We start from the raw sequence: 72,089 nt of genomic DNA, 5'->3' as shown, positions 1-72,089 counted from the left end.
ATTGGGGAATTTGGCCCGTGAGTGTAAGCTTGAGATATCTCTGGGGAATCGAGCCTTTCTAGGCTCAACTATTCTGAAGGAAGAGTATTGTTTCTGCGAGCCTCTCCAGGCTCAATTATTCTGAGGGAGTATTCTTTCTGCGAGCCTCTCCAGGCTCAATTATTCTGAGGGAGTATTCTTTCTACGAGCCTCTCCAGGCTCGATTATTCTGAAGGAGTATTATTTCTGCGAGCCTCTCCAGGCTCAATTATTCTGTCTGATCGGGAGAGTATTATTTAGGAAGCCTCTACAGGCTTAGCCTCACTCAATGCCTGAGTCGGAGAGCTACTTTCCACTAAGGAAGTCTGAAGTCCTTTGACTTGGATATATTACTTGGATGATCGTACTTCCTTTGGGAATGTCGTCGATCTTGCTTTGATAGCTCTCGCTGGGGATTCGTTCCGTGAGCTTGAGTTGAGGTTTCTCTGGGGAGTATTATTTCTGCGAGCCTCTCCAGGCTCAATTATTCTTTGATGTGGAGTATTATTTTGGCGAGCCTCTCCAGGCTCAATTATTCTGAATGAGTATTGTTTCAGCAAGCCTCTCCAGGCTCAGTTATTTCTGAGAGAGTATTATTTCAGTAAGCCTCTCCAGGCTCAATTATTCTATACAGTTGGGGGAGTATTATTTCTGCAAGCCTCTCCAGGCTTTAGTTATTCTGAAGGAGTATTATTTCGACAAGCCTCTCCAGGCTCAGTTATTTTGTACGAGTATTATTTCGGCGAGCCTCTCCAGGCTCAATTATTTTGAGAGTATTATTTCGGCAAGCCTCTCCAGGCTCAGTTATTCTGAGAGTATTCTTTCGACAAGCCTCTCCAGGCTCAGTTATTCTGTATGACGCTGTTGATTTTCTGAATCTTTGCATTTTGTTTGCTGCTGTCATACACAAGCAATTTTTCCTATTTTTTTTTTTTTTCTTTTTTATGCAATTGCCTCATGACGAGGTCTTTGAAAATTTCTTTATGGCCAATACGGCCGCATCCATTTCAGTACGCCCATGTTGAGTTGAAATTTTGTTCATAACCCTGATTTTAGTATGGGTGTACTGAACATGGTACGGGCGCATTGTTTTTTCTGAAATTTATATTTTTTATTATTTTTTGTTTTTTCAATAAACAGAGAATAAGTGATCTTCCAGTACACCTATCATCTGTATGCATGTATGCAGTATGATGCACCTAATTCTATTTGATTCTTTTTTCAAAAGAATTAACCGATGCGTTTTTGTGTTTGGATTTTGCCATTCCTCCAGACGGACTGTGCTCTGCCGATTTCTGTTACCGAGGAATGATGCATATTTGATTTTGGTGTCATCAACCAAATGATTCTTCCCTTTCTTTAGAAGATGTGTCAACCCTCCTATTGACCACTATATCTCCATGTTTCCACTAGATTATTCAAAAATCGTTGGGACAAGAGAGAAAAGAAGGAAAGGGTATATTTTTCAAAAGTTTGTGTTTTAGAGGGGATTATTTTATTTTTGAAAAATGGTTTTTGTAAGAATGGCTGGCCAATGGTAGGCTCAAGTGTTTAGGTTAGTTTGATTAAACACTTATGAGGTTAAGCACATCTTTGTTATTGTGCTTTGACAACTTGGATAGCTTTTCTTGAGCCCCTTTGTTGAATTCAATTGATGGTACCATCATGGATTTATTCTGTTTTTTCCTTTTTTTGATGGCTCTTACTTTTGCCTAAAACACCCATTTGTGGTGTCTTAGCGGGCTTTTTATTTTGTAACCCTAATTTTTGCCTAGGTCACCCTTTTGTGGGATTCCTAGCGGGTCTTTTGGTCTTATTTTGTAACCCTAACTTTTGCCTAGGTCACCCTTTTGTGGGATTCCTAGCGGGTCTTTTGGTCTTATTTTGTAACCCTAACTTTTGCCTAGGTCACCCTTTTGTGGGATTCCTAGCGGGTCTTTTGCTCTTTAGGATTTCTTTATCCATGATGGCACTTATTGAGGCCAAGAAAAGGTGCTCCAAATTGACACACACACTTCCACATAAAAATGATGTGGGTTTATTATTATTAAGATGATTTTAACCTCATTCATGTTTATTCAAACAGGGTTAAAATAATGTGGTCTAGAATTTTATTGCAAGCGAGAAAAGAAGCAATAAAGAAATAATGAAGAATGATTTTATTATAATCATAATGGAAACATGTGCCCTATCGAGGCTCGGGGGTCGGGCTGTCCCCGAGGAGTGATCTCTAATAGTCACTGAGTCTATACATCCCTATCGGAAGGAGAAAAACATTTTGATGACGACGACCGGCCTTGACGCTTGTGAACCGGCCTTCCTAAAGATCTGGCTTAAAGAACGTCGAGAAGGATCTTGATTCCTCTTCGTTCTTTGATCTTTATAAGGGTTGTATCCTAACCCTTGTTTCCCCGGATTATCCTTGATAATGGGTAGCTCCGGGATTCCTTGGGAGTCCTTGCCTAATCCTTGTCTTGGCAAGTATCCGTTCTTAGTGAGCATGGAGGCTACCTTCTTCATTTCTCGGGGAAACGTTTCGACATTGGTGTTTCCCAATGCTTGGAAGGCGGTTTCTAAAGCTTCCTCCGTTGCATCCACGTAAGGTATGGTGGATGGCTAACTGATGAGTATATCATCTTCAGCTTGTACAGTCACCAGCTTGTCACCCACAATGAATTTGACTTTCTGGTGGAGCGTAGAAGGTACAGCTTTCGCATCATGAATCCAAGGTCGGCCGAGGAGACAACTGTATGCGGGAGTAATGTCCATCACTTGGAATTCGACATTAAAGATAGTGGGTCCAATTTGGATTGGAAGATTGATCTCTCCCACCACTTCTCTTTTAGATCCATCGAAGGTTCGAACGATCATGTTGCTCGGGCGCATTTGGACTCCCTTGATTGCCAATTGCTTGAGCGTTCTTTTTGGCATCACATTCAAGGAAGATCCATTATCTACCAAGACTTTAGCGATGTGATACTCCTTGCACTTTATAGAGATGTGCAAGGGCTTGTTGTGGTTTGATCCCTCGGCGGGGATTTCTTCATCGATGAAGGTGAGGTGATCATTAGCCTTGATGTGACTAACAATCCCCTCAAACTCGTCTTGGGAGATAGTGTGCGACACGTATGCCTCGTTCAAGACTTTCGACAGATCTTGTCGATGCGGTTCGGAGCTTCGGATCAACGACGACAGCGTAATCTTTGCTGGCGTCCTATGAAGTTGATCCACGATGGAGTACTCGTTCTGTCGGATAAATTTTAACAGCTCATCAGTCTCCTCCTCGGATTCCTTATTTTCCTCGGTTCTTTCTTTCTCTTTTTCTTTATTCTTGGGAGCTTTATCATGAAGATCATCGGGAGTGTAGATCCTGCCACTCCTAGTCATGCCCCCAAGTCCAGCGATGTTGGAGATATCGCTGTCGGCAGAAGAGTGGATGTCGTATATCCACGGCACAGCCTTATTTGATTCGTAGGGGAAAGGTCTTGGAGCGGTGATCCTTAATGGTGTCGGACCTTCCCCTTTATTCGTCTTGATTACCAACAACGGAGTTGATGTGCGCTCGCTTGGCGCGGTTGTTGGCTTACACTTGATGACGAACGGCGTACGATCCATTTTTGAACATACGCATCGATTTAATCCTTTCTTTTTATTTATGTTTATTACTGAATTACTAGGAGGGATGTATGAAATGAATGATTCCTAGATCCCTCCATGATCTATATGCATGAGATGATGATGTTGAATATGCATGCATTGTGTTTATTGAACTAAGCATTATCATGTTTTTAGGATTTTCCTAAGATGATGCATGATATTGCTTGGTTTGGGTAAATACATATTTTTCTTTTGAATATTTTGTATCTTTTTTTTTTTATATTTTTTGGGTGAAAAGGGAAACTACCTATATGAATGCAATGAAGGTAGATGTTAACACCATGTACTAGAAGATCTTTATTTCTATTTATTCTTTTTATTTGAAAAAAGAATGTTGTATGTTTAAAAGGTGCAAATGTATGCTCATACAATGTCACATAAAAATGCACAAACAATTCACTCATCCACGAACAGTCACGAGCGAATCACGAGGTAGGGGTCTCCTGCAGAAAAGTGCATATTCAAGGAGGATCTAACTGTTCTCACTTGGTCAAAGGCCCCCAAGGTGCCCCCATTATAGGGACCCAATTCCTCTCGTCGTGGGTCGATGGAAAGTTCCAACGCACCGTCGGACTCAAGTTCATGGTTATCACCTTGAGTGATGTTTTCCGACAACGGTCTACGGGCACCTATAGACCCATTCGACAACCGGCCGTACTAACATCCACTCCCTATGGTTAATCACTCATGCCCCCGGGTATAGAGGGAACTGTTGTGTGCAAAGGTTTGTGTACAGTTTGTATTTCAAACAATTGCGGAATTTAAACATACAACAGTTATTTAAAGCCATATAATAAATCATGTTATCAAACAAGGGGTAATGAAGTAATTTTAACTATTATTTGTTAAAATAATCTGTCACTAAATGGGACTGACTCTCGAGGCTTCCCCAGTGAAGTCGCCATCTGTCGCCACCGGCCCGAACGGGCTTTCGGCATTCGCGAAGGATGGTTGGACTCTTTTATTGTTTTGAAAAGTATGGATTGCTAGAATGACTTATTCTCAAACTGAGACCTCGTCAAACAAGCAATTTTATTAAAATGATTCACCAATCCATGTTAATCCCAAGCGGGACCCTCCATGGATTAGTGGTTTTCATAAAAGGGAGGGTTCGTGGAGTCGCCACCAATGTTTTACTCAAAACATTGGAAAAAGGGATAAGGCAATTGATTTTATAAATCAACTTTGGCCATTACAACCAGAGTTGGGTAAGGGAGTCGGTTACGCGTGGGGAAGGTGTTAGCACCCCACAGCGCCCCTTTCGGGTTCCCTATGACAGATTATTTCTAAAATAACAGTGTAAAATTACTAAATTACCCCTATTTATTCTAAGCGATTATAAATTAACTATCTACATGATGACAGTTTAAATATGCACACAGAAAGCAGTAAAAGGAAGGATTTAAGAAGAAACCTCTTGAAGCGTGCTTTTATATATTGAGTAAAACTGGGAAGCTTTTTGGCGTTCCCTCGCTCTACAAGCTCGCTCGCTCCTTCCTAAAAACTTTTAACTATGGAAATCCGGAGGATTTCCCTTCGACTAGGTTCGAATCTCCAAGCTAAGTGCTCGGAATTCCAGAACTTCGTCGGATCGACTCCCAGAGAGATTTCTAGGGCAGAACACTGCTCAAAAACCCCAGAATACTCAAGGAGGGAGTCAAAACTGAGTGTGAAAGTGTGGAATGACGTCCAATTGACGTCATATTTATAGGGAATAGGCGCAATACGGCCTACAGGAGCAATACGGCCGTATTGAAATTTTTGAACTTCAATACGGTCGTATTGAGTTCAATACGGCCGTATTGAAATTCAGAAATTTCAATGCGCCCGTATTGAGTTCACTGCGGGTGTATTGAAGTGTCAATACGGGCGTATTGATTTCAGTACGGCCGTATTGAAGTTTCAGAAACTTCAATACGCCGTATTGAGTTCACTGCGGCCGTATTGAAGCTTCAATACGGCCGTATTAAGTTCAGTACGGCCGTATTGGGCTTCATTCCCTCCACTTCCTTATTTTGAGCTATTCTAAGACTTCTAGACCTACAGAGAACCATCCTAGGGCCTTCCAGGAGTCCTTCTGGCTGATCTTCCTTCAGTCTTCGAGAGTCTTCAAGCTTTATTTCCGACCCGGACAATTTTAGGGGTCTACAGCTGCCCCCCCTTTACTTAGTCGGACGGCCTTTTGGTGTATCGGCTGACAAGTAAAGGAGTTGACCCAATTGTCCGGGTGATGCGCCGACCTTCTGACTTGTAGCGTCTTCCGGTGGAAAATTGTCGAGTAGCCTCTCCAGGTTTTGCTTTGCTTGCTGCCCAAGCTGGAAGCTGTGAGTACCGCCTCTCCAGGCTTAGCTTCACTCTTTGTTCGAGCCGGAAGCTAAGTACCCTTGTGACAACGGTAGCAGTGTGAGTTTCGCCTCTCCAGGCTTAGTCTCGCTCTTTGTTCGAGCCGGAAACTAAGCACCTTTGTGACGACGGTGAGCAGTGTGAGTTTTGCCTCTCCAGGCTTTGCTTTGCTTGTTGCCCAAGCTGGAAGCTGTAAGTACCGGCTGTAAGTACCGCCTCTCCAGGCTTAGCTTCACTCTTTGTTCGAGCCGGAAGCTAAGTACCTTTGTGACAACGGTGAGCGGTGAGTACCCCTTTTCCAGAGATAGCTTCGCTCATTGCTCGAGCCGGAAGCTGCATACCTCCGTGTTTGTGACGACGGGGGTAGCGTGAATATCTCCTTTCCAGGGATTTGTGATGATTTTGTCTCCACAGTCCACGATGCTGCTTCGACGGTTGTTTTTTTGATTTTTGTGCCACTGAGGGCTGGATAACGCAGGGATCCGTCTAGGGGATGTGCAGTTACTCATAGGTTTTTTTGTGTCCCAACTTTCCATTGCGTAGTTGGTGCCCACTAGGGAATTTCTGATTCCTTAGGGATGCAGACACAAAGATGCTCTTTCTGATGTGAGCGGTGCCTTATGATTGGCTGACGTCCTTTCGACGTTGGTGGAGTATCCCGGTTATCCTTGTTCGGGTAACTCTTTTTGATTTTCTGATTTTTTTTGCTGCCTCTGTGTAGGCTGTTATCCGCTGGGGATTCTGGATATTGATTTTGTCTCCGCAGTCCACGATGCTGCTTTGACGATTGTTTTTCTGATTTTGTGCCGCTGAGGGCTGGATACTGGATAACGCAGGGATCCGTCTAGGGGATGTGCAGTCATTCACAGGTTCCTGTGCCCCAACTTGCATTGCATTGTTGGTACCCTTGGGGAATTTCTGACTCCTTGGGGTATAGACACAGATGCTCTTTCTCTCCGAGTTGAGCGATGCCTTATGTTTGGCTGACGTCCTGTCGACGTTGGTGGAGTATCCCGGTTTATCCTTATTCGGGTAACTCTTTTTGACTTTTCTGGTTTTGTAGCCTCTGTGTAGGCTGTTATCCGCTAGGGATGTTGACATGTTGATTTTTTGACTGGCCTCTTCTGTTAGGCAGATAGTCTTGATGTTCGATGTTTTGGCGGGATGCCAAATTCCGCTTGGGGAATTTTATTAATCTTTTTGATTTTCTTCCCCTTTTGTGGGGATGCCTCTTGGATAGGCGATCATCCACTGGGGATTGATGTTGATTGGCCTCTTTTGTTAGGCAGATCATCTTGACGTTCATTTGTTAGGCTGAGAGCCAAATTCCACTTGGGGAATAGTTTATTGGTCTTCCTTTTGAAGAGATGCCTCTTTAGTAGGCGATTGGGGATTTGAAGTTTTTATTCATCCCAGAGTATTATTTAGAAAGCCTCTTCAGGCTTAGCTTCACTCATCGCTTTTGAGTTGGAAAGCTATCCTCCATTGGGGAAGTTTAAAGTCCTTAGACATTTTTCTTGGATGATCAGGCCTCCTTTGGGGATTTCGCTGATCGCATTCTGATAGCTTTCATTGGGGAATTTGGCCCGTGAGTGTAAGCTTGAGATATCTCTGGGGAATCGAGCCTTTCTAGGCTCAACTATTCTGAAGGAAGAGTATTGTTTCTGCGAGCCTCTCCAGGCTCAATTATTCTGAGGGAGTATTCTTTCTGCGAGCCTCTCCAGGCTCAATTATTCTGAGGGAGTATTCTTTCTACGAGCCTCTCCAGGCTCGATTATTCTGAAGGAGTATTATTTCTGCGAGCCTCTCCAGGCTCAATTATTCTGTCTGATCGGGAGAGTATTATTTAGGAAGCCTCTACAGGCTTAGCCTCACTCAATGCCTGAGTCGGAGAGCTACTTTCCACTAAGGAAGTCTGAAGTCCTTTGACTTGGATATATTACTTGGATGATCGTACTTCCTTTGGGAATGTCGTCGATCTTGCTTTGATAGCTCTCGCTGGGGATTCGTTCCGTGAGCTTGAGTTGAGGTTTCTCTGGGGAGTATTATTTCTGCGAGCCTCTCCAGGCTCAATTATTCTTTGATGTGGAGTATTATTTTGGCGAGCCTCTCCAGGCTCAATTATTCTGAATGAGTATTGTTTCAGCAAGCCTCTCCAGGCTCAGTTATTTCTGAGAGAGTATTATTTCAGTAAGCCTCTCCAGGCTCAATTATTCTATACAGTTGGGGGAGTATTATTTCTGCAAGCCTCTCCAGGCTTTAGTTATTCTGAAGGAGTATTATTTCGACAAGCCTCTCCAGGCTCAGTTATTTTGTACGAGTATTATTTCGGCGAGCCTCTCCAGGCTCAATTATTTTGAGAGTATTATTTCGGCAAGCCTCTCCAGGCTCAGTTATTCTGAGAGTATTCTTTCGACAAGCCTCTCCAGGCTCAGTTATTCTGTATGACGCTGTTGATTTTCTGAATCTTTGCATTTTGTTTGCTGCTGTCATACACAAGCAATTTTTCCTATTTTTTTTTTTTTCTTTTTTATGCAATTGCCTCATGACGAGGTCTTTGAAAATTTCTTTATGGCCAATACGGCCGCATCCATTTCAGTACGCCCATGTTGAGTTGAAATTTTGTTCATAACCCTGATTTTAGTATGGGTGTACTGAACATGGTACGGGCGCATTGTTTTTTCTGAAATTTATATTTTTTATTATTTTTTGTTTTTTCAATAAACAGAGAATAAGTGATCTTCCAGTACACCTATCATCTGTATGCATGTATGCAGTATGATGCACCTAATTCTATTTGATTCTTTTTTCAAAAGAATTAACCGATGCGTTTTTGTGTTTGGATTTTGCCATTCCTCCAGACGGACTGTGCTCTGCCGATTTCTGTTACCGAGGAATGATGCATATTTGATTTTGGTGTCATCAACCAAATGATTCTTCCCTTTCTTTAGAAGATGTGTCAACCCTCCTATTGACCACTATATCTCCATGTTTCCACTAGATTATTCAAAAATCGTTGGGACAAGAGAGAAAAGAAGGAAAGGGTATATTTTTCAAAAGTTTGTGTTTTAGAGGGGATTATTTTATTTTTGAAAAATGGTTTTTGTAAGAATGGCTGGCCAATGGTAGGCTCAAGTGTTTAGGTTAGTTTGATTAAACACTTATGAGGTTAAGCACATCTTTGTTATTGTGCTTTGACAACTTGGATAGCTTTTCTTGAGCCCCTTTGTTGAATTCAATTGATGGTACCATCATGGATTTATTCTGTTTTTTCCTTTTTTTGATGGCTCTTACTTTTGCCTAAAACACCCATTTGTGGTGTCTTAGCGGGCTTTTTATTTTGTAACCCTAATTTTTGCCTAGGTCACCCTTTTGTGGGATTCCTAGCGGGTCTTTTGGTCTTATTTTGTAACCCTAACTTTTGCCTAGGTCACCCTTTTGTGGGATTCCTAGCGGGTCTTTTGGTCTTATTTTGTAACCCTAACTTTTGCCTAGGTCACCCTTTTGTGGGATTCCTAGCGGGTCTTTTGCTCTTTAGGATTTCTTTATCCATGATGGCACTTATTGAGGCCAAGAAAAGGTGCTCCAAATTGACACACACACTTCCACATAAAAATGATGTGGGTTTATTATTATTAAGATGATTTTAACCTCATTCATGTTTATTCAAACAGGGTTAAAATAATGTGGTCTAGAATTTTATTGCAAGCGAGAAAAGAAGCAATAAAGAAATAATGAAGAATGATTTTATTATAATCATAATGGAAACATGTGCCCTATCGAGGCTCGGGGGTCGGGCTGTCCCCGAGGAGTGATCTCTAATAGTCACTGAGTCTATACATCCCTATCGGAAGGAGAAAAACATTTTGATGACGACGACCGGCCTTGACGCTTGTGAACCGGCCTTCCTAAAGATCTGGCTTAAAGAACGTCGAGAAGGATCTTGATTCCTCTTCGTTCTTTGATCTTTATAAGGGTTGTATCCTAACCCTTGTTTCCCCGGATTATCCTTGATAATGGGTAGCTCCGGGATTCCTTGGGAGTCCTTGCCTAATCCTTGTCTTGGCAAGTATCCGTTCTTAGTGAGCATGGAGGCTACCTTCTTCATTTCTCGGGGAAACGTTTCGACATTGGTGTTTCCCAATGCTTGGAAGGCGGTTTCTAAAGCTTCCTCCGTTGCATCCACGTAAGGTATGGTGGATGGCTAACTGATGAGTATATCATCTTCAGCTTGTACAGTCACCAGCTTGTCACCCACAATGAATTTGACTTTCTGGTGGAGCGTAGAAGGTACAGCTTTCGCATCATGAATCCAAGGTCGGCCGAGGAGACAACTGTATGCGGGAGTAATGTCCATCACTTGGAATTCGACATTAAAGATAGTGGGTCCAATTTGGATTGGAAGATTGATCTCTCCCACCACTTCTCTTTTAGATCCATCGAAGGTTCGAACGATCATGTTGCTCGGGCGCATTTGGACTCCCTTGATTGCCAATTGCTTGAGCGTTCTTTTTGGCATCACATTCAAGGAAGATCCATTATCTACCAAGACTTTAGCGATGTGATACTCCTTGCACTTTATAGAGATGTGCAAGGGCTTGTTGTGGTTTGATCCCTCGGCGGGGATTTCTTCATCGATGAAGGTGAGGTGATCATTAGCCTTGATGTGACTAACAATCCCCTCAAACTCGTCTTGGGAGATAGTGTGCGACACGTATGCCTCGTTCAAGACTTTCGACAGATCTTGTCGATGCGGTTCGGAGCTTCGGATCAACGACGACAGCGTAATCTTTGCTGGCGTCCTATGAAGTTGATCCACGATGGAGTACTCGTTCTGTCGGATAAATTTTAACAGCTCATCAGTCTCCTCCTCGGATTCCTTATTTTCCTCGGTTCTTTCTTTCTCTTTTTCTTTATTCTTGGGAGCTTTATCATGAAGATCATCGGGAGTGTAGATCCTGCCACTCCTAGTCATGCCCCCAAGTCCAGCGATGTTGGAGATATCGCTGTCGGCAGAAGAGTGGATGTCGTATATCCACGGCACAGCCTTATTTGATTCGTAGGGGAAAGGTCTTGGAGCGGTGATCCTTAATGGTGTCGGACCTTCCCCTTTATTCGTCTTGATTACCAACAACGGAGTTGATGTGCGCTCGCTTGGCGCGGTTGTTGGCTTACACTTGATGACGAACGGCGTACGATCCATTTTTGAACATACGCATCGATTTAATCCTTTCTTTTTATTTATGTTTATTACTGAATTACTAGGAGGGATGTATGAAATGAATGATTCCTAGATCCCTCCATGATCTATATGCATGAGATGATGATGTTGAATATGCATGCATTGTGTTTATTGAACTAAGCATTATCATGTTTTTAGGATTTTCCTAAGATGATGCATGATATTGCTTGGTTTGGGTAAATACATATTTTTCTTTTGAATATTTTGTATCTTTTTTTTTTTATATTTTTTGGGTGAAAAGGGAAACTACCTATATGAATGCAATGAAGGTAGATGTTAACACCATGTACTAGAAGATCTTTATTTCTATTTATTCTTTTTATTTGAAAAAAGAATGTTGTATGTTTAAAAGGTGCAAATGTATGCTCATACAATGTCACATAAAAATGCACAAACAATTCACTCATCCACGAACAGTCACGAGCGAATCACGAGGTAGGGGTCTCCTGCAGAAAAGTGCATATTCAAGGAGGATCTAACTGTTCTCACTTGGTCAAAGGCCCCCAAGGTGCCCCCATTATAGGGACCCAATTCCTCTCGTCGTGGGTCGATGGAAAGTTCCAACGCACCGTCGGACTCAAGTTCATGGTTATCACCTTGAGTGATGTTTTCCGACAACGGTCTACGGGCACCTATAGACCCATTCGACAACCGGCCGTACTAACATCCACTCCCTATGGTTAATCACTCATGCCCCCGGGTATAGAGGGAACTGTTGTGTGCAAAGGTTTGTGTACAGTTTGTATTTCAAACAATTGCGGAATTTAAACATACAACAGTTATTTAAAGCCATATAATAAATCATGTTATCAAACAAGGGGTAATGAAGTAATTTTAACTATTATTTGTTAAAATAATCTGTCACTAAATGGGACTGACTCTCGAGGCTTCCCCAGTGAAGTCGCCATCTGTCGCCACCGGCCCGAACGGGCTTTCGGCATTCGCGAAGGATGGTTGGACTCTTTTATTGTTTTGAAAAGTATGGATTGCTAGAATGACTTATTCTCAAACTGAGACCTCGTCAAACAAGCAATTTTATTAAAATGATTCACCAATCCATGTTAATCCCAAGCGGGACCCTCCATGGATTAGTGGTTTTCATAAAAGGGAGGGTTCGTGGAGTCGCCACCAATGTTTTACTCAAAACATTGGAAAAAGGGATAAGGCAATTGATTTTATAAATCAACTTTGGCCATTACAACCAGAGTTGGGTAAGGGAGTCGGTTACGCGTGGGGAAGGTGTTAGCACCCCACAGCGCCCCTTTCGGGTTCCCTATGACAGATTATTTCTAAAATAACAGTGTAAAATTACTAAATTACCCCTATTTATTCTAAGCGATTATAAATTAACTATCTACATGATGACAGTTTAAATATGCACACAGAAAGCAGTAAAAGGAAGGATTTAAGAAGAAACCTCTTGAAGCGTGCTTTTATATATTGAGTAAAACTGGGAAGCTTTTTGGCGTTCCCTCGCTCTACAAGCTCGCTCGCTCCTTCCTAAAAACTTTTAACTATGGAAATCCGGAGGATTTCCCTTCGACTAGGTTCGAATCTCCAAGCTAAGTGCTCGGAATTCCAGAACTTCGTCGGATCGACTCCCAGAGAGATTTCTAGGGCAGAACACTGCTCAAAAACCCCAGAATACTCAAGGAGGGAGTCAAAACTGAGTGTGAAAGTGTGGAATGACGTCCAATTGACGTCATATTTATAGGGAATAGGCGCAATACGGCCTACAGGAGCAATACGGCCGTATTGAAATTTTTGAACTTCAATACGGTCGTATTGAGTTCAATACGGCCGTATTGAAATTCAGAAATTTCAATGCGCCCGTATTGAGTTCACTGCGGGTGTATTGAAGTGTCAATACGGGCGTATTGATTTCAGTACGGCCGTATTGAAGTTTCAGAAACTTCAATACGCCGTATTGAGTTCACTGCGGCCGTATTGAAGCTTCAATACGGCCGTATTAAGTTCAGTACGGCCGTATTGGGCTTCATTCCCTCCACTTCCTTATTTTGAGCTATTCTAAGACTTCTAGACCTACAGAGAACCATCCTAGGGCCTTCCAGGAGTCCTTCTGGCTGATCTTCCTTCAGTCTTCGAGAGTCTTCAAGCTTTATTTCCGACCCGGACAATTTTAGGGGTCTACAAACCTTTGCACACAACAGTTCCCTCTATACCTGGGGGCATGAGTGGTAAGCCATAGGGAGTGGATGTTAGTACGGCCGGTTGTCGAATGGGTCTATAGGTGCCCGTAGACCGTTGTCGGAAAGCATCACTCAAGGTGATAACCATGAACTCGAGTCCGACAGTGCGTTGGAGCTTTCCATCGGCTTACGACGAGAGGAATTGGGTCCCTATAATGGGGGCACCTTGGGGGCCTCAGACCGGTGAGAACAGTTAGATCCACCTTGAATATGCACTTTTCTGCAGGATACCCCTACCTCGTGATTCGCTCGTGACTGTTCGTGGATGAGTGAATTGTTTGTGCATTGATTATGTGACATTGTATGAGCATACATTGCATTTCTTTAAACATACAACATTCCTTTTTAAAATAAGAATAAATAGGAATAAGAATCTTCCATTGCATGGTGTTAACATCTACCTTCATCACATTCATATAGGTAGTTTCCCTTTTCACCCAAAAAAAATACAAAAAACAAAATACCCAAAAAAAGGAAAAAAGGGTTATTTATCCAAACCAAGCAATATCATGCATCATCTTAGGAACATCCCGAAAACATGATAATGCTTAGTTCAATAAACACAATGCATGCATATTCAACATCATCATCTCATATCATGCATATAGATCATGGAGGGATCTAGGAGTCATTCATTTCATACATCTCTCCTAGTAATCCATTAATAACAGTAATAAAAAGAAAGAATTAAGCGATGCGTATGTTCAAAGAATGGATCGCACGCCGTTCGTTATCAAGTGTAAGCCAACAACCGCGCCAAGCGAACACACGTCAACTCCGTTGTTGGTAATTAAGACGAATAAAGGGGAAGGTCCGACACCGTTAAGGATCACTACTCCAAGGCCTTTTCCCTACGAATCGAATAAGGCTGTGCCGTGGATATACGACATCCATTTTTCTGCCGACAGCGATATCTCTAACATCGCTGGACTTGGGGGCATGACTAGGAGTGGCAGGATCTACACTCCCGAAGATCTTCATGATAAAGCCCCCAAGAATAAAGAAAAAGAAGAAAAGAAAACCGAGGAAAAAGAATCCGAGGAGGAGACAGACGAGCTGTTAAAGTTTATCCGACAGAGCGAGTACTCCATCGTGGATCAACTTCATAGGACGCCAGCAAAGATTACGTTGTTGTCGTTGATCCTAAGCTCCGAACCGCATCGGCAAGCTCTGTTGCAAGTTTTGAACAAGGCATATGTGTCGCATACCATCTCCCAAGACAAGTTTGAGGGGATTGTTAGTCACATCACGGCTAATGATCACCTCACTTTCACCGATGAAGAGATCCCCGCCGAGGGACCTAATCACAACAAGCCCTTGCACATCTCCATAAAGTGCAAGGAGTATCACATCGCTAAAGTCTTGGTAGACAACGGATCTTCCTTGAATGTGATGCCAAAAAGAACGCTCGATCAAGTGGCAATCAAGGGAGTCCAAATGCGCCCGAGCAACATGATCGTTCGAGCTTTCGACGGATCTAAAAGAGAAGTAGTGGGAGAAATCAATCTTCCAATCCAAATTGGACCCACTATCTTCAACGTCGAATTTCAAGTGATGGACATTACTCCCGCATACAGCTGTCTCCTCGGCCGACCTTGGATTCATGATGCGAAAGTTGTACCCTCTACGCTCCACCAGAAAGTCAAATTCATAGTGGATGACAAACTGGTGACCGTACAAGCTGAAGATGACATACTCATCAGCAAGCCATCCACCATACCTTACGTGGATGCAGCAGAGGAAGCTTTAGAAACCGCCTTCCAAGCATTGGAGATCGCCAATGTTGAAATATTTCCCCGAGAAATGAAGAAGGTAGCCTCCATGCTCACCAAGAATGGATACTTGCCGGGACAAGGACTTGGCAAGGACTCCCAAGAAATTCCGGAGCTACCCATCATCAAGGATAATCCGGGGAAACAAGGGTTAGGATACAACCCTAACAAAGATCAAAGAACGAAGAGGAATCAAGATCCTTCTCGACGTTCTTTAAGCCAGATCTTCAGGAAGGCCGGTTCACAAGCGTCAAGGCCGGTCGTCGTCATCAAGTGCTCTTCTCCTTCCGATAGAGATGTATAGGCCTGATGACTATTAGAGATTACTCCTCGGGGACAGCCCGACCCCCGAGCCTCGATAGGGCACATGTTTTCCACTATGATTATAATAAAATCATTCTTCATTATTTCTTATTGCTTCTTTTCTTGCTTGCAATAAAATTCTAAACCACATTATTTAACCCTGTTTGAATGAACATAAGTGAGGTTAAAATCGTCTTAATAATCAATAAACCCACATCATTTTTATGTGGAAGTGTGTGTGACAACTTGGAACACCTTCCCTTGGCCTCGACAAGTGCCATCATGGATAAAAAGAAATCCTTTAAAATAAAAGAAGCTCGGCAGGAAACCCAAAAAGGGGACTGCGCAAAAATAAGAGCAAAAGACCCGCTAGGAATCCCACAAAAGGGTGACCTAGGCAAAAATTAGGGTTACAAAATAATGAACAAAAACAAAAGCCCGCTAAAACTCCACAAATGGGTGTTTTAGGCAAAAGTTAGGGCAATCAAAAAACAGAATAAATCCATGATGGTACCACCAACTGAATTCAACAAAGGGGCTCAAGAAAAGCTATCCAAGTTGTCAAATCACAAACATTAATAACCAAGACGTGCTTAACTTCATAAGTGTTTAATCAAACAAGCCTAAACACTTAAGCCTACCATTGGCCAAGCCATTCTTACAAAATCCATTTTTCAAAAAATAAATAATCCCCTCTAAAACACAAACTTTCGAAAAAAAATATCCTTTCCTTCTTTTCTCTCTTGTCCCAAACGATTTTTGAATAATCTAGTGGAAACATGGAGATATAGTAGTCAATAGGAGGGTTGACACATCTTCTAAAGGAAAGGAAAATCATTTGGTTGATGACACCAAATCTCAATATAACATGCATCATTCCTCGGTTACAGAAATCGGCAGCACACAGCTCGTCTAGAGGAATGGCAAAAATCCAAATAGAGAAACGCATCGGTTAATTCTTTTGAAAAGTGAATCAAATAGAATTGGGTGCATCATACTGCATACATGCATACAGATGATAGGTGTAATGGAAGATCACTTATTCTCTGTTTATTGAAAAAAACAAAAAATATAAACTTCAGAAAAAACAATGCGCCCGTACTAAAAACAGGGTTATGAACAAATTTTCAACTCAGTACGGGCGTACTGAAATAGATATGGCCGTATTGGCCACAAAGAAATTTTCAAAGACCTCTTCATGAGGCAATTACATAAAATAGAAAAATAGGAAAAATTGCTTGTGTATGACAGCAATCAACAAAAGCCGAAAACGAAAAAAGGCAAGGATACAAACAATACTCCTCAGTTTGTACAGAATAACTGAGCCTGGAGAGGCTTGCCGAAATAATACTCCCACAGAATAATTGAGCCTGGAGAGGCTTGCCGAAAAAATACTCCCACAGAATAATTGAGCCTGGAGAGGCTTGCCAAAATAATACTCTCTTAGAATAATTGAGCCTGGAGAGGCTCGCCGAAATAATACTCTCAGAATAATTGAGCCTGGAGAGGCTCGCCGAAATAATACTCTCTCAGAATAACTGAGCCTGAAGAGGCTTGCCAAAATAATACTCCTCAGAGACATTTCTGTACAGAAAAAGCCAAAACCAACAAAAAAGGCAAAAATACAGAAAAAGCCAAAATCAACAAAAAAATACAGAAAAAGCCGAAATCAACAAAAAAGGCAAAAACACAGAAAAAGCCAAAATCAACAAAAAAGGCAAAAACACAGAAAAAAGCCAAAATCAACAAAAAGGCAAAATACAGAAAATCCAACAAATTATACAGAATAACTGAGCCTGGAGAGGCTTGCCAAAATAATACTCTCCAAAAGACGTCTCAGCTCGCATTCTCGGGCTGAACAAAAAAAACAATTCATCATACAGAATAATTGAGCCTGGAGAGGCTTGCCGAAATAATACTCTCGCAGAATAATTGAGCCTGGAGAGGCTTGCTGAAATAATACTCTCTCAGAATAATTGAGCCTGGAGAGGCTTGCCGAAACAATACTCCCTCTTAGAATAATTGAGCCTGGAGAGGCTCACCGAAATAATACTCTCTCAGAATAACTGAGCCTGGAGAGGCTCGCAGAAATAATACTCCCTAGAGAAACCTCAGCTTCCACTCACGGGCCAAATTCCCCAGTGAAAGCTATCAAACCAAGATCAGCAAAATTCCCCAAGGGAGGCTTGATCATCTAAACAGAATATCCAAGTCGAAAGGACTTAAACTTCCTCAGTGGAAGGTAGCTTTCCAACTCAAGCGATGAGTGAAGCTAAGCCTGAAGAGGCTTTCTAAATAATACTCTGGGATAAATAAACTTTAAATCCCCACTCGCCTACTCAGAGGCACCCCCTCAAGAAAAATCACAAAAGACAAATAATCATTCCCCAAGCGGAATCCGGCACTCAGCCGAACACCAAACATCAAGATAATTCGCCTACTCAGAGGCACTCTTTCAAAAAAGAAAAAATCCAAAAGATCAAATAACAATTCCCCAAGCGGAATTTGGCTTTTCAGCCAATCATTGAACATCAAGATGATATGCCTAACAGAAGAGGCTAATCAAAATCAACATCCAGAATCCCCAGCGGATAACAGCCTACACAGAGGCAGCAAAAATCAGAAAATCCAAAAGAGATACCCGAATAAGGATAACCGGGATACTCCACCAACGTCGAAAGGACGTCAGCCAATCATAAGGCATCGCTCACATCAGAAAGAGCATCTTTGTGTCTGCACCCTAAGGAATCAGAAATTCCCCAATGGGTACCAACTACGCAATGGAAAGTTGGGACACAGGAACCTATGAGTAACTGCACATCCCCTAGACGGATCCCTGCGTTATCTAGCCCTCAGCGGCATCAAAATAAAAAAAATAAAAAAAAATTAATAAAAAAAAACAACCGTCGAAGCAGCATCGTGGACTGTGGAGACAAAATCAATGACAAAATCCCCAGCAGATAATAGCCTACACAGAGGCAACAAAACCAGAAAAACAAAAAGAGTCGCCCGAATAAGGATAACCGGGATACTCCACAACGTCGAAAGGACGACAGCCAAACATAAGGCATCGCTCAACTCAGAGAGAGAGCATCTGTGTCTACACCTCAAGGAGTCAGAAATTCTCCATGGGTACCAACTAAGCAATGCAAGTTGGGGCACAAAAACCTATGAATGACTGCACATCCCCTAGACGGATCCCTGCGTTATCCAGCCCTCAGTGGCATCAAAATCAAAAACAACTGTCGAAGCAGCATAGTGGAATGTGGAGACAAAAAATCATCTCAGATCCCTGGAGAGGGCAAACTCACATTGCCAATGTCGTCAAGAACACGGAGGCAGACCCTGGGGAGGGCAAACCGCAGACCCTGGAGAGGGCAAACTCAACTGCCTAGGTTGTCAGAAACACCAAAGCAAAGCCTGGAGAGGCGGTACTCACGCTACCAAAGTGTTCAGAAGCACAGAGGTATGCAGCTTCCAGCTCGGGCGGCGAGCGAAGCAAAGCCTGGAGAGGCGGTACTCACAACTTCCAGCTCGGGCGTCGAGTGAAGTTGAGCCTGGAGAGGCGGTACTCACAGCTTCCAGCTTGGGCGGCAAGCGAAGCTAACCCTGGAGAGGGCAAACTCAACTGCCTAGGATGTCAGAAGCACCGAAGCAGAGCCTGGAGAGGCGGTACTCACAGCTTCCAGCTTAGGCGGCAAGCGAAGCTAAGCCTGGAGAGGCGGTACTCACAACTTCCAGCTCGGGCGTCGAGTGAAGTTGAGCCTGGAGAGGCGGTACTCACGCTACCAGAGTGTTCAGAAGCACGGAGGTATGCAGCTTCCGGCTCGGGCGACGAGCGAAGCAAAACCTGGAGAGGCTACTCAGCAAATTTTCCACCGGAAGACACTACAAGTCGGAAGGATGGCCTTATTCCCCGGACAATTGGGTCAACTCCTTTACTTATCAACCGGTACACTAAAAGGCCGTTTGACTAAGTAAAGGGGGGGCAGCTGTAGACCCCTAAAATTGTCCGGGTCGGAATAAGACTCGAAGACTCTCAAAGATCGAAGGAAAGTCAGCCAGAAGGACTCCCAGAAGACCATAGGATGACTATCTGTAGGTTTAGAGGTCTTAGAGTAGCCAAAAATAAGAAAGTGGGAGGTTTGGAGCTCAATACGGCCTCCTTGGAGTTCAGTACGGCCGTACTGCACATTTTGAACTACAATACGGCCGCACTGAACTCAATACGGCCGTATTGAAGTTTCTGAACTTCAATACGGCTGCATTGAATTTAATACGGCTGCACTGAACTTCAATACGGCTGCATTGAATTCAATACGGCTGCACTGAACTTCAATACGGCTGCACTGAACTTCAATACGGCCGTATTGAGGTTTTTGAACTTCAATACGGCCGTATTGAATTCAATACGGCCGTATTGTAGTTCAAAACTTCAATACGGACCGTATTGACCCCCAGAGTCCGTATTGAGCCTCATCCCTATAAATATGACGTCAATGGGACGTCATTCTACACTTTCACACTGAGTTTTAACCCTCTTCTTGAGTATTCTGGGTTTTTTTGAGCAGTGCTCTGCCTAGAAATCACTCGGAGAGTTGATCCGACGAAGTTCTTGAGTCACGAGCCATTTGCTTGAGTCTCGAACCTAGTCGAAGGGAATCCTCCGGATTTCCATAGTTAAAATTTTATAGGAGGGAGCGAGCGGTCTTGTAGAGGGAGGGAACGCCAAAACGCTTCCCAATTTCTGTCAAGATATATAAGAAAGCACGCTTCAAAGGTTTATCTCTTTAAAGTCCCTTCTTTTACCGCTTTCTGTGTGTACATATTTAAACTGTCATCATGTAGATAGTTAATTTATAATTGCTTAGAATAAATAGGGGTAATTTAGTAATTTCGCACTATTATTTTTAAATAATCTATCATAGGGAACCCGAAAGGGGCGCTGTGGGGTGCTAACACCTTCCCCACGCGTAACCGACTCCCTTACCCGACTCTGGTTGTAATGGCCGAAGTCGATTTTTGAATCGATTGCCTTAAACTTATTTTTCCAATGTTTTGAGTAAAACATTGGTGGCGACTCCATGAACCCTTCCTTTTTATGAAAACCGCTAATCCATGGAGGGTCCCGCTTGGGATTAACATGGATTGGTGAGCCTTTTAATAAAATTGCTCGTCTGACAAGGTCTCAGTTTGAGAATAAGTCATTCTAGCAATCCATATTTTCAAACAAATAAAAGAGTCCAACCATCCTTCGCGAATGCCGAAAGCCTGTTTCGGGCCGGTGGCGACATTGGTCACTCAAGTGAAGGAGATTTAGGAGGATTTTGGTCACTAAATTAGGTCAAATTTGGTGATTATAGTGTCCAAAATTTTTCCTACTCTTTGTTGAGCAATGCTTGATCCTTGAGCAAGGATTTAAGGCCACTTCCAGCACAGGAAATTATTGAAAGAAAACTAGACAAGCAACAAAGCACAATTTGGAAAGCTTATACCAAAATTAAGAGTAATATGTGTATATGACAAGACTCAAAGAAGTTCAACAAGTAAAACTGGAAAATTAAGACTCCAAAATGAAGCTAGCACTCATTTAGAATGAATCCTAGATAGGTACTAGAGTAGATGAAGAAAACAAAAAAAATTTGAAAGCAATTGGACAAGTATAGCAAAATTAGTAGCCAAAACAATAACAAGGAACCAAATGAATTTTCACCAATGTACACCTCTCGGCTTTTGTATTTTAAATTGTATTATATATTTTTTTTTTAATTCTTTCTTTTTCCAGTATCAAATTAAGATTCCAGAGAGTGTTTTTGCCTTTTATTTCAAATTTTTCTAAGGTTCCAAGCTATAGAAACCGAGAATACAAATCAGCCAAAAATTAGGTCAAATTTCAAGTGAGAATGATAAACTAGTGCACTAGTTTTAGGTTTTGGTTTGGATTCTTTTTGAACTATTTTTCTTTTGAACTTTAGGTCTTTTCTTTTGTTTTAGGCTCTGTTTTATCTCTGTTTTTCAGCCTCTAATTTTTTTTTTAAAAAATTGAATCCACAAGAAAGAGTGCACTAGAAGTAGAATTAAGCACTTGAAATTTTGAATCAAAAATTTTTTTATAATATTTTCAATGGAAAGTGATTTGAAAACTTAAGAACACAAAGGAAACCTAACTCTAAGGAAACTTACTAGAACTAATAGCAAGTTATGAATACAATAAGGTAAAAGAAAAAGCACATATAGGAGGCAAGAACAATAGGTAAACCGAAAGCAATATATGGACACAAAACTCAAAATAAAACTAGGTTAAACATGCTATTCAAGGAATTTGCAACATATAAAGACTAAACACAAACTTCTAAGACAAAACATAGATTCAAAACCAAAATCTAAATGCAATGCATGAGGTCCAATCACGGACACATACAAGGAATGGAGAGACTCAAAATAAACTCAAAATTAGCACAAAGCAAATAGTTCCTAACAAGTTGATTATGGAAGAAAAATCAAGACAATCAACAATGGATCTATGAACTCAATAACATCAAAATATAGATCCGAATTTTGAAACTCAAACAAGACAAACACAAGAACACACAAAGACACAAGAAGAACACGGACACAAAAAGGATGAAGCAAAACTTATCTCCTTGAAGACCTTGCTCTTGATACCAAAATTGATGGAAGAGAAATGGAGAAGTGGAAGATGTAGCTTCTCCTTAGCTCTCCTTATGCACGGATCTTCAATCAAGGAGATAGGACCGAAAACTTGAACACCTTTGGAAGAGGAATTCGTGAGGATTAGAAGCTCTAATCCATGGACGGAAGCATCCAAGCACAAGTCTCAAGGGATTGCACACTTCAAAGAGAAGGAAGCTAGGTTTCCTAAGGGAATTGAAGGCACTCTCTTAAGGTTTTCTCTCTTGGATGGTTTCGGTGACTCTTGAGGGAATTTGGCTGAATACAAGTTCAGAAAATTCATATATTCAAAAGTGTTTACAAAAGGTGGGAAAAGATACACTTATAGGAAGCAATTAGGTTAACTTTGGGCGGCAATTTCAAATCAACCAAATTGGCGCCTAGTTTGAATTTCAAGTTTGAATTTGAAATTCAAACTTTGGCTTCCAACGTGACTAATTCAGATGCTACCCTCATTTAGGAGTCATTTAGAAGTGATTTGAGGTGAATTTGGAGCTCACATGGCCGGATCCATCCCATGCAAACCATGTGACTCAAATTCAACTCAAATTACTTCTAAATGATGTCTAAATGAAACCTAATTCTCCTATTAATGTTTTCTTCATATAATCCTATTCTAATGACCGAAATACATTGGTCTAATGAATACAATGAATAGAGAAAAATATAAGAAGAAGAATGAGCCCAATATTGGGTATCAAAAGCCCAAAGCCCAAGAAGCCCAAAATTAAGCCCAAAACACCTAAACCCTAATCTATGGTCAAAATACAAGACCAACATGAAAATAGATTCCTATACTAAGAAAGTACAATTAGACATGGTGTATAATCAATCAAGCCCAAGTGAGAAGCACCCTAGGCCCACCAAGCCCATTGGGCCCACTAAGCTCTGAAGCAGTCAAATCTTCAAGTAACCTCCTGGCCATAGCTCTAGTGGCTGGGCCTTTAGCCCATGCTCTTCCATCATTATGAGTTATATAATTTGTAATGATTGACGCTACAATTATATTGTTAGTTTATAATGAAGTTGACTACATTAAATTAACACAAATTATACACACAATATGTTTATATGTAACGACACAATTTAAACAGCCAGACTCCCATCAAATATGAATCAATTTCTGGATGTTAAAACAAAACTAAATGCAATTATATGTAACATGTCTATTAATGACAAATAATTGCACCGCATAACTCAAACAGTCAGTGTTGACTGCATAAATAAATAAAGACAAGGTTGGGTGAGTTCAGTGCAAGTTGAACAATTATGATGAATATAACACATTCGTCATTTTAAAAAAAGGAACAACTTAAATACATACAGCATATGATAAAACATTGTCATAAAAGGAAATAACCACCCTATCCAAATACATCAAAAAACAAATACATGTCCTATCAGAGCAAAATCCCACATAGAAGCCTAAGCTCCATCGTCCACATCCTCAGTCTCATGCTACTGATGGTCTCCTGTATATCAAACAAGAGAAACAACACAAAAGAAGGGAGTGAGAAACATCTCACTCTGGCTCACAGTGTAGGAACGCACACCAGATAGCCAAACACAAACAATAAGTTACCTCATAGATCAATCAACAATAATAGCTTATTCAATCATCCAAGTCATACAATTAGTAATTTATCATCATTCAATAATAAGAATGCACATGCATGGACACGGACTTCACATTATCATGCATGTGGCGCCAGTAAAACATCACATGGCATATTGCCGGTAGCAATACACGAAGAGTAGTCTAGGAGTACATGTCGGGTCACAGCCTCTGCGCACTCTCACTAGAAGGATATACTACCAGAGTCTCGTCAGGATAGCTAAGCCGCGCAAGATACATCCCATGCACACAATGGGCGAGACTGGGACTTCCAAACCGAGCTATCCCCAAGGACTAATCCCCAAAGCTTTTACACTAGGGGGCCTTCTTTGGCGGTGTATTCCATATCGTACCCTTAAAACATTTATGCAAATGATGCATGTCAAACAAGACTCTATGCATTAACACATATCACATTTTTATGTCTCATTACCATATCACATTATCATGTCTCAACATATCTCATCATCACATCTCCTCATTATATTTCATCATCAAATCTCATCATTACATTTCATCATCACATTCGCATTATCACATCATATTCACAATTTTCATAGAGCACTTTTATTCATATCAGAACTCATCTATTTGCAAAAGTAAACATATATTCATACATCTCGTACAACAAGGAATACAACAGAATAATTAGAAGGTAAAACAGAAAATATTATAAATATGCCTATTTCTCATAGGGTTCCCACAGGAACCACAGAGCAAACTAATTCATATCAAAACTTATTTATTTTCAAAATTAGACACTTATTTACACTCTATAAACAATAAAGAACACAACAGAAAACTCAAAAGGTAAAACAGAATACATTTAAAATTTGCCTATTTTTCATAGGGTTCCCACAAGAACCCACAGAGTACTCTAATTCATACAATAAACATTTAAAATAATATAATTTACTCATATAATTACTCTTTAAACAATCTCCTCTTAAAATCATTAATGCATTCCCTTAGGATTTCCCATAGGAACCCACAGAGATCTCAAATCATATATTTATTTACATATAAAAAGAGAAAATAGAAGAAACAAATATAATTGGGAGAAACTCCTCATAAAGAAGCATACAACAAATACAGGATTGAGGGCCAATCCCACTACCTAGCATACAATCCCACACCCAGAGCGAGGTTTCTCACTCCCCCTTTACCTCGATAAGTAGGAGCCGAATCTTGTTGGTTGCCCCCTCTAGGTTCCCCTTCGTCTTCAGAGAGAAAGGAAGAAGAAGATTAGAAAATGAAAAAAAATGAGTTTTAGAGAGTGAAAAACGCTCTATTTATAGGCATCAGGCCGCGGCCAGAACGGCCTGTTCCGAATCCGGAACGGCCCGTTCTAGACAAATAAAACATGTACAAAAACCTCTCCTAGAACGGCCCGTTCCAAAACCAGAACGGCCCGTTCTGGGGTCAATACTTGTTCTCTAAAACCTCATCCAGAACGGCCCGTTCCCAAATTGGAATGGCCCGTTCTGGGTTGAAACTTTTCCTATGTTTGCTCGAATTGGAACGGCCCGTTCCCAAAGTGGAACGGCCCGTTCCGAGACCATGAAAATCCAAAATTTTTAAATAATAAATAAATAAATACTTATATATATATATATATCAAATTAAAATAAAATATCAATACAATTTAAAACATGATTTTCTTTAAATAATAATTATAACAAAATATCATAATTAATAATATTATACAAAATAATTTTTATAAATGATTATTAATAAAAACCTTTAAAAATTCAATCAAACCCATTTAATTAATGAAAATAATTATAAGGAAATAATCTTCATAAATACAAAAATAAATAATAATTATTTATAGTATTAGTAGAAAAATTTGGGATGTTACAACTACTCGTTGATTCTTTTGGACATTTTTTGTGACCTTTGTTTTTATTTTTTTTGTCTTGAGTGCCTTGTTTGTTGCAGTACATTATCCAAGCGGACCATGCTTCTTCATACGTGGCATATGATTTATGCTTGTTACCATTGTAGCCACTAACCTGTGCTTCACATTCTTCCCAACAGTAATAAATTCCTAGGTTCCGTCCCTCAAACACAACATAAACCTTTGGCTGAGAGCTGTTTGTACTCATTTTTTTTTGTGTTGAAAGAGGAGGTAGGGATGAACTCAACCTCACAATACACATTACCATTTATAATCAAATTATGACGTTAATAAATAATAATGAAAACATTTTATAATTTATTAATATTGTACAAGACGTATATAAAAAAGCATAAACCCATATGATTTGATATTTTGTTTTGGCATGTTATTTGGTGAATGAAAAACCAAAACAAACGTGTACACACTGGACAACGAAATTAAAACTAATAAACTATTGGAAAACCATTGCCATCATTCAACTTTGCCACTCAGACATCCATTTAAATGAATGACTTCCAATCCACTAGTATGCGGTCAGTAGGTTATGCGGATGAAGTTGGCACATAATGATGACAATAAAAATGATTTGATGTCCTCGGGTTGCTGTCCATGTTAAAAAAATATATCTATTGTATACATGGTAAGTTAATTATATTCACAACCAAAATGCTGCAACTTAGGTTTGAAACAATGTCGCCTATTTTGTTGTCAAATTCTTGTAAAAAGAAAAAATTATGATATAAAATTATAACAACATTTTTTTTTATTTAACGGGTATAATTCGTAAAAAAAAAAAGTGTGCATTAAAAAACATACTACAAAAATATATCTGTTTTATAATATGTATACAATTTATACAATATGTATACATTAAAATAAATAAAAGAAGATTTATAATTATATTTAAGGACTTTAATAGTCAACAAAAAAATTGACACAAAATGACTGGTTACCAAAATATATGTTGTTTATAATATGTATACATAAAAATAATGTTATTTATTATATGTATTAAAATACTGAAAAATATACAATAACAATACGTTTGAAATTGTTAATGAATAAATTAAACAAAATTTTCTTATACTGTAAACGGTTGTACAACAAATGAAATTTTATATTTATTAAAGTAATTTAATTTACTTAAGAAGACGTGGTTTTGTGCATTAGGATTCTCTTACTTTTACTTGTGTTGTGTATCACATGCTGCCTACCCCTTCTGGTACTTCGCGCGTTGTGTTCTTTTATTGCTGCATGAGGTGACTACTCACCATCGTCTGACTTGTGACCAAGGACATGCCGCATCACATCATCAGCTATGACCAGCCTTTGACCAACCATTCCCTTAATGTCGCGTGGACACGGTGTTTTTTCTAATTTCCAGTTTCTCTATTTATACATGATGCCTCTCAATCTCTCATTCTCGCCCCAAGTGTTCCTCCTTTGCTTTGCGTAAATTTTTTGTTCTCCGCTACACTTCCTTACTGTAAGTATTATTTTCCTATTAATTTATGTTTTTATATATCATATTTATATGACAATAATATAAATTATTCATACTTCATATATATTTTGTCAATATATTTGTATTGTTCGTTTGCAGGTTAGAAATAAATTTGATGTATTTACTACTAATTTTTACACGTAAGTCTAATATAACAATTGAATATTTCACTTTATCCTTAAATTAATGTTCTAATCAAATGTAATGTATATGAAGTATTTAGTAAAATACAATACTATATTTATTATAACCCATATTGTAATAAATTTGGTACTTAATAAATACTATGTAACATAAAAAATTTAAAAATTAAGTTTTAACATTTTAATATAAAAAATCTATGTTTTCATATATCTAAGTTATATTGTAAGTTAATATAAATAATATATTTAACCAGTATTTTAAATATTTTATAATAAACACATTTAAGTGAAAAATTAAAATTATTAAACACAACGCACGAAAAATCCTCAACCTACTGAAATTATATTATTTTTAACATATTATAAGTTAACTGATTTCAATTAATTAAAATAAATGTACGTAGCGTGTTTAACTAAATTATTACATAGTATAAATATGATAAATATATATATATATATACTGAATGTACTATTTAATAATTGTAAATAAAAACCGTACATCAAATTCATTTTATTTATTTAAATTGAAATACATGATAAATATAAAATAATTGAAAAAATCAAATAATAATATTACAATAATATTTGTTTTTATTTTATATTAGAAATGTCTCGTAGAGGACTGGATTACGTGCCTGACAGCGATGAGGAGCAAGACTTACTTCGCTTAGAGGAAGAAATCATACATCAACAATTATTATCTCAATGGAGAAAGATTAGGGCAGCTAAGGAAGTTGCTGACGGTACAGAACAACGGCCATTATCTCCATTATGACCACCACCACAAGAACTTGGAGACGAATGATGACCACACATTTAGGTCATTTAACATACCCACTGTTATTCCTGGACCTGCTGGTGTGGTGCAAGCTGAGATCAGGAACAGGCAATCTGATAATCCTTTATCAACGCAACAGTTGCATTCAGATATTGGCCGAGTTGCCAACATGGTCTTCAACACTAACCCGTGGCGTTATGCTCTTCATTATGTAAAATCCAGAGGTTTTTTCCATTATTCATCTTTATCTCTTTAAATATTCCCACGCAATTAAAATAATGTGTTGTATCTGTTTATTAACAATAGGACTACCAGAAGTGACACCATTGATTAACATAGACCATAATTTAGAAAGAGTTCCAACTGTTGTTGCTTTTGTGGACTCCATGACCCCAACAGGCCAGGGCATTATACAATTAATTTGAAGGTATCATTACTAACTTTGGTAAACGTCATAAAATTTATTTGATTTAATAATAACATAATGTTTAATTTAGGACCCAACTGCAACATTGGGGCAAGCCTACATTACAAAGCAAAGGAGCACCCACAATATAGCCAACACATTGTTGTTGGTTGTGTCTTAGTGTTGAGGCAGGTAATATTTGTACTATAACAGTATATCAAATTTTACTTAATTGTTCAATTTATTTACTTTAAGTTTTGTTCAGATTGTCATCTTTGCCCCAGCCTGTTTTCGTGGTCCATACTTTTTAAACATAACCAAAAATAATGTGCAACGGGTGAGTATACACACTCAAATATAATTTAATAACATTTTTATATTGCATATAAACCAATTAATATTATTTATTAATTGTTTATTCGATGTTTGTTTCAGGTAATTGAAAATGATATATGACTTCATGATCATAACATTATTGTATTTTAAGTCTATGTTGTTTTTTAATATGGATGACTGTTATTTAATGTTTTATTTTGATTGTTAAATTTTCATTTGCTGCATAATTATTATTAAATATTGCTATAATTGTCGTATGGTGGCTTACCAACTCGTCAATAGTGCATCACAAGTTTCAATTTCATAAATAATTTATAAAATTCAACTTTAATTTTCAAAATTGTTAAAAATAATCTATAATTTTCAATAAATAACTTTTATCAAATTTTCAAATACCAACCATTGCAGGTGGTTAATTAGTATAAAGTTTTATATTTATTATCCATAATAATCAATTTTATAAAAATTTGTGATAAACTCTACGGTCACTTGTCAAAAATCGTAGTATGAGTTATAAAAATGTAAACGTCATTATAAGCAATTTTTATTTCACAAAAAATTCTATAAATATGGTATGAATTGGTTTTAAGTCATCAGGGACACTTGGAACCATTTAAAATACATCAAACTTACTTATAACCAACTGTCATTGTACATGTGCGTCATACTATTTCACTAAACTTTAAACTCAAACATGTACATTGATTCATGTAAATTTACTGCAAAAGAAAACAATACAAAACATTTAATATGTACTTATAAATATTGTATGAATATATATATATTTTTTTAGTAAAACATGTATATGAAATACAAATATCTACCTTTTGAATTTATTCTAAATTATAAGTAAATAACATAAACTATATAAGGTATAAATTAAAATTAGTGTGTACAAAAATTGGTTTATGGTTTGTGGTTCTTAGTTTACGGATAACATTTTATGCTTTATTGTCACTATACCCTTTAATGTTAACACGAAAATTAATATATATTTTAATATCATACATTTTATAAGTTTTTATAAGTATTGTGTTATTTTGTTACTAAAACATTTATAGTGAATATTATAAATATATAACAATTCCACACAATAACTATATAAATTATAAAATTTTAATTATATAATATTACAAAAACTATAAAATAAAAACTCAAACTATAAACACCAAAAATAATAATATTCTGTGTATATGATTTATGGTATGTGGTTTTCAGATTAGGGTTTACCTTTTTATGCTATATTATGACTAAACCTTACAAATATTAACCCTAAACATACATAGTGTAACTTCTACTTAAATAACAATTCATATTGGATTTACATAATACAATTCATATTAACTTTCCCTATCTCAAGTATGTAGTAAATACATTAAGACTAACTTATCATTAAATGACCCTTCATTCAGGGTTTCCTTCATACTTTACTGTAACTTCTACGACTATGTCCTAAACATCTTAACACAAACATTTATATTTATTTAAACATGATATACATAAAATATAACTATATAAATTCAATTAATTATATATATATATATATACATATATACATATATAAATATATATATAAATTAGAATTTATACAAAGTAACAACTACATAACTCAAACTATAAAAAGTTAAAAAGACAAATAATTGGGACTACACTTTATTATTTATCATTTCGGTTTTAGGATCAAGCTTTTGTCTTTCATTAACCCCAAAATTTAAAGTCTTACGTACATATCCTAACTGCTGCCATATGTGATGTCATAGACCATTTTAAGAAGTGGTGCATGGTACACCATGAGTTTTGACCATAAAAATCATGTCAACTAATAACTTATAATACACCTTATCACACAAGATATAAAACTATAACTAACAAAATTTTCCAATGATTTAAATGACACAAAATTATATTTATAATACAAAATTTTGTTTCTTGTTATCTTCTAATTACAATTACAAATTTACGGATATAATTAATGTGTAAATCTCTAATTAATTCTAATAGAAAAAGATTATGAATTGAAAAACTGTATTTATATTAATATAAACCTCTAATCCTAATAGAAAAACATTATCAATTGAAAAACTATATTTAATTTAATGTAAACCTCTAATTCTAATACATAAACATTATGAATTTAAAAACTATACTTAAATTTTTAAATGTAATTTAGGAGAATGAAATAAATATATAATTTTGCTTTAAAAAAATGTTATGACAAATATGTACTTACAACGGCCCGTTCCAAATGCAGAACGGCCCGTTGTGGTTTAACTAGTGCTGACTTTGTTTTCAATCTGGAACGGCCCAAGCTAATGTCGGGACGGGTCACCCACATTTCGGAATGGCCCGTTGTCATCCATTCGTCATTTGTTTCTTTTCATCTGGAACGACCCGCTGTCATCCATTATTCATGTGTTATTTTGAAATCCGCAACGGCCCGTTCTTAACTCAGAACGGGGCGTTCTGAAAGTCATTAGCAGCTGCTGCACTACATCGTAACACGTGTTATTTTTTTTTGTTTTTTAAATAAATTCAATAATTTTACTCAAATAAACGGAAAATTGGACCCACTGTCATATGGTCTATTACTTTATATGTATCTTATGGTTTAAATTCATGCTACACTTATATACCACTTATATAAGTGATTCATCAGAGAAGTTACCCTAAGCGCTAACGCTAACCCGTAAACAATAAACCCTAAACCCAAAACACTCACATACATCACAATTTATAAAAACTTTACTTCATACTATTCATATTAACATTCAATGTTTGAATTATGTACTTAATAGTTAAACCGTAGTTCTATCACTAAAGCCTTTAATGTTAACAAAAACTTTAATATATATTATAACAACATATATAAATTTAATATCTAATTTGTAACAATTGTTTTTTTTCTCTTCACTAAAAAACCAATATTATATATTTGATCAAAAATAAAATTTTTATTATTAAAAAATGAAAACTCAAATACCAATATTGTAAACACGAAAAATTCATTATTTGTGTTACCGTTAAACATTTATATGGTTTCTCAAAATAATTACTTCTTCCTATGAATTGTTATATATATTCATTTTATAATATTCAAATTATGTTATAATAAATAAATTAACCATTGTTTTAACAAATGACACAAATTTTGTATTTCTTTTTTCTTTAAATTTTTTCTTATATTTTTTTTATTATAAAGTCTTATATAAATAACTATCATAATCAAAAGTTCTGCATTTGTAGACTATAAACATTAAATTAATATGAAATTTCTTAAGTATGACACAAATGATTTTTCACTCTGCAAAATATTATGTAAGTATCATAAATTTTAAATTATAACTAATTTTGTTATAATACTATTTATTTTTGTTCACTACATCACATTTACATTTTTACCCACTACCTCGCTACATGAATAATTAATTTTACATATGGTGTTTTTGAATATTCATTGAATAACTGATAAAGTTTTGAAAACGAAAGGCCAATCAAAGTAGCATAATTTTAACAATTAAAGCCCAACCAAATGTTACAAACTACTGTTCTACGTAATGATGGACGCTGTTTGCGGGGTTTCATTAAGCTTTTACTGTCCCGAGGAGCCACATTAAATTTCCAAGACACCTGTATCCGTCCCTCTCATCAATTAATCCAAAACTTTTTCGATATTAATCCAAATATCACGATCCTAGCATCCACCGAAGCGTCACAATATGACTATTGCTGTCACAATTCATTAAATTAAAAAAAAAAATTTACAAAATTAATTATTACGGTTTGCGGTACAAAAATAGCACACATTTCTTACAAAATATCACTGCTGCATGCAATTAATTCTTCGGTGCCTACATGGTAAACATTAAATCAACTATTAATGAATTTCATTATTAACCCTAAGTCTACAAAATTTATATAATAAAATTAAATCTCAATTACAAAACCTTAACACACTTTACTCCTTTACAATGGACACAAATAAACTACATTCTTCACCACTTGCTATGAATTCTCCTTATGCCAACCGCATGAACACACAACCAATTACTATTGAAATGGCAGAGCCATCAACAAACAAAAGTCCAACTATTACGTCGTCAACAAATGCTGAAGCGTTTGAAACCACTTCAACTTCTTTTTGGTTAGTTTAACAATGCATTTATTGTAAATCACTTGTATTCATTCATGGAAGTTCCATGCTTGCTAAACAATACTTTTTTTACAGGCCAATAGAAGTTATTGCTCTAACCAATAATCCTGACACAACCAACCAACATGAAAATCATTCCAAGGTAACATTTTTTTTCTACTACATCTCAAAAATCATTGACATTACGTACATACATATGCTGAATTCATTTAATGGTTCATTTTGTAGAATGCAATTAAACTACTACTTGCTCAGAAAACTATTCAGGCCATATACTCCGCAACAAAACTCATTTCTAACATGACTCAGGTTTCGCATGAAACATTTTATACTTTTTTTTTATTGAAAAACCTGAATCATATATACTAACTTATTTATTTACAACCTTCATTTATAGGGTGTTAATGACTGTCTCCAGGAAATGGAAAAACAACTAAATGAAATACATCAGAAGCTTGCAAAGATTGAGTCTCAAATTAATATTACAAGAGACATAACTATCAGTGCAATTTCTCGGTCAATGAATGTTCAACAAAATTCTCCAACATTACCAACTACAAATCAAGATACTGGAGTAAACACCACACCTAAGAGAATATATTCTCGGAATTCATCTCCATTGACAAAGCAATCCCAACGCAAGTTCGTCAATCAGTCACACATTCTCAATCAAGTTGATACAAGACCAAGTAAGCGTAAGATGATTGGTAAAAGCATTTTGAGCAATAACAATATAGTTGGATATTCATCTTCTAACAAGACGAATGCAATTGAAGTGGAAGTTGATCATCGTCAGTCAACCCAACGACCTAACTACAATCAAAATAGTAGTTTTTCCATTCCACTCAAACGGAAGATGCTATACACTTTACTTTACATTTCATTTACAATACATTCAATTACTTCTCAATCAAATTAGTTTTTCCATTCAACTGACTACAATTTATTTTTTTTAGCCAACAATTAATGAAGGGTCATTGGAGTCACCTTCGCAATCGAATGTCTACAGAAACTTAACATTTAACGACTTAGCTGCACAAACCAATGTTAAAATACCTAACATACCAACTGAGTCAACACAAAATGCAAAAAACCAGCTTCAACAACCAAACAACACAGATGTGGAACATATACCATCAAGCGATGATGAGTTAGATGGTATCGTTGGTGTAGGCCACATTTTGCCACGGGTAAGCATTTTTACATTTTTTTTTCATTCAACTCGTCTAACACAACTCTATTGTAGAAAATCAACTCAATCTTTAGGCCCACCCAAGACATGGCATTAACAAAAGATCAATTACGACTATGCACCTATATTTTTTACCCTGACTAATAAACTCAGGTTATCATTTTCATAACTCCTTCATACTGTATTAAATATTTACAACTTAATTTTTTTTGTTTTATTTTACTTAATTTTGTAATTTTTTTTTTGTAGTGAAGTACTCATAAAAATCAATTACACAGAGGTTACAAGACAACAATTACAATGTTTAAGTCCTGGAAATAAAATCAAACGTCAGGTATACGTCACAATTATCTAATTCATAATGTTTATTCATGTACAACAATACTCATTAACCTTTCTGCTCTCTAACCTCATTAGGTTGTTACTTGGATGTCAATGAAGATCACTGATATGCAGGACAAGATTACTGACCAAACCATTTGGTCTCTTCCTCCAGAATTTGCGGTAACCTTACATTGTTTTTATTTTTCTAACATTTGTTTTTTTTCAAGTCCACAACCCACTACACTTTACTTTTGTTTTGTCACTAATAATTTTCCTAATTTGTAAATATTGTCATAAAAATTTTACAGTAAAATACTGTAATTTTACTTTTAATTTTTTTTATAATGTACAATTATAAAGTTCAAATAACATCTATTATCAACATTTTGATGATTACTAATTGTTGTTTACTACACCTAATAACATGTATCAAAATTGTCATATTTGCAGAGAGCTATCATTGAAGGAGACACAATTGAAGACCTATTGGAAACATATGCCAAACACTGGATGAAACCATATAAAAAATTAAAATATGTATACTTCATTCCATATTTCTTTCACATCAAATACTAAACTATTTATTTAACTACATTTTTTTTACACATTTAATACAATATATTCCTTCTGATAGATATATATATGTGCCAATTGAGGAATATAGCGGACACTGGTATTTAATGGTTCTTAGCTTAGAAGACAATGTAATATACCATTTGGATTCTTATCTGAAGGAGGAAAGATTTGGTCGTAGACGTGACAACATGATGCGAATTGTATGTCACAATTAACTCCAAATAAATCAACCATGCTAAATTCACTATCAATTTCATACATACTTTTTTTCTCTTTCAGTCCAATGTCATAATACAAATGATGGAATCAAGTTTTTATCCTCAACATTTTGTTAAGAAATTAGTACATGGAGAAAGCTGGGATATTTTGCAAGGAAGGGCAGTTCCAAATTGTGGCCATAGGTAACCAATACTAATTTACTTTACATTTCTTTTTCATAATCAATTTTACATTGACAATTTCTCTTTTCCAATGCATAACAGTAACAACTCTATTATTTGGGTTTTGCAATGGATGGATATGGAATATGCATTCCAACCAAACTTAATCAAAGTGGTGAGCAAATAATGCAATAGAATTCAAATTATATTTTATTTTACTTATGCATATTAATTTATGTCAAACAATGTCACATTTTCAGACCCTTGATGAAGAAACTGTTCGAATGAAAATTGCGTTAGATTTGGTATCCGGTGATCATAATGAATGTAAACGCACCATCCACATCAGAGCTGCAGAATTCTGTCAAAATATTGGACTTTCATAAATTCAATGCAGACAAACAACTTCACGAATCAACCTACACCTTTACCATTAACATCATGTGCTGTGCTGGACATTTTTTGATGCTTATTCTGGATGCAAAAATTACTATCACTTGGCCCAATTAATTTTTGCTTCCTTTTTTTGAATATGTATTTTGTAAGACATCCAATATAATTGTACCTTTCTTCCCAAGTTTCCAACACTCACCCAAACAATCACATATCATATTTTGTCATTTATTAAATGCAATGAATCCAATATAATTGTACTTTAAATGTAGTATTTAAACATGTTTTTTAATTATATTCTACATCCAAAAACACGAATCCATTTTTAATCACATGCTTTTTATTATTTTAATGCTTAACACTAAAATAACTATTCATTACTGACATTATTAAATCAGTATTTCTACCATTAACAACTTCCAATCAATAGTTAATGACCAATTTCATCTGCTACAAACATGCACGAATCCATACCCAATTAAAAACTATGAAAATTTAACATACCAATATCTTAAATATCTAAATTTACAATGACATAATGAAACTTCAAACCGCTTCCCACATTCTAACTTAAACCACACTTTACGACACAACTCACCATAACTATAACCTATCTATCATATTTCACATAACCAACCCAAAAAATATATACTTGCCACACCAAATTCATACTAACTAATCTGTTCAATTTAACGTTTCAACAAATTAACATGCAATATCACCTAACAAATACATATCTTCATTTCATCAAACTACTATATATCATTTATAATTGCTAATCAACCATTGTTTACCCAGACGAATATAATCAACCTCACTTTTAAACACAATTCTCCTTCAACCATCAAATACTTTTCCCACAACTTTTGTAATTATTAATAACACACCTAAAAATAACGTTTTATGCTGCACAACTAATTCATCACGGACTTCCAAACCTATCACAAAATTTGTATTCTGCTAACAAACCCAACATTGTATAAAATTCACAACATTAAGGGTTACGGAAACACCTAACCATCACGACCATCTGCTCATAAAGTCACACAACTTTTCCACGTTCTTTAACCTACACCTGTATCTCTGCATTCTCTGCTTCAACTAACGAAATTTTGTGTTTAACAATCTATGGGGGGACAAACTGCATTACAAACGTATACACACAAAATGATGGATCAACTTCATAAACTTCGTAAAACAATAACGTACCTAAACTTCCTCAAATGCCCCACAAACATCATCTCTATAAAATACAACCTCAGACTGCATTCACTCAATATGACTTCGCCTTAACTGAATACCATGCCGCACTGTGTTACCATTCATCTCAAACTAAATTTGTCAATAACAAACATCAAATTTGTCAATAACATTTTTAGATAAACGGACGAAATGGGGTAAACAACAATACCATTACCCTAAACCCAATTTTCAACAAAACCTAACTCTAAACCTACATTCAACAACCTCTAAAGCACCACATATGTTAACTTAAAATTTAAAAAAATAGGTAAAAAAACCAAACAAAAATGGAAACAAATAACAAAACCAAAAATTCATCCATCAACGATGTTCACACCCGACGACAATCTTCTTCTTCTTCTGCGCAATGCCCTGAAGAAACGCATCAACAATCACCTCTTCCAACTCCAAATTCCACAAACCCTTAACCTCAGATCTCAGCTTCACGGAAACTAAAATACCCACCAATAATGCTTAATGTCAAACGAATTTCAAAAAATGTCAAACGAATTTGAAAATGCCTTCATTGTTTAAAACAAATTTCTTTAACTGTAAAAAATTTTGTTTACGGATTTTCGGACGCCTTGCGAACTGCGACAAACAAAACACCACGCCTGTGCGCCGCCGCCCGTGCGCCGCCGACTTCACCCACGCTTGCCAACACCGAACAAAGACAATGACAACACCCCCACCTGCTACCACCTCACTTACCTCATAAACGGAACCCTACACGATACGGAAAAATACCAAACTTCGAAGGACTACTCTGCAATTCGAAAATCTTACTGATTAAATTTTAATCACAACCGTTATTTTTTTAAATGTTATATCTACGGTCAAAAATCATTCGCTATTCATTGACCACCCATGGACCACTTGTGAAAGTGGTCTTTCAGAGAATTTACCAAAAATTACACCGATATTATTATAATCCTCTTATATATATATATATATATATATATATATATATATATATATATATATATATATATATATATATATATATATATATATATATATCAATCCCCCACTGATTATCTTAACATGTTTTTATATTTATTAAGTTTATTAAAAATTATAAAATTATTGAATAAAATTTATTAAATAGCAAATTATGGGATAAATCCCTCAATTTAAAATTTTAGGTAATAACAAATAATGAATTAGACAAACTGTATTAAAAATATGTTTCATTTTTTCTATCGATCGTATTTGCGTTGCTCAATGCCTTGCAACGGTTCCTTGTTAATTGTATATAGCTTGTTTGTTGCGATGCATTTTTCGGCTTTTGGATAATGATTGAAAATGCATATATTTTTCAAAAACTAAAAGACAAAGCTTTTGAAAAGTAGATAAGATAAATATTTTAAAGTTATTAAATTTGTACGATCCACGTAATTAGGGTGAATATATTCAAGTTAGATAGGTGTTATAAGTTTTAGATTATGTTTTTATGCATAATTTCACTTTTGTTATGCTATCCCAGTCCTAGAATGTAGTGAATTGCGATATTATTGTAAGATTGGATGTCCCCCCTTTAAAAGTAAAGTGTGTGATTAAGAAGATAAAATATAATAATAATTATTGATTTAATGATAAAATTAAATATATATATATATATAATAAAATTTAAAATTAATTATAATAATATTATTAATTTTTTAATCAATAATGATTATTATAATTTATTTTTTAAAGTGAAATCTCTTCACTAGAGGAATTAAATCCTAAAACATTACCGTGTCCTACATAAGTTATTTTAAGATTTTTGTACATTTAAACTATTTAGTAATTTTTTTTTGTGTAAAATATAAATTTCATTATGAATCATATAATATTGTGTTAATAATATTTCATATTAAATTATAAGCAAATTAGAAATCCAATTACATAATCTATTCTTAAAAATTACTTATATTTTAAAATATGTGGGAAAATTAAATATTATAAAAATTTGTTAACTAAATTGTAAATTATATTGGGCAGTGTAACTTAAATTATTTATTGAGAATTTTAATTCAACGATTCGTTAATTTTTAACTAATGGTTGATTCAATATTCAACATTCATTAAAAGCTTTCAATCCATGAAAAGTTTATTTTTGTTTCTTTCATTTTTCGGCTACACGGTGAGATTAGTAGAATCAAACTGTTAAATGATTTAAACCAAAACCTAAGCTCATAAGACTGCCCAACAAGAAATTCAGCATCAACAGTGAAATCATATGGGAATCAAAAGTACTCAATTTAATATAGTTAGAACATCATGGGTACTAAATTAATTATAACAATGAAACATATTATAAATTCAAGGACATGATTGTCCCCCCTCTCTCTAATGTCAACAATACTTTTCCCTTTATTTACTTTATGCTTAATTAGTCAAAAAATTAATGTCGTGTTAGGTACTAATCCAAACATGGGAATCTTCGCTGCAATTTGCCACCATTCAAAGAAGAAAAATCAACACGCTCACTGTTCAACCCATTAAATATTTTCTCACATTTCTCAAACATTTTTACAGAGAATGACCCATTACCGATGCAAAACTAGAGATGAAATATTCACAGGAAGAGCAATAGCCAGTAGCTATATTTCTCATGCAATCCTAAAACTGAAAAAGAAAGAAAAAAATAAACAAAGGAATGCATAAATAAGGAAGCAAAGCTGATAATTCTGCATATGAACTAATATAATATAAAATATTCATTATACCAAAAAGCCAGTCATGAAATTCTTCTATCTTGAATATGATTAATTGGGTCTTGATGACTTTGGTCCATAGATGAAATAGATGTTCGTTTAATGAACTCCAAGCAATCAGCAATGGCTTCTGCATAGAAAGAATTGGACCTACCACATGATCTCATTCTACAATCATCTTGGCCCTTGATTTTTTCCTCCCTCACCAAACTTCTGCTGTTGTTTCTTCTGAAGCCACTTTTTATGCCAACCATTTTCTTCAGCAGTTGAATAGCCTCACCATATGATAGTTTCCAATTGTCAAAGAGCCTAAGAAAGAAGTTGAACCTCTTGCGTAACCTGAGAACATAAAGCTTTCTGGGGTTCAATCTAAACCCTCTGCACCTTGAAACCTTGCCACTGCTGACTCTGTTGTAGCTCATGTGACCCATGTTTTGCTGTTGTTGGCAGCAACCTGAGTTGTGTTCAACTACGGGTATATAAGGTTGAAGGGTGACTTTATGAAAATTGGTGAGGTAATGATGGTTGTGGTGTGAAGACAAGAACCAAATAAGATACCTAGGAATTTGAGGGTTTGGACTGTTTTGGAAATTTGGATGGTCTATTGTGCTGCAAAGACAAAACAATTAATTAAGCTGTTTTTGGGTGTGAATATTAATGGCTGGCTGGCATATATGACCCGGATTAAACTTGAGAAAACTTGGATGTATTCAAATATAGAAGAGATTTCGAAACAGGTGTGTTAATTTAATGATTGTATGATTTGTCATGAGATACGAAATTAAGTTGGTTTTTAGATTTAATTTTTATTAATATTTAGATAATATATTTATCAACAAAACTAATACATATAAATATATATTAATTTTTAATTATTAATTTTAAAATATAGTGTAAATCATTTTCATGAACAAAAATATTGAACGGACTATGAACATCAAGGTGTTGAATCATTGATTGGTGTGGTAGGACCGTAGGAGACAAGGGGAGCAAGAAAGGAGAAAATGCCACCAATTCTTTTTCAAAGTAGGTGACTAAAGCGGCACAGGAACATGATAGTTGCTATTAAAATAGTGAAATTCGAAAATTGAGTTCCTATGAGCCTATATTTTAATTGCGACTATCCAAGCTTTGTCAGTGTAGCAAAGTTTGACTTCTTCGTTGGCTTTTATGATGATAGGGTGGATAGTGATACTCGCTAGCTTTTGTCACTAGGGATTCGTGACCTAGTTTCCTCTGTATCCCTTGGAAAATTTTAGTACTTTGTTTCTACAATGACGATAACGAACTTTGAGGATTATTGCTCACTCGGATATTTGGTATATTTAATCCCTACACTTTTCTGACAAAAGATGCACTAATCATTCTGAAGGGGTAGCAGACTAGCAGTGTCCCACAGTTTTCATTCAAAATTGACCACTTTAATTATCTCCCTCCCTACAAGTCCAGTAATTAAATACTACTTCCCGGTGTTTATATATATATAAAAGAAAAAATTTATTTATTTTAGAAATAAATTTATCTAAACTTATTTTACTTAATAATATATATTTTATATAAAATTTTAATTAATACATAAATCAAGTTTACAATTTTTTTAAAATTTGAAAATTATTCAACTAATAAAATAAGATATCAAATAGTTTTTATTCTTTTCCTTCCTCTTAAATAAGCCATCTTTTTAAACACAACAAAGGTAGACAACTCTTTCAATAAGGGTATATAAGTTACACTTAGTAGGTAATGATTGCTAAACTTAGGTTTTTCTGACTACAACATTTTTTATATTAGGCAACGAGTTTTTAGGCAACGCCTAAAAAAATGTTCTCGAAATATGGAATAAGCAACAATTTTGTAAACTGTTGGCATTTTGTTTGACAACAATTATAAAACCGTTCCCAAAAGTACATATAGGCAACAATTTTGTAAACTGTTGGCATTTTGTTTGACAACAATCATAAAACCGTTTCCAAAATCACATAAAGGCAACAATTTTGTAAACTGTTGGTATTTTGTTTGACAACAACCATAAAACCGTTCCCAAAAGCACATATAGGCAACAATTGATCAAAGCGTGCACTCTTCTCTTTTCAATATTAACAAAACTATTCTTGCACTACTAAGAAAGATACCTTCACACCCCCTTCTCCACCTCTTCACATACCCTTCCTCATCTCCCAACCCCACACCCCTTCTCTCTTCATCATCGCCCTCTCCGCCCCCTCCCTCGCCCTTTTCTGCTGCCTCCGCCACTCCACGCCGCCGCCTCTCTCCTCTTGAGCTGGTGCTCCCCCTGGCCAGACTTTGCAGTGTGAGCTGCGTGCGCTGACTCCGTCGCTGCACTATCAGCGCGCGGCACCAGGCAGCCGTTCTCCTCCTTCCTCAAGCTGCTCACTGAGGTGCTTTTCACGGAGCAGGAGCTGAGCTTGCAGGCCGCCTCTGCGCTTTGCATCACCGCCGCGATCGCCACGGCTCTGGATCCGAACATGCCCAGGCTCTGGATCCTAACCCCTGCCGCCGCCATACCGAAGCTCTAAGGCGGAGCCACCCCCGCTGCCTCCGCCAGTGACGCCGCAGCCGGAGATCGTCGGGAATCCATTCGTGCACCAACTCCACCTGCGCCGACCATGGCTCTGACCTCTACCGAGACGACTCCGCCGCGCTCGTCCTCAAATTCGTCGCCTTCGCCTCCATCCTCCTCCCCGGCATGGCCGGAATCGCCATCCTTCTCGTCGGACGCCACCGCCGCTTCCTCCGCACCGACGACAACCTCTTCGTCGCCGCCAAATCCTCAATATAAAGAACTCCATTAAGCCCTTCGATGCCTGCTGCCTCTGCCTCAAATCCTTAATGACCCTATGAGCTGTCACAAGGGCCATCTCTTTTGCAAAGAGTGCATTCTCCAGTGCCTCTTGTCTCAGAAGAAAGACATTCAAAGGTCTATTTTCTATCTCGCTTTATTTTATTTCAAATTGCAAACCCTATGATTCAACTCCAATTAGTTGCATTTCTATTGGTCCTTTGTTGAACAAGAGTGGGATACCTTTTGTTGTGCCTTTTAATTGGAATGGATATGAAAATAATCTCACTTATATTCTTATTGCCGACGGACGTTTGTTTAATTGAAGCTGCTAGAATTACTGTACAATCTTAGATGAGATTTTCTACAAGGCTAGATTTGTTCTTTGACACAATCAATTTGCTTCACTGGGTTGTGATGGAATAACACTAAGGCCGAGAAGACCAAGAGGAGATATACTAAAGGAGGCAAGAGGAATGGGATAGTAAGGCCATTTTTGGACCTTAGCTCCTAAGTTTTATAGCATTTATTTCTTTATTCCTATTTTGCCCTTGTCTTTAATTTCCTATTTTACCCTTGTATTTTGGGGTATTTTAGTCATAGAATTTATTTTACTTGTATTTCCAATTTTACCCTTGTATTTTGGGGTATCTTAGTCATAGGATTTATTTTCTCTTGTATTTCCCATTTTACCCTTGTATTATGGGGTGCTTTAGATGATTAGGGTTTTAATTTTGGGCTAGGGTGTACATTAAAAGGGTGACGCATATTTGGTGACCATTGGACCTATTTTTGGTGTTAGAAAGGCTTAGGCCCAAGTGGAGGGCAAAGGTTGCATGGTCTTATCATGCACCTAGATATAGCCAATCTAAACCCAAAGATTCCATCCTTGGCCACCAAGTTGCATCTAGGGTTCATTTGCATTTCATTTGGAATGCATTTTCCTACTCCAAATGCAACCCTAGATGCCTCCCCTCCTATAAATACCCAACACCCCACCACTTGTAAATACTTTGGATTATATAGAATTTGAGTGAGCCTTTTGTGCCTCAAATCCTCTCCTTAGTCACTAGGTTAACTTTGGCTAACCTTCTCCTATCTCCACCCTTGGAGAGTGGGAACCCTAGAGTGGCCTCCATTCACTTTTGGAGTGAGCCAACCTTGTGAGCACCAAACACCATCCCATAATCACTTCCGCCACCCTTCTCTCCTTACTCGCCTATCATCCTTTTTCCCATCCTAAGTCACCCTTTGTCTACCTTTGGTGAGCTTAAGATCAAGGGCAAGGTCTTCCCCTTCATACTCTACATCATCCATGGAAGGAGGAAGCCATCAAGTGGTATCAAGAGCCAAGGTTCATCAAGGGTAAACGTTATTTTTCCTTGTCTCCTTTGTCTTCTTTCCATTCGGTCTTTGTCTCTCTTTTGCTTTCTTTGTATGACCGAATGTTTGGGTTCATATTCTTGCTTCTTGTGAACCTTCCTTGAACATTTTAGGTTTCCATTATTAGGTGTTGCCATGCTTTTCATTTTCTTGAGTCTCACATGAACATGAAGAACATGCTATGAACATGCTTTTTGATTTTTTGAATCCACCTAAAGTTTTGTCATTTTCTTTCCTATATTTTGTCTACATAAATTCCATGTATGTGCCAAACACTTTGCATGAAACACATGAACAAAATATGCCATATTGCATTACATAGTGGGCGTGACATATAACTTTCTTTTTAGGAGTCATTCATGCATGCTACCTAGTCCTAGCATGTTCTATGTGATTTTTGATTTCCATGTGTAAACATTTTCTTGCACATGCATAACCGCCCACTCTCCTTGCATTCTCACTTGATTTGGTCATCTTTCTATGCCTAAAGAAACCCTAAAAGAATCTAAGAGGTGTGCTGAAAAATTTTGTGCAAACAACTTGTACTAGATAGTACAAATCATTTTCCACTCAAAAGATACCCTAAACACCTCTAAAATCACGCCACTGAAATACGCATAATAGTTGTTAAATGTACTTCCCTTGGATCATATTGGAATTTGACATATAAATAGATGATGTACATAATGTTTGGTCTGGACAAAGGGAGATAAAAGAGAGATCCCATCATCCCTCTGTACATAGTTTGGTCTACCTTTTTTGAATCTTTGTCCATACCTAAAGTGGACAATAGATGCATGGGTGTGCTCATTCGCTTTGCATCATCCATCTCAAACTTCTATAGAAGATACTATGCATGGTTCATCTTTAATTTCTAAATGAAGGCACAAATCGACTATATACAAAACATCTACAATGAAATAACATAATAAAATCATTTTAAACCCAAACCATAACTAATATACTTACTCTATTCCTACAATGACGATCATCCTAAACAAAAATAATAAACAATACAAATACAAAAGAATGAGAATATATGTAATCCATATATAGCACATACAAAGTATATAGACAACATTAATACAACATACATCAATAGCTAATATCCACACAATACACCCAACATTCAAGGTTTATTCATCGCATGAAATCAAACACATTTAATATAATTAATTATCAAAATAATATAAAAGACTTTTGTGACATGTTCTCTTAACTTTATATGCATGTTATACCAATCTTTATCATTGCCAAAAGGCGCTCCAATATAAGGCAACTTAGGAGCCATGGACCAAATCACCACACACTAGGTGACCCTCTCATTCAATTATTGACTAAGGATTGCAGACACCTAATTTCGTCTGGACCTGCAAACAAAGAAATGGACTTCTATTATGAAGAAAATGAGCTCCCGAAAGCCGAGAAACGACACAATATGATATTAGAAGGCCCAAAGCTCAATAAGGGTGATTTAGTAGCCTGGAACAGGCCGTTCCCAATTTGGAATGGGCCGTTCCCGATTTGGAATGGGCCGTTCCAAACTACTAAAAAGGCCTAGAAACCCTAGTTGGGAACAGGCCGTTCCCATCCCAATGGGTCGTTCCAAGACAGGTTGTTATGAGTTAAATTCAAATGTGGAACGAGTTGTTCTGACACTAGAACGGATCATTCTAGATCCAAATTTTACTCTTAGTAAACTGATCCAGAACGAGTCATTCCGAAACCAGAATGAGTCATTCTAGTTAGTTCTAAAGTCTATAAATAGTAGACTCGGGCATTGTTCCCGGGATCGGAAAAATTCGTCTAGGAAATCTTATATAGCTCAAAATTTCTCTCTCTCCTTCCTCCTGTATTTCTTGAGATTTTATGAGGTACATTGTAGTGTGTTTGGTAGCCAAAAAACACCTAGGAGTCTCCATACTTGAAGATCTAATAAAGATCGATCAAGAGGTATTTCAGTCAAACTTTCTCCCTCCCTCTATTTCTTCATTCTTAACCAATATTGTTCTAAATAATAAAAAGAATAATCATGTAGACGTTTTAGGGTAAATCAGTTAATTTAAACTTCATGTATATAAATAATTATCAATAAAAGGGATGTCGCCACCGGCCCGAACGGGCTTTCGGCATTCGCGAAGACGGTCGAGCTCGCTTTTTATTTTAGTTTGAAAATGTATTGGATTATTAGAACGACTTGTTCTCAAACTGAGACCTTGTCGATCTTATCCAATTTATTTATTAAATGTCTCACCAATCCATATTAATCCCAAGCGGGACCCTCCATGGATTAGTGGTTTTCGCAAAAGGAGGGTTCGTGGAGTCGCCACCAATGTTTTACTCAAAACATTGGAAAAAGGGATAAGGCAATTGATTTTATAAATCAACTTTGGCCATTACAACCAGAGTTGGGTAAGGGAGTCGGTTACGCGTGGGGAAGGTGTTAGCACCCCACAGCGCCCCTTTCGGGTTCCCTATGACAGATTATTTCTAAAATAATAGTGTAAAATTACTAAATTACCCCTATTTATTATAAGCGATTATAAATTAACTATCTACATGATGACAGTTTAAATATGCACACAGAAAGCAGTAAAAGGAAGGATTTAAGAAGAAACCTCTTGAAGCGTGCTTTTATATATTGAGTAAAACTGGGAAGCTTTTTGGCGTTCCCTCGCTCTACAAGCTCGCTCGCTCCTTCCTAAAAACTTTTAACTATGGAAATCCGGAGGATTTCCCTTCGACTAGGTTCGAATCTCCAAGCTAAGTGCTCGGAATTCCAGAACTTCGTCGGATCGACTCCCAGAGAGATTTCTAGGGCAGAACACTGCTCAAAAACCCCAGAATACTCAAGGAGGGAGTCAAAACTCAGTGAAAAAGTGTGTAATGACGTCCAATTGACGTCATATTTATAGGGAATAGGCGCAATACGGCCTACAGGAGCAATACGGCCGTATTGAAATTTTTGAACTTCAATACGGTCGTATTGAAATTCAATACGGTCGTATTGAAATTCAGAAATTTCAATACGCCCGTATTGACTTCGCTGCGGTCGTATTGAAGTGTCAATACGGTCGTACTGACTTCAGTACGGCCGTATTGAAGTTTCAGAAACTTCAATACGCCGTATTGTGTTTCGCTGCGGCCGTATTGAAGCTTCAATACGACCGTATTGGGTTCAGTACGGCCGTATTGGGCTTTTTCCCTCTACTTCTTTATTTTGAGCTATTCTAAGACCTCTAGACCTACAGAGAACCCTCCTAGGGCCTTCGAGGAGTCCTTCTGGCTGATTATCCTTCAGTCTTCGAGAGTCTTCAAGCTTTATTTCCGACCCGGACAATTTTAGGGGTCTACAGCTGCCCCCCCTTTACTTAGTCAAACGGTCTTTTGGTGTACCGGCTGACAAGTAAAGGAGTTGACCCAATTGTCCGGGTGATGTGCCAACCTTCTGACTTGTAGCGTCTTCCGGTGGAAAATTGTTGAGTAGCCTCTCCAGGTTGAGTATTAGTCGTCGCCTCTCCAGGCTCATGCATACCTCGGTGCTCTCGACAACTGGGTAGCTGAGTACTGCCTCTCCAGGCCTGTGCATACCTCGGTGCTCTCGACAACTGGGTAGCTGAGTATTGCCTCTCCAGGCTTGTGCATACCTCGGTGCTCTCGACAACTGGGTAGCAGAGTATTGCCTCTCAGGCTTGTGCATACCTCGGTGCTCTCGACAACTGGGTAGCAGAGTATTGCCTCTCAGGCTTGTGCATACCTCGGTGCTCTCGACAACTGGGTAGCAGAGTATTGCCTCTCAGGCTTGTGTATACCTCGGTGCTCTCGACAACTGGGTATCTGAGTATTGCCTCTCAGGCTTGTGCATACCTCGGTGCTCTCGACAACTGGGTAGCTGGGTATTGCCTCTCAGGCTGGTGCATACCTCGGTGCTCTCGACAACTGGGCAGCTGAGTATTGCCTCTCCAGGCTGGTGCATACCTCGGTGCTCTCGACAACTGGGTAGCAGAGTATTGCCTCTCAGGCTTGTGTATACCTCGGTGCTCTCGACAACTGGGTATCTGAATATTGCCTCTCAGGCTTTGAGATGATTTTGTCTCCACAGTCCACGATGCTGCTTCGACGGTTTTTCTGATTTTGTGCCACTGGGGGCTGGATAACGCAGGGATCCGTCTAGGGGATGTGCAGTCATTCATAGGTTCCTGTGTCCCAACTTGCATTGCATTGTTGGTACCCATGGGGAATTTCTGTTTCCTTGGGGTGTAGACACAGATGCTCTTCTTGAATTGAGCGATGCCTTATGTTTGGCTGACGTCCTTTGACGTTGGTGGAGTATCCCGGTTCATCCTTATTCGGGTATCTCTTTTTGATTTTCTGATTTTTGCTGCCTCTGTGTAGGCTGTTATCTGCTGGGGGATTTTGTCATTGATTGTGATTAGCCTCTTCTGTTAGGCAGATCATCTTGACGCTTGATGTTTGGCTAAAAGCCGGATTCCGCTTGGGGAATATTTATTGATATTTTTGATTTTTTCCTTTTTTGAAAGAGTGCCTCTGAGTAGGCGAATTATCTTGATGTTCAGTGTTCGGCTGAGTGCCGGATTCCTCTTGGGGAATGGTTATTGATCTTTTTGTGATTTTTCTTGAAGGGGTGCCTCTGAGTAGGCGACTGGGGATTTAGGGATCTTATGTATCCCAGAGTATTATTTAGGAAGCCTCTGCAGGCTTAGCCTCACTCAACGCTTGAGCTGGAGAGCTATCTTCACTGAGGAAGTTTAAGTCCTTTGACTTGGATATTCTGCTTGGGAGATCGTACTTCCATTGGGGATTTTGACGATCTTGCTTTGATAGCTCTCGCTGGGAATTTTGGCCCGTGAGCTTGAGTTGAGGTTTCTCTGGGGAGTATTATTTCTGCGAGCCTCTCCAGGCTCATTTATTCTGTACGAGTATTTTTTCGGCAAGCCTCTCCAGGCTCAGTTATTCTGTATGATTTGTTGGATTTTCTGTATTTTGCCCTTTTTTCGATTTTGGCTTTTTTCTGTATTTTTGCCTTTTTTGTTGAGTTCGGCTTTTTCTGTATTTTTGTTGATTTCTGTATTTTTGCCTTTTTTGTTGGTTGCTGTCATACACAAGCAATTTTCTATTTTTCTATTTTATGCGGTTGCCTCATGATAAGGTCTTTGAATGTGCAACTAATGTGTGTGTGATGCACAAATGCAATACAATTTTTTTTTTTTTTTTTTTTTTTTTTTTTATTTTATTTTATTTTTGTTCATTTATTTAGAAAAGTGAGTGGCTCTCCCTATCCTCTTCTTTTTGGAGGACTTTCTGTCATTGACGCGAGGGAGTATTTTTGTGAGCCTTTATGCAGGAGATTATGGATTTTATAGGAACCCCTCCAATTTTCTTTATTTGACCGATTATTAAAAGAGTTTCGTACAATTTTTGAAACATCAATTTAGAGGCATAATCACATGGTCAAGAGAGAAAAGAAACAAATGGATATTTTATTTGATATTCACAAGTGTTTTTTACAGAAAGATATACAGAAGGAAATTTCTGAAGAATGGCTGGCCAGGGTAGGCTATATACATTGGGCTTAACAATTATATCTGTAATTGTTGCTCTTTACGTTCCCCTAATTGCTTCGGCCTGAGCCAGGAGTGTAGATGCTGCAAGACGCTTGCTTCTAGAAGATAATCACTTGAACCGCCTTTCGGTTTTCGATTCAAGCGATCGTTGCTTGCTTTGCTTTTACATCTTATTCTTTTGCCCCTAACTTTTGCCTAGGACGTATCCTAGCGGGGATAATTTTTGCCTTTGTTTTGCCTAGTACCCTTGTACTGGCGGGCTTTTTATTTTGCCCTAACTTTTACCTAGGACGCCCTTTTTGGGTTTTCATCCTAGCAGGCCTATGCAAGCAACGTCTTCAAGCATAGTACTTCTTTACCACGTCAATGTTGACTGGGTATCGAAGTTCTTCTCCGTCCATGTTTGTGAGAATCAATGCTTCTCCTGAGAAGGCTCGTTTTTCCACGTATGGTCCTCCGTGATTTGGGGCACACTTTCCGATTTTGCCCTTTTTGAGTTGGTAGTAATTTCTTCATTACCAACTCTCCCTCGTGGTAGACTCGAGGGTGGACTTTCTTGTCAAAAGCCTTTTTGATCTTCCTTTGATAGGCTTGACCATGGCATATGGCGTTCAGCCGTTTCTTTTTGATAGGGTTCAACCGGTCATGTCGGCTTTGAACCCTTTCTGCCTCGGAAAGTTTTGTTTTCACGATTACCCTTAGAGAAGGTATCTCGACTTCGACGAGTAAAACTGCCTCCATCTCATAGATGAGGGAGAATGGAGTAGCTCCTGTGCGTACTGAAGTCCTATAGCCATGAAGAGCGAAGGGTAACATCTCGTGTCAGTCTTTAAATGAGACAACCATCTTTTGCACTATTTTTTGATGTTCTTATTGGTTGCCTCGACTGCCCCATTCATCTTTGGCCGATATGGGGAAGAGTTGCGGTGTTGGATCTTGAACTCTTGGCACAGTTCTTCCACCTATTTTATTATTCAGATTAGATCCATTTCAGTGATGATTTATTTCTCCATGCTTCCACTAGATTATTCTAAAATCGTTGGGACAAGAGAGAAAAGAAGGAAAGGGTATATTTTTCAAAAGTTTGTGTTTTAGAGGGGATTATTTTTCAAAAATGGTTTTTGTAAGAATGGATGGTCAAGGTGGGCTTATGTGTTTAGGCTTGTTTGATTAAACACTTATGTAGTTAAGAAAATCTTTGTTTATTGACGTTGTGATTTTGACAACTTGGATAGCTTCTCTTGAACCTTTCTTTTTGAATTCGGTTCATGGTACCATCATGGATTTCTTTTGTTTTTTGATTGTCCTTATTTTTGCCTAAAACACCTTTTTGTGGCGTTTTAGCGGACTTTTGTTTTTATTCATTTTTTGCAACCCTAACTTTTGCCTAGGTCACCCTTTCGTGGGATTCCTAGCGGGTTTTTTGCTCTTATTTTTGCGCAGTCCCTTTTTGGGTTTCCTGCCGAGCTTTTTTTGTTTTTAGGATTTCTTTTTATCCATGATGGCACTTGTCGGGGCCAAGAGAAGGTGCTCCAAGTTGTCACACACACTTCCACATAAAAATGATGTGGGTTTATTATTATTAAGATGATTTTAACCTCATTCGTGTTTATTCAAACAGGGTTAAAAATGATGCGGTTTAGAATTTTATTATAAGCAAGAAAAGAAGCAATGAAGAATGATTTTATTATAATCATAGTGGAAACATGTGTCCTTATTTCATCACCGATATGGGTCCCAGTGTTGACCTCTTTTATCTCTCGGCCATGCTCCAAATTCACGGTCTCCAATTTCTCTTGACACGGTTGGAGTAGACGAGTTTCTTGATCTAGCAGTCTTTGCAGATCCGGAGAGATGGTCTCCTCATCACTGTCCAACTCACCCATTCATCCTCAACTTTTGGATCCCGGTCAGAGCGAACAATTACAGACATAATTATTTTATTGGTTCTGTTTAGGTTTAGAATTTATTAATGTTAATGAGAGGGAGAGAAAAGAACAAAATAAGAGAATAATGTGTGAAATAATGCCTCTTTATTGATATTTTAAAAAACTGTAAAACCCTTATTTACATGAAAAGGTTCTCATGATCTCGGGTACTGATCATGAGTCCCTAAAAGAAAAGAAAAATATGAAGGGGCCCTATTGTGGCTTGCCATTCTCTACTCCTGCTTTGGTAGAGGATTCTTGCTCACGTCGGGCGCTGTCGAATCGAAGGTGACCCACCCAGCATCAATAAGGTCTTGGACCTTATATTTGAGAACTTTACAGTCCTCCGTTGAATGCCCCGATGCCCCCGAATGGTATAGACAATTGTCTTGTGGTTTGTACCAATCGGGGTATGGTGGATCAAATTTCCTTGGTGGAACATAAGCTAGAAGTTGCGCCTCCACTAGCTTCGGCAGGAGGTCGCTATATGTGGTCGGAAGTTTATCAAACTTCCTCACAGGCTTGTATTGCGACTTTCCCGACTTCGAAGTGGAAGAAGATGGAGAAATGGTTACAGCGTTGACTCCTCCTTCTTTCTTCTTCCCGAAGGTCTTCTTGGCTTCAAATGATTGGGAAGGCTTAGCCAGCTTCCCACTTTTAAGTCCTTGTTCCACTCTCTCCCCAATAGTGATGATGTCCGAGAAGAGTGTCGTTGTGTTCCCTATCATTTTATCGTAATAGGGACCAGTCAACGAGTTGATAAATATGGACACCGTCTCCTTATCTGACAGCGGGGGCTCTATCTGTGCCGCCAATTCCCTCCAACGTTGGGCGTACGCCTTGAAAGATTCATCATTATTCTTGCTCAAGGCTTGAAGATCTGACCTATCGGGTGTTAGGTCGATGTTGTATTTGTAGCGCTTGAGAAAGGCGTCAGCCAACTGCCTCCATGTGTGTACTAGATTTCCATCTAGCTGCATATACCAGTTGAGTGCAGTTTCAGCCAAGCTCTCTTGAAAGCAATGAATTAAGAGCTTTTCATTGGTGGCATATGCAGCCATCTTGCGACAGTACATGGTGAGATGACTCTTGGGGCAAGTCGATCCCACATATTTCGGGAAATCTGGCACTTTAAATTTAGGAGGGAATTGAATGTCCCTCACTAAGCACATATCGGCGGCATCTTTGACATCAAAATCATGCCCCTCCATAGCCCTCAATCGATCCTCTAGGGCGTGGAATTGTTCTTTTGAAACCTCGGGCTCTTTGATCATAATTCCAGCCCCAAGAGGTATGGCATGTGGAGGATCTTCTTCATGCTCCTCCTCCTCTCCCTCATGATGGGACCCATGGTCACTGTGATGAGATCCATGAATGTTATGGTGACGCATGAGTTCCAACATTTGCGCCATCTGCTCTTTGAGCTGTGAAAGCTCGGTCGTGAGCTTCTTGTTTTGTTCCTCTAGCGCTTCCATTTTCTTGATTTTCTTTGCGCGTGTGAGGACAGAGAGATGACCAGCCACTTTCTAAAAATGAATGTTTAATTTAATTAATTTATTCATGAATACGCTCTTGACATGAGCTTGATAACCTTTCATCTTTGAGGCGCTGCCTTTTTAAGATGAAAGTTTATCACCCTCCCTAGACTATTATTCCTCCACAACGGAGAATCTCAATAGTCACGGGTCTCTTTCACTCACATCGAGAGGGTATTAGTGAACCTATAAATGATCTATGAGGATGCATGATGTCTTTATTGGTAATGATGTACATGCTCCTCACTTTTATTATATTTTCACACATGGTCTTTCCTCTCATGTCATGGTATTTTCATGCATGGGGATTATTCTTAGACCTTATCACGAGGTTATTTATTAATGCACAAACAATTGCACATAAGCATTTACACAAACAATTCACTCATCCACGAACAGTCACGAGCGAATCACGAGGTAGGGGTCTCCTGCAGAAAAGTGCATATTCAAGGAGGATCTAACTGTTCTCACTTGGTCAAAGGCCCCCAAGGTGCCCCCATTATAGGGACCCAATTCCTCTCATCGTAGGTCGATGGAAAGTTCCAACGCACCGTCGGATTCAAGTTCATGGTTATCACCTTGAGTGATGTTTTCCGACAACGGTCTCATAGGCTCCTATAAACCCATCAACCGGCCGTACTAACATCCACTCCCTATGGATTACCACTCATGCCCCCGGGTATAGAGGGAACTGTTGTGTGCAAAGGTTTGTGTGCAGTTTTTATTTCAAACAATTGCGTAAATTTAAAAATACAACAGTTATTAAAGCCAAATAGATAAACATGTTATCATACAAACAAAGGGGTAATGAAGTAATTTTTAACTATTATTTGTTAAAATAATCTGTCACTAAATGGGACTGACTCTCGAAGCTTCCCCAGCGGAGTCGCCATCTGTCGCCACCGGCCCGAACGGGCTTTCGGCATTCGCGAAGACGGTCGAGCTCGCTTTTTATTTTAGTTTGAAAATGTATTGGATTATTAGAACGACTTGTTCTCAAACTGAGACCTTGTCGATCTTATCCAATTTATTTATTAAATGTCTCACCAATCCATATTAATCCCAAGCGGGACCCTCCATGGATTAGTGGTTTTCGCAAAAGGAGGGTTCGTGGAGTCGCCACCAATGTTTTACTCAAAACATTGGAAAAAGGGATAAGGCAATTGATTTTATAAATCAACTTTGGCCATTACAACCAGAGTTGGGTAAGGGAGTCGGTTACGCGTGGGGAAGGTGTTAGCACCCCACAGCGCCCCTTTCGGGTTCCCTATGACAGATTATTTCTAAAATAATAGTGTAAAATTACTAAATTACCCCTATTTATTATAAGCGATTATAAATTAACTATCTACATGATGACAGTTTAAATATGCACACAGAAAGCAGTAAAAGGAAGGATTTAAGAAGAAACCTCTTGAAGCGTGCTTTTATATATTGAGTAAAACTGGGAAGCTTTTTGGCGTTCCCTCGCTCTACAAGCTCGCTCGCTCCTTCCTAAAAACTTTTAACTATGGAAATCCGGAGGATTTCCCTTCGACTAGGTTCGAATCTCCAAGCTAAGTGCTCGGAATTCCAGAACTTCGTCGGATCGACTCCCAGAGAGATTTCTAGGGCAGAACACTGCTCAAAAACCCCAGAATACTCAAGGAGGGAGTCAAAACTCAGTGAAAAAGTGTGTAATGACGTCCAATTGACGTCATATTTATAGGGAATAGGCGCAATACGGCCTACAGGAGCAATACGGCCGTATTGAAATTTTTGAACTTCAATACGGTCGTATTGAAATTCAATACGGTCGTATTGAAATTCAGAAATTTCAATACGCCCGTATTGACTTCGCTGCGGTCGTATTGAAGTGTCAATACGGTCGTACTGACTTCAGTACGGCCGTATTGAAGTTTCAGAAACTTCAATACGCCGTATTGTGTTTCGCTGCGGCCGTATTGAAGCTTCAATACGACCGTATTGGGTTCAGTACGGCCGTATTGGGCTTTTTCCCTCTACTTCTTTATTTTGAGCTATTCTAAGACCTCTAGACCTACAGAGAACCCTCCTAGGGCCTTCGAGGAGTCCTTCTGGCTGATTATCCTTCAGTCTTCGAGAGTCTTCAAGCTTTATTTCCGACCCGGACAATTTTAGGGGTCTACAAGGGATCTAATATTTGAATCATTAATTCTTATCATGCTAGCTTCATCATAGGGTACTAATTTAGGGTGTTATAGGGTTGTTTAATACCCTCCCTATACGTAATCGACCCCGAACCCAATTTTGGTTATTAATACCATTATTGGATTTTCAATTTTTTTTTATTTTTCCAATGTTTTGAGCAAAACATTGGTGGCGACTCCATGAACGCATTTTTCAAAACCATTATTTGATGATTAGTTTGGCATCTTGGCATTCCTTAATTAATGAGATTTTCCAAAAAGGTAGTCCAAACCATTGGTCTTAAGATCGGAATTTTTCGGGTTACGACATGGATATCTACCGAGATCCAATTGAAGCATTAAGTCGGTTATGGTTACCTTTCATTCCCATTAGAGGTTCCCCTATCATAATGTCCCAAGGTCTAGGTAGATAACCATAGAGGCCCTCCTATTGATCAAGATTAAGATGAAGACATGGTTTTAGTTAGTTTTGATGATTACAAATAAGTCTCTTGAAAGATAAGAGTGCAACTTGTAGTTTGTTTTGAGTTTTTATCCTTTTGAAAGATAAGAATTCAATTTGAATCTTGTTTTATGTCTTTTTAAGCTTTGTTGCTTGTGTGCTTGGTAAGTAACTTAGAATTTTACATCTACCTATATGATGATTGATGACTTAGATATATGTTAAAATTGATTTGTAAAAAAAAATGGTATGAAAAATAAAGATATTAAGTTTTCACTTAAGATAATTGATTATTTCAAGTGATAATCGATTATTTGCTTTGTGTTTTAGTAACCTGAGGAGTAATTGCTATAATAATCTATTATTTAGCTAAATAATCGATTATTTTCAAAAATTTATTTCTGGAATAATTAATTATTGCTCAAAATAACCGATTAAACTGTTCTTGGTTGATTTCCAAAATTGCTAAAAGTAAAATAATCGATTATCAATGTAAATAATAGATTATTTCAGTCAGAAAACTTATATACATCATTTTCACACTTAAAATATAGAGACTTGATTCTTTGTGATATTTTTTTCGAAAATACTATTTGAGAAACATTTTTCTTTGTAAGAAGATGTTTTTTTAACCTTTGTGGCAACCTCAAGAAGGATTTCAAGAATTGAATTGATCATCATGTTCATGGAGTGAAAGAATAATCTATTTGGTTGATTCACCTACTCTAATATGTCCTGTACATTAGGTGAATTCATTCCTTAAACTTCTATTTTGTTGTTTTCCTTAAGTAGGTTTCTTAAGAAGGGAGAATCTTGTAGTGGGGTGCTACAAGTGAATGCTTCTTGGGGTACAAGAAGTGGTTTCTTTAATAGTGTAGAAGTATATTGCATGTGTGATTGTGATTATAAAACTTTTAATATTAAAGATTAGAGAAAAATCTCAATTGGGTTGATTGGGAATTGGATGTAGGTCACGAGTGGATGTGGTTGAACCAATATAAATTGGTTGTGCATTTTTCTCTCTACCTATCCTTGACTTTACATTCTTGCAATTTTGTTTTTATGCTAGTTGCTATGTGTTGTGAGGCATAAATAGTGCATATAATATTGAATGAACTCGGTCTGGCATTGAATCTGAATTTAGTATCCTATATACAACTCTAGATCAATTCTTTTCTTTGGAAAGATTTATAAGTTTTTCAAAGCCAAGAAAGTTGTGCAAGAAATTTTTAATCTACCAATTCATCCCCCTCTTGGTTAGGTCATCTTTTCCAATAATTGGTATCTAGAGTTGGTTCTTGAAAATCAATCAAGAGTTTTCAAAATGGCTGGTAGTAATCTTCCATATAGTGAGGGAGACTTAATACATAGACCACCTATTTTAAATAGTAAAAATTATGTGTGCTGGAAAATTAGAATGAAAATTTTCACAGAAGCAATTGACATAGCTATATAGGATGCTTTTGGAAATGGTCCATACATTCTTATGAGTGAAGAATGAAAAATATTGGAGTAAGTGAAATTATGATGAAAAGAAAATATCCTAATATGATTATAAGGACAAAAATATTATTACATCTACACTAACTCATGACGAGTTTTTTTAGAATATCTAAATGAAATACATCTAGGGAGATGTGGGGCACTTTAGAAGTTACACATGAGGGTACAAATTGTTAGAAAATATGGCTTAACCAAGAAGGGGTTAAATTGGTTAAAAATTTCTTGTGCAACTATCTTGGTTTTGAAAAACTTTTCTAAATCTTTCCAAAGAAGTGTTTTGATCTATAGTTGTATATTGGATACTTAGTTCATATTCAATGCAATTCTAAATTCACTTAAGTCTTTGTGTAATGTTTGTGTGGTGGAAACCTTAAGGAAAGGCTTGATTAATGAAGCTTCTCCTTCAAGCTTCTTCCCAGATCTTTGACTTCTTGACACTTCTTAAGCTTCTTCAAGGTCTCCAATGGAAAAAGAAACCTCTGGAATCACCTTCAATGGTGAATAACTCTCTTCAAGTGGTGCCACTTCAAGGAAGAAGATAAACTACTTTAAATCTCACCACACTCTTAGGAAAAGGATAAGAGAATTGGAAATAAATCAAAGAAAGAATTTAGGCTTTTGAGAGAGAGAATTTGATGGAAACCTACTTCCCAAGAATCTCTTTGGAAGATACAAGTCCAAGAAGGGTCAATGTTGATAAATTTGGTTTGAAGAATTGTAGGGTACTTACCCTTATTTTGTAAGGTACCCTAGCTTTAGAGGCCTATCCTACCTTAAAAGACTCCTATTGTTGTTATACATTTTTCTTACTTGTAATTCATTTTAGTAGTGATTGTATTAGGATATTTCTGGCCTTGTATTTTGGGTCAAGTAGTGTAGGTAATTTTGTCCTTGTATTACTTGAGGGTGTAATTAGTAGATTAGGGAAGGTGTAACTAGCAAAGTCCTATTAGACTTATTTGGGCTTGGATGGCCTAAATCTCTTTATGGCCTATAAGTTTGGACATCCAAATCATGCCAAGATTGTCATCCACGCTACAAATTAAGTCACGTGGCTTTGATAGTGACATCTTAACAAACTTGTTAAAAGTAATCATTAGTCTAGTAGTTGTAATGATTAGGTTTGGTAGTTGGAGTTAAATTAAGCTAACCTAGGTTATTCTTAAACTAGGATTAGCATAGCTTGCTCCACAAGCTTCTAGACAACTAACTAGACTAGTAGACATTTAAGTAGAGTTAGTTAGCTTAAGTACAAGATAGCTAATCATGGTTACACTTAACCATGGTTAGTCTAGCTTGCATCATAAGCCAACTAAACTCTATATATTATAGTTTTGACCCATTTTGTAGGAAATTTTGAGCATATATCTGAGTTTGGATGATTTTTTCCTTTCAAATTCTCTCTCTCAAAAGCTTAAATTATCTCTTTGTGTTTGCTTCCAGTTCTCTTATCATCTTCTTAAGAATGTGGTGAGATTTGAAGTGGTTTATCTTCTACCTAGAAGTGGCACCACATGAAGAGAATTCTTCATTATTGAAAATGAGTCCAAAGGTTTCCTCTTCCATTGGAGACCTTGAAGAAGCTTAAGAAGTGTCAAGAAGTCAAAGATCTAAGAAGATGCTTGAAGGAGAAGCTTCATCAATCAAGCCTCTCCTTAAGGTTTACATCATAGTTTAAGAGAAAAGTCTTCAATCTAAGTCCCTCTTTATACCAAAGTGATGTTTGTTCTTGTTAATCTCATATTGAAGTTCATTAAATTTATCAAACATCCCAAAAAATGTAGGCTCATTTCTTATATTGGCTTCCATAACATCATTCATCTTGTTAATTAAAATTTACTCAAATTAGAGAATCTATAGTGTCTTGTGTGATGATGCTATCCCAATTGCCATAATTGGTCTCTCCTTCTTTTTTGCATCTAGTGATGTTGGCAATGTAGACCCCTAAAATTGTCCGGGTCGGAAATAAAGCTTGAAGACTCTCGAAGACTGAAGGAAGATCAGCCAGAAGGACTCCTGGAAGGCCCTAGGAGGGTTCTCTGTAGGTCTAGAGGTCTTAGAATAGCTCAAAATAAGGAAGTGGAGGGAATGAAGCCCAATACGGCCGTACTGAACTTAATACGGCCGTATTGAAGCTTCAATACGGCCGCAGTGAACTCAATACGGTGTATTGAAGTTTCTGAAACTTCAATACGGCCGTACTGAAATCAATACGGCCGTATTGAAGCTTCAATACAGCCGTATTGAACTCAATACGGCCGTATTGAAATTTCTGAATTTCAATACGGCCGTATTGAACTCAATACGGCCGTATTGAAGTTCAAAAATTTCAATACGGCCGTATTGGTTCTGTAGCCCGTATTGGGCCTGTTCCCTATAAATATGACGTCAATTGGACGTCATTCCACACTTTCACACATAGTTTTGACTCCCTCCTTGAGTATTCTAGGGTTTTTGAGCAGTGTTCTGCCCTAGAAATCTCTCTGGGAGTCGATCCGACGAAGTTCTGGAATTCCGAGTACTTAGCTTGGAGATTCGAACCTAGTCGAAGGGAAATCCTCCGGATTTCCATAGTCAAAAGTTTTTAGGAAGGAGCGAGCGAGCTTGTAGAGCGAGGGAACGCCAAAAAGCTTCCCAGTTTTACTCAATATATAAAAGCACGCTTCAAGAGGTTTCTTCTTAAATCCTTCCTTTTACTGCTTTCTGTGTGCATATTTAAACTGTCATCATGTAGATAGTTAATTTATAATCGCTTATAATAAATAGGGGTAATTTAGTAATTTTACGCTATTATTTTAGAAATAATCTGTCATAGGGAACCCGAAAGGGGCGCTGTGGGGTGCTAACACCTTCCCCACGCGTAACCGACTCCCTTACCCGACTCTGGTTGTAATGGCCAAAGTTGATTTATAAAATCAATTGCCTTATCTCTTTTTCCAATGTTTTGAGTAAAACATTGGTGGCGACTCCACGAACCCTTCTACTACGAAAACCACTAATCCATGGAGGGTCCCGCTTGGGATTAACATGGATTGGTGAGACTTTTAATAAATAAATTGGATAAGATCGACAAGGTCTCAGTTTGAGAATAAGTCGTTCTAATAATCCAATACATTTTCAAAACTAAAATAAAAAGCGAGCTCGACCGTCTTCGCGACCGCCGAGGCCCGTTTGGGCCGGTGGCGACAGATGGCGACTTCACTGGGGAAGCCTCGAGAGTCAGTCCCATTTAGTGACAGATTATTTTAACAAATAATAGTTAAAATTACTTTATTACCCCTTGCTTGTATGATAACATGCTTTATATATTTGGCTTTAAATAACTGTTGTTTGTTTAAATTTCCGCAATTGCTTGAAATAAAAATTGCACACAAACCTTTGCACACAACAGTTCCCTCTATACCCGGGGGCATGAGTGGTAATCCATAGGGAGTGGATGTTAGTACGGCCGGTTGAATGGGTCTATAGGAGCCTACGAGACCGTTGTCGGAAAGCATCACTCAAGGTGATAACCATGAACTCGAGTCCGACAGTGCGTTGGAGCTTTCCATCGACTTACGACGAGAGGAATTGGGTCCCTATAATGGGGGCACCTTGGGGGCCTTTGACCAAGTGAGAACAGTTAGATCCTCCTTGAATATGCACTTTTCTGCAGGAGACCCCTACCTCGTGATTCGCTCGTGACTGTTCGTGGATGAGTGAATTGTTTGTGTAAATGCTTATGTGCAATTGTTTGTGCATTAATAAATAACCTCGTAATAAGGTCAAAGAATAAATCCCCATGCATGAAAATATCATGACATGAGAGGAAAAACCAATGTGTGAAAATATAAAAGTAAGGAGCATAGGCATCATTATCAATAATACCTCATGCATCCTCATCATTATTTATAGGTTCACTAATACCCTCTCGATGTGAGTGAAAGGGACCCGTGACTATTGAGTTTCTCCGTTGTGGAGAAATCATAGGCTAGGGAGGGTGATAAACTTTCATCTTAAAAAGGCAGCGCCTTAAAGATGAAAGATTATCAAGCTCACATCGAGAGTGTATTCATATCATAAATAAGCTAATTAGAATAAACATTCATTTTAGAAAGTGGCTGGTCATCTCTCTGTCCTCACACGCGCAAAGAAGATCAAGAAAATGGAAGCATTGGAGGAGCAAAACTAAAAGCTCACAACCGAGCTTTCACAACTTAAAGACCAAATGGCGCAAATGATGGAACTCATGCGTCATCACAACATCCATGGATCTCATCACAGTGATCATGGGTCCCATCATGAGGGAGAGGAGGAAGAGCATGAAAAAGATCCTCCACACGCTGTACCCCTTGGGGCTGGAATTATGATTAAAGAGCCCGAAGTATCAAAGGAACAATTCCACGCCCTCGAGGATCGGCTAAGGGCTATGGAGGGGCATGATTTTGACATCAAGGATGCCGCCGACATGTGTTTAGTGAGGGACATCCAATTCCCTCCTAAATTTAAAGTGCCGGATTTCCCAAAGTACGTGGGATCGACTTGCCCCAAAAGTCATCTCACCATGTACTGTCGCAAGATGGCCGCATATGCCACAAATGAAAAGCTCTTGATCCACTGCTTTCAAGAGAGCTTAGCTGAAACTGCACTCAACTGGTATATGCAGCTAGATGGAAATCTAGTACATACATGGAGGCAGTTGGCCGACGCCTTTCTCAAGCGCTATAAATACAACATCGACCTAACACCCGATAGGTCTGATCTTCAAGCCTTGAGTAAAAAGAACGATGAATCCTTCAAGGCGTACGCCCAACGTTGGAGGGAGTTGGCGGCACAGATAGAGCCCCCGCTGTCGGATAAGGAGACGGTGTCCTTATTCATCAACTCGTTGACTGGTCCCTATTACGATAAAATGATAGGGAACACAACGACACTCTTCTCGGACATCATCACCATTGGAGAAAGGGTGGAACAAGGACTTAAAAGTGGGAAGCTGGCTAAGCCTTCCCAACCATATGAAGCTAAGAAGGCCTTCGGGAAGAAGAAAGAAGGAGGAGTCAACGCTGTAACCATTTCTCCATCTTCTTCCACTTCGAAGTCAGGCAAATCGCAATACAACTCTGTGAAGAAGTTTGACAAACTTCCGACCACTTATAGCGATCTCCTGCCGAAGCTAGTAGAAGCCCAACTTCTAGCCTATATTCCACCAAGAAAGATCGACCCACCTTACCCCGATTGGTACAAGCCTCAAGACAAATGTCTATACCATTCGGGAGCACCAGGGCATTCAACAGAGAACTGTCTAGCTCTCAAACACAAGGTCCAAGGCCTTATTGATGCTGGGTGGGTCACTTTCGATTCGACAGCGCCCGACGTGAGCAAGAACCCTCTGCCAAAGCAGGAGTAGAGAGAAGGGCAAGCCATAATAGGGCCTCTCCTTAATTTTCTTAATTTTCTTTTAGGGACTCATGATCAGTACCCGAGATCATGAGGACCTTTCATGTAAATAAGGGTTTTGTACATCATACATATATCAATAAAAAGGCATTTTTCACACATTATTCTCTCATTTTGTTCTATTCTCTCTCTCTCATTAATATTAATAAACTCTAAACCTAAACAGAACCAATAAATAATTATGTCTGTGATTGCTCGCTCTGACCGGGATCCAAAAGCCGAGGATGAATGGGTTGAGTCGGACAGTGATGAGGAGACCATCTCTCCGGATCTGCAAAGACTGCTAGATCAAGAAGCTCGTCTACTCCAACCGTATCAAGAAGAATTGGAGACCGTAAATTTGGGGCAGGGTCAAGAAATACAAGAGGTCAACATTGGGACCCATATCAGTGATGAAATAAAATCACAATTGATCCAATTATTAAGGGAATACAAGGATGTATTTGCATGGTCGTACCGTGATATGCCCGGTTTGGACTCTAAAATCGTCGAGCACAAGTTGCCATTGAAAGAAGGGTTTCGACCCGTTAAACAAAAGCTTCGACGAATCAAGCCCGAATGGTCTTTAAAGATCAAGGAGGAGGTGGAAAAACAATTAGACGCGGGATTCTTGGTTGTATCCCAATATCCCGAATGGCTGGCTAACATTGTGCCAGTTATCAAAAAGAATGGAAAGGTTAGAGTGTGTGTTGACTATAGGGATCTGAATCGTGCCAGTCCAAAGGACGATTTTCCCTTGCCACATATTGATACACTCGTGGATCACACAGCCACGAACACGCTCTATTCCTTTATGGATGGATACTCGGGGTATAACCAAATCAAAATGAATATGGAAGACCGCGAGAAAACTTCTTTCATCACACCCTGGGGCACTTTTTGCTATAGGGTAATGCCTTTTGGACTTAAAAATGCGGGCGCCACCTACCAACGAGCGATGGTGACACTATTCCACGACATGATCCACAAGGAAATTGAAGTATACGTGGATGACATGATCGCAAAGTCGAAAGACGAGATGAACCATATTCAATATTTGAGAAAATTATTCAATCGGCTTCGCAAGTATCAGCTTAAGCTAAATCCGGCTAAGTGTACTTTCGGAGTCCGGTCGGGTAAGCTTCTCGGGTTCATCGTTAGTGAAAAAGGCATAGAGGTGGACCCCGATAAAGTAAAGGCAATAATGGAAATGCCTCCTCCTAAAACCGAGAAGGAGATAAGAGGATTCCTTGGCAGGGTGAACTACGTTGCAAGGTTCATCGCACAGTTGACTGACACGTGCAAGCCAATATTCAAGCTGTTGCGCAAGAATCATTCCGAAACTTGGGATGAGAATTGTCAACGAGCTTTTGACAAGGTCAAACAGTGCTTGGCCAATCCACCAGTATTGGTGCCACCTGTCGAGGGAAGGCCATTAATCCTCTATCTAACAGTGCTTGATGAGTCCATGGGAGCCGTGCTAGGGCAACAGGACGAAACTGGAAAAAAAGAACGAGCCATCTACTACTTGAGCAAGAAATTTCTAGATTATGAAACCCGCTACACGCCATTAGAAAAGACTTGTTGTGCGTTAGCGTGGGCAACACAAAGGCTCAGGCAGTATATGATAAGGCATACTACTTGGTTGGTTTCCAAAATGGATCCAATTAAGTATGTGTTCGACAAGCCAATAATCACTGGGAGGATCGCCCGATGGCAAGTACAATTATCAGAATTTGACATCATACATGTCACACAAAAAGCCATCAAAGGCAGTACCCTAGCTGATTACCTAGCACATGGGCCGACCAATGATTATCAATCCCTTCAGGATGATTTCCCCGATGAGCATATAATGAGTATACAACATGAAGATCCTAAGGACGATACGTGGACCATGTATTTTGATGGAGCCTCCAACATGCTTGGACAAGGGATTGGAACAGTATTAATCTCCCCACAAGGAAAGCATATCCCCTTAACGGCAAGACTCAACTTCGACTGTACAAATAACATGGCCGAATACGAGGCTTGCGCGTTAGGAATCCAAGCAGCAATCAACAATGGTATCCTAAAGCTCAAAGTATTTGGAGATTCGGCTTTAGTCATCCACCAACTGCGAGGTGAATGGGAAGTCCGAAATCCTAAGCTGATACCATATGTTGAGCATATCAAAGACCTGATACAATTCTTTCAAAATGTCGTCTTTGAATATATCCCAAGGGAGGAAAATCAGTTCGCTGACGCCCTTGCTACACTATCATCGATGTTCGCCTTGGATAAGGAGCATGAAATGCCCATCATCAATATCCGGCGGCACGATAAGCAAGCGTTCTGCCTACTGATAGATGAAGATATCGACGATGGTCCATGGTTCCACGATATCAAACAATATCTGAAAAAAGGGGAATATCCTGACATGGCCAACGATAATGACAAAAAGCATATCCGAAGAAGGGCCATGGGATTTCTGTTAATAGGAGAAACCCTCTACAAAAAGAATTATGACTCGGTCTTGTTGAGATGTATAGACCAGGTCGAAGCTCAAAATGTGATCAGAGAAATACATGAGGGGGTTTTCGGTACCCATATCCCCGGGCCTGCAATGACAAAGAAAATCCTTAGGGCGGGATATTATTGGTCGACCATGGAAAAGGATTGTTACCAATACGTTCGGAAATGCCACAAATGTCAAGCATACGCCGACAATATTCATGTTCCACCAACTCCACTAAACGTGTTGGCTTCGCCTTGGCCATTCGCAATGTGGGGCATGGATGTTATTGGACCCATTGAGCCAAAGGCATCTAATGGACATAGGTTCATTCTTGTGGCCATTGACTATTTCACCAAATGGGTAGAAGCAGCATCGTATGCTCATGTGACCCGAAAGGTGGTAACATCCTTCATCAGAAAGAATATCATATGCAAATACGGTATTCCCGACAAAATCATCACTGATAATGGATCCAATCTAAATAACAAGATGGTGGAAGAACTGTGCCAAGAGTTCAAGATCCAACACCACAACTCTTCCCCATACCGACCAAAAATGAATGGGGCAGTCGAGGCAGCCAATAAGAATATCAAGAAGATAGTACAAAAGATGGTTGTCTCATTCAAAGACTGGCATGAGATGCTACCCTTCGCTCTCCATGGTTATAGGACTTCAGCACGTACATCCACAGGAGCTACTCCATTTTCCCTTGTTTATGGAATGGAGGCAGTTCTGCCTGTTGAAGTCGAAATACCTTCTCTGAGAGTAATCATGGAAGCAAAACTTTCCGAGGCAGAATGGGTTCAAAGCCGGTATGACCAGTTGAACCTCATTGAAGAGAAACGGCTGAACGCCATATGCCATGGTCAAGCCTATCAGAGGAAGATCAAAAAGGCTTTTGACAAGAAAGTCCACCCTCGAGTCTACCATGAGGGAGAGTTGGTGATGAAGAAATTGCTACCAGCTCAAAAGGACAAAATCGGAAAGTGGGCCCCGAATTACGAAGGACCGTACGTGGTAAAGCGAGCCTTCTCCGGAGGAGCACTGATCCTCACAAACATGGACGGAGAAGAACTTCAATACCCAGTCAACGCTGACGTGGTAAAGAAGTATTATGCTTGAAGACGTTGCTTGCACAAGCCCGCTAGGATGAAAACCCAAAAAGGGCATCCTAGGCAAAAATTAGGGCAAAACAAAAAGCCCGCCAGTACAAGGGTACTAGGCAAAACAAAGGCAAAATTATCCCCGCTAGGATACATCCTAGGCAAAAATTAGGGGCAAAAGAATAAGATGTAAAAACAAAGCAAGCAACGATCACTTGAATCGAAAACCGAAAGGCGGTACAAGTGATAATCTTCTAGAAGCAAGCGTCTTGCAGTATCTACACTCCTGGCTCAGGCATCTCACCCGAAGCAATTAGGGGAACAGGAAGGGCGACAATTACAGATATAATTGTTTAAAGCTAAAATGTATATAGCCTACCCTGGCCAGCCATTCTTCGGAAATTCCTTCTGTACATCTTTCTGTAAAAACATTTGTGAATATTAATAAAATATCCATTCATTTCTTTTCTCTCTTGACCACGTGATTATGCCTTTAAATTGGTATTTCTAAAAATTGTATGAGATTCCTTAATAATCGGTCAATAAAGAAAATTGGAGGGGTTCCTGTAAAATCCATAATCTCCTGCATAAAAGGCTCACAAAAATCCTCCCTCGCGTCTATGACAGAAACTCCTCCAAAAAAGAAGAGGATAGGGAGAGTCATTCACTTTTCTAAATAAAAGAACAAAAATAAAAACTTGCATCGCGTGCATCACACACATTAGTTGCACATTCAAAGACCTTATCATGAGGCAATTACATAAAATAGAAAAATAGAAAATTGCTTGTGTATGACAGCAGCAAGCAAAATACAAAGATTCAGAAAATCAACAGCATCATACAGAATAACTGAGCCTGGAGAGGCTTGCCGAAAGAATACTCTCAAAATAACTGAGCCTGGAGAGGCTTGCCGAAACAATACTCCCACAGAATAATTGAGCCTGGAGAGGCTTGTCAAAATAATACTCCTTCAGAATAATTGAGCCTGGAGAGGCTTGCCGAAATAATACTCCTACAAAATAACTGAGCCTGGAGAGGCTTGCCGAAATAATACTCTCTCATAATAACTGAATTTAATTTCTTTAGCACTTTTAATTTCTGTACAGCAAAAGCCAAAAACATAAAAAAGGCAAAATACAGAAAAAGCCAAATCAGAAGAAAAGGCAAAATACAGAAAAAGCCGAAAATGAAAAAGGCAAGGATATAGAAAATCCAGCAAACAGATTGTACAGAATAACTGAGCCTGGAGAGGCTTACCAAAATAATACTCCACATCCTCCACATTATGCAGAATAATTGAGCCTGGAGAGGCTCGCAGAAATAATACTCCCCAGAGGGAACCTCAGCTCAAGCTCACGGAAAAATCCCCAGCGAGAGCTATCAAAGCAAAATCGACGCAATCCCCAATGGAAGTGCGATCATCCAAACAGTATATACAAGTCAAAGGACTTAACACTTCCTCAGTGGAAGATAGCTCTCCGACTCAAAGTGCTGAGCGAGGCTAAGCCTGTAGAGGCTTCCTAAATAATACTCTGGGATACATAAGATCCCTCATTCCCCAGTCGCCTACTCAGAGGCATCCCTACAAAAGGAGAAAGATCAAAAATATCAATAAGTATTCCCCAAGCGGAATGCGGCATCCAGCCAAGCATCAAACATCAAGATTATTTGCCTAACAGAAGAGGCCAGTCAAGAAATGAATGACAAAATCCCCAGTGGATAAACAGCCTACACAGAGGCTACAAAATCAGAAAATTGAAAAGAGTCACCCAAATAAGGACAACCGGGATACTCCACCAACGTCAAAGGACGTCAGCCAAACAAAAGGCATCGCTCAACTCAAAGAGAGAGCATCTGTGTCCACACCCCAAGGATTCAGAAATTCCCCATGGGTACCAACAATGCAATGCAAGTTGGGGCACAGAAACCTATGAATGACTGCACATCCCCTAGACGGATCCCTGTGTTATCCAGCCCTCAGCGGCACAAAATCAGAAAAAACTGTCAAAGCAGCATAGTGGACTGTGGAGACAAAAATTATCTCAAATCCCTGGAGAGGGTAAACTCGCATTGCCGAAGTGATCAGAAGACACGGACGCAGTCCCTGGAGAGGGCAAACTCAGCTGCCGATGTTAAGACGCAGTCCCTGGAGAGGGTAAACTCAGCTGCCGATGTTAAGACGCAGTCCCTGGAGAGGGTAAACTCACCTGCCGATGTTAAGACGCAGTCCCTGGAGAGGGTAAACTCAGCTGCCGATGTTAAGACGCAGTCCCTGGAGAGGGTAAACTCACCTGCCGATGTTAAGACGCAGACCCTGGAGAGGGCAAACTCAACTGCCAAATGTTAAGCGGCAGAGCCTGGAGAGGCGGTACTCAATCATCAGGGTGATGTTAACACACTGGTGTCTAGCTTCCGGCTCGGGCGTCGAGTGAGGCTAGGTCTGGAGAGACGGTACTCAACCATCAGCGTCATCAGAGGTGCGTTGATGTCCAACTTCCGGCTCGGGCGTCGAGTGAAGTTGACCCTGGAGAGGGTAAACTCAGCTACCGAGGATGTCAGAAGCGCCGAGGTATGCACCCACCTGGAGAGGCTACTCAACAATTTTCCGCCGGAAGACATTACAAGTCAGAAGGTCGGCACATCACCCGGACAATTGGGTCAACTCCTTTACTTGTCAGCCGGTACACCAAAAGGCCGTCCGACTAAGTAAAGGGGGGGCAGCTGTAGACCCCTAAAATTGTCCGGGTCGGAAATAAAGCTTGAAGACTCTCGAAGACTGAAGGAAGATCAGCCAGAAGGACTCCTGGAAGGCCCTAGGAGGGTTCTCTGTAGGTCTAGAGGTCTTAGAATAGCTCAAAATAAGGAAGTGGAGGGAATGAAGCCCAATACGGCCGTACTGAACTTAATACGGCCGTATTGAAGCTTCAATACGGCCGCAGTGAACTCAATACGGCGTATTGAAGTTTCTGAAACTTCAATACGGCCGTACTGAAATCAATACGGCCGTATTGAAGCTTCAATACAGCCGTATTGAACTCAATACGGCCGTATTGAAATTTCTGAATTTCAATACGGCCGTATTGAACTCAATACGGCCGTATTGAAGTTCAAAAATTTCAATACGGCCGTATTGGTTCTGTAGCCCGTATTGGGCCTGTTCCCTATAAATATGACGTCAATTGGACGTCATTCCACACTTTCACACATAGTTTTGACTCCCTCCTTGAGTATTCTAGGGTTTTTGAGCAGTGTTCTGCCCTAGAAATCTCTCTGGGAGTCGATCCGACGAAGTTCTGGAATTTCGAGTACTTAGCTTGGAGATTCGAACCTAGTCGAAGGGAAATCCTCCGAATTTCCATAGTCAAAAGTTTTTAGGAAGGAGCGAGCGAGCTTGTAGAGCGAGGGAACGCCAAAAAGCTTCCCAGTTTTACTCAATCTATAAAAGCACGCTTCAAGAGGTTTCTTCTTAAATCCTTCCTTTTACTGCTTTCTGTGTGCATATTTAAACTGTCATCATGTAGATAGTTAATTTATAATCGCTTATAATAAATAGGGGTAATTTAGTAATTTTACGCTATTATTTTAGAAATAATCTGTCATAGGGAACCCGAAAGGGGCGCTGTGGGGTGCTAACACCTTCCCCACGCGTAACCGACTCCCTTACCCGACTCTGGTTGTAATGGCCAAAGTTGATTTATAAAATCAATTGCCTTATCTCTTTTTCCAATGTTTTGAGTAAAACATTGGTGGCGACTCCACGAACCCTTCTACTACGAAAACCACTAATCCATGGAGGGTCCCGCTTGGGATTAACATGGATTGGTGAGACTTTTAATAAATAAATTGGATAAGATCGACAAGGTCTCAGTTTGAGAATAAGTCGTTCTAATAATCCAATACATTTTCAAAACTAAAATAAAAAGCGAGCTCGACCGTCTTCGCGACCGCCGAGGCCCGTTTGGGCCGGTGGCGACAGGCAATAACCAAGTGGTTGATTCTGACACCCACATTCTCCATAGTTCTAGAGATGTCTTTGGATTCTTGAGTTGATGATGTCCAGAAATTTGCATAGGGAGCGTGGAACCAATCAAACTTCATTTCTACAAATGGAGTCCATTTGGCACTATCTAGATAGTGTGATGGAGTAGTTCCTTCCATGGATGGTGATAGTGGTTGAAAGGAGACTCCTTGCCCTTGATCTAGGTTCACCAAGGGGTAGACAAAGGAAGGCTTTTGTGGGACAAAAGGGAGATGGGCGTGAAAAGGAGGTGTTGGGCGGAAGTGTTTATGGAAGGCGGAAGCATATGGTGTTTGGTGCTCACAAGGTTGGCTCACTCCAAGTGTAGATGGAGGCCAATCTAGGGTTTCACTCTCCAAGGGTGGAGAATGAAGGTGGCTAGCCGAAACTAACCTAGTGACTAAGGAAGAGGATTTGAGGCACAAAAGGCTCACTCAAATTCATATAATCCAAAGTATTTACAAGTGGTGGGGTGTTGGGTATTTATAGGAGGGGAGGCATCTAGGGTTGCATTTGGAGTGTGCATGGCCGAAATTCACAAGGCAAATGCACTCCAAATGACATGCCAAATGAACCCTAGATGCTACTTGGTGACCAAGTTTGGAATCTATGGGTCTAGATTGGCTACATCAAGGTGTATGATATGATCATGCAACCTTTGCCCTCCACTTGGGCCTAAGCCTTTCTATCACCAAAAATAGATCCAAAACTCACCAAAAATGCGTCACCCTTCTAGTGTAATACCCTAGCCCAAATTAAAAACCTAATCATCTAAAGCACCCCATAATACAAGGGTAAAATACGAAATACAAAGAAAATAAATCCTATGACTAAAATACCCCAAAATACAAGGGTAAAAATAGAAAATAAAATAAATGCTAAAAACATAGGAGCTAAGGTCCAAAAATGGCCTCACTATCCCATTCCTCTTGTCTCCTTTAGTATATCACCTCTTGGTCTTCTCGGCCTTAGTGTTATTCCATCATTCCCTCCCTCTTGAAAAGGATTTGACCTCAAATCAAGAGGTTCTTCATGGTGGGCCTCATGACCAATAAAAACATAAAAATAAGCATTAAAGGTGACAGTATATGATAGAAATGGAAAGTGTATCCAAAGAGGAGTTCCACTAAAAATGCTAAAAAGATTGTCTAAACTAAAAGGACTAGACTCTCTAATGCGAAAGATAGGATCCTCCTCATAGTGAAGTCTAGGTGTATAACTAAAACCTAAAAAGTTAAAAAGACTAAAACTATAGCACACTAAAGCACTAGTCCTAAAAACTAAAATATCTTGTTGGAAGTGCCCAATGTAATGACCTAGGTATATACTAGAAAATAAAGAAAACTTAACTAAACAATTACCTAAACAACTTTGTATTGCATTATTTGTTAGATACATATGAGAAAAAGGTGTCAAGAGGAGTTTAGAAAACTCATATAATCTAAGTTTGTCTTGTAGGGAAGTAACCAAGTTAAGTTGAAATAAGTTTGAACTTCCTTCAAGATCAAAATTAGAAGATAGGACACCATGAGATGTATCCAACAAATTATACAAATCAAAGGATGGGTGCTTTATGAGGACAACTAAAGTAGAAAGAGGCTTAAAGAGAAAAGGCTTATCTTCCTTGGGCACCACCAAGGAAGTAGCACAAGAAGTGGCACTAAGTGAAGTCCACTTCTTCTTCACTAAATCTTGAAGTTGAGATTCTTTTTCTTTAAAAAGGATTTGTTTTTGAATCTCCACTTCATGACTAGTGGCAACGTGAGAGAAAGAGTTAAGGTCTTGATGAATGAAGAAAGTCTTTTTAAAATCATTTTCAATGGGAAAGTG

The 72,089-nt window shown here is 38.5% G+C and overlaps 1 long non-coding RNA gene across 1 annotated transcript; it reads right to left on the bottom strand.

Moving 5' to 3' along the window:
- Positions 1-39,657: 39,657 nt before the first annotated feature.
- On the bottom strand, positions 39,658-40,916 carry LOC145958319 (uncharacterized). Its single transcript, XR_014434053.1, has 2 exons — positions 39,895-40,916; positions 39,658-39,793 (listed from the first exon to the last, which is right to left on the bottom strand). It is a non-coding gene; the product is annotated as an uncharacterized LOC145958319 (long non-coding RNA).
- Positions 40,917-72,089: the final 31,173 nt, after the last annotated feature.

The sequence above is a fragment of the Cajanus cajan genome, chromosome 5 (genome assembly GCF_000230855.2).
Source record: "Cajanus cajan strain Asha chromosome 5, NIPB_CcT2T_4, whole genome shotgun sequence".
NCBI lineage: Eukaryota > Viridiplantae > Streptophyta > Magnoliopsida > Fabales > Fabaceae > Cajanus > Cajanus cajan.
The sequence above is the reverse complement of the archived record's forward strand: the minus strand, read 5'-3'. Positions and strand labels throughout refer to the sequence as shown.